The following is a 72,089-nucleotide window of genomic DNA, read 5'->3' as shown; positions in this document are numbered from 1 at the left end:
CTTAGCATAGTTGTATTATATTCTGTATTATAGTATTGTATAGTCCATACATAATACAGTATATTCTACAGAGATTTCTAATGGGCCTTGACTTTAACATCGCTTCCTTGGCTTTTTTTTTTTTTGGGGGGGGGGGTACATTGAAGAATTTTATGTCAATCAACCTGCTTTCTAATATTCATATGTTGAAATACTGAGACAAAAATTTTTAAATGTTCTGAAGAGAACCACCTGGAGAGCTTTACAAAAATGAATTCTACAGCCCCATCTCCAGGCTCTCACTGTGATGGATAAGGAATCAGTATCCAGCTGTTCCCATAACAGTATACACGTTAATTTAATAATCACACCAGGAAAGCTATTTTAATAACTCAATTAAGTATTTCCTGAAATTTGATTAAAGGAAAATCGGCATGTTAAACACTGTGTATAAGGACACAAAAAAGCATCCAAATATAACCCTTACCTTCAAAAAGTCTAGACATTAGTTGCCAAAAAAAAAAAAATCAAGTCAGTATCAGATTAACTCTCAATCAGCATGCTCTCCAAGTTTCACAATGCTATGGGGCAACATTCACAGAGAAAATAATGTGAATGGTATCTCTTTGAAGCTATTTAACAGACTGCACTAGAGATAGAAAACTTGATAATTGTTACATATCAATTCTATCTCAATAAAATGAGAGAAGGAGACCGAATATCCCCCTTCACCTCTAGAGGACCATCCCTACCCACTTCCCACGTATTCAGTCCATGAGTTATTGTCTGCAGTCTGGCTAATCAGAGGACAACATCCTTCTTGCTTGTTACCAAGTCCAATCCAACCTCATACTGCTCACTGCACAACAGGCCGATAAATCAAGAGACAAGTTGTTGGGGCAACAACAGAAAGCCAGCAGTCCAAGAAGACGGTGGACCTAGTGTCCCAAAGAACCATCATACCTGAGATAGAATTCAGACTTCTTTTATACTAAAAGGGGAAAGGAGTGTGATTGGTTGTTGCAAACACCCATAGGAATTTTGCAGGAATACTTTATTCTTGCAACTGTCCACATAGGTCTGGGCATACTATTCCTATAAACCTTCAACAAGACAAATGTTATTCTCTGTTCTGTAACTTTTTCTCTCTATATTAATGGGAAAATGTTATACCTTTAAAGGTCAGAGCCTTGAGAATGGGCCATTCTGTATATTTTAGGCTATAGGCAACATTTTTTTTAAAGATTGATTGTTTATTTTTAAACTGGATCTTCAGTGATGCACGCAGGCCCCTCCAGCTGCGGTGAGTGGGGAACACTCTTTGATGCAATGCTCGGGTTTCTCACCATAGCAAACTCCTCCGTTGCAGAGCACGGGCTCCAGATATGTAGGCTTCAATAGTTGCAGTGCCTGGGCTCAGTAGCAGAGGCTCTCGGGCTCTGAGAGTAGGAGTGAGGGGCTCAGTAGTTGCTCCAAGGCACGTGAGATCATCCCGGACCAGGGATCAAACCCATGTCCCCCGCACTGGCAGATGGACTCCTAAACACTAGACCACCAGGGAAGCCCTGTAGGCAACAATCTTAATTTGTAGCAGAAATAGTAGAATACAAAGGTTAAAAGAGATCAGCCCTGGGTGTTCTTTGGAAGGAATGATGCTAAAGCTGAAACTCCAGTACTTTGGCCACCTCATGCGAAGAGCTGACTCATTGGAAAAGACTCTGATGCTGGGAGGGATTGGGGGCAGGAGGAAAAGGGGACGACAGAGGATGAGATGGCTGGATGGCATCACCGACTCGATGGACGTTGAGTTTGAGAGAACTCCGGGAGTTGGTGATGGACAGGGAGGCCTGGTGTGCTGCGATTCATGGGGTCGCAAAGAGTTGGACACGACTGAGCGACTGAACTGAATTGAACTGAACTGAAGGTTAAAAGAAAAGAAACAGAACCAGTGTGAAGTCAGATTTGTTCTTCCCTGTTACATGGCTCAGGGATGAACATGTGATGCAATGAGACACAACGTCTAAACTTCTGTTGGGACTGTGAGAAGGAGATACTCTGTTTTGTCTAACTGGATTTAAAGCTGAGAGTGAAACCTTAGAGCTATTAACAACCATTTTGTCACCTAACCAGGAAACAATGTCTTAGAAGAGAACAATATATTAGAAAAAAAGAACTGGGAACTGTCAAGAGAAACTGGACTCTCATGGTATCACCTGAACATTTCTTTCAAAAAACATTGAAAGCCAATTCCTGTTCCGGATTTTTCAATTCTGTGAGCCAAAACAGGGACAGAGAGAGAGAAAGAGACATATATCTTTCATTGTTTAAGCCAGCTTGAGCTGGAGTTTCTGTCACTTTGTAACTTTTTTTTTTTTTTTGGGGGGGGGGGGGGGTTTGGCCATGCATGCACTTGTGGGAATCTTAGTTTCCCAACCAGAGAGCAAACCCAGGCCCATAGCAATGAAAGCTTGGCATCCTAACCACTGAACTGCCAGGGAATTCCCAATAACACAACTTTCTTAAAAGCATTTTCATTTCTCACCAACAAAATGAAAATAGTACCTGCTACTGGGCTTTGGTGGAGTCTGAGTATTTTGGAAAGCATACAGCCTATTCATCTATGATATATTATTCCTAATTCCTCTGTTTCCTTCTGCCTGAGTTCCTTGCAGGAGAACATAATATATAATGCTATACCAAAAGAATATTTTCATTACCAAATATGCCCATTCTGTGTTCTGGGACTTCTGATCCCCATCTGTTCCACAGGATTTTTCATATCATAGAATTCTTTGAAACCATATAAGCAACGTTCTGGTTCAATGAACTGTTTGTTCCCTAAGCCACAAAAATAGCTTCTGCAAACAGGGTCCTATGTTAAAAATGATATTTCTGAAAACATTTTACCTGTGATATATGCCAACACACTTTGGAAATGAAATTGCCTAGTAAATTTGTTCCTGATGTTTAGTAAATTTTCATTATTGCTAATTAAAGTTTAAGTTCCTTCTAGTTTCTAGATCTTGGGACATGCTGCTCAAAAAAGACACAGCCATGTGAGAAACCAACAATAAAAACCGTTTGGTCTTTACTCAAACAACAGATTTTCCTTTCAATAATCAACTGCTCGTTTTAATTCTGTAATTCTCTTTTTCCTTCATTTCTGCTTCTCCTTTTTTTCCATGACTCTTAATCCAGCATTGAAATTTTATTTTTTGATGTGATCCATCTCCAACATTTATTCCTCAAAGCCATCATCAATGCCTTTGTCGAAACTCATCTGATGCCCCTGAACATTACAGGACAAAAAGATATTAGATGATAGGGAGACTTTAAAATTTAGGGAACAGAAACAATATTTTGGTATTTGAATTCTATCTCAATTGTTACTTAAAAAGACACAAAACAGCAATGAGTTAATCCTGACCCAGCCCCCAGCAAAGAACCCATACACCGTCACATACTGACTGCTTCTCCCCAGAAACAAACTGTGCCTGGGGTTTACCAGGAAGGATGGTGACATTCTTCTCTCGGTGCTCAAATAAAACCCAGCAAACTCTCCTTCAGGTGTTACGGTGAGGCATGTGGACTCACAGTGAATGGACTGAACTGATTAAGGCATTTTATCAACCAGCATTTAACGTGCCCCTTCAAGACTGAAATCCATTCCAGTGTCCCTCTTTATACTCTGGTGCTACATGTGTATACAGAGCAAACCAGCCATTAAGAAAGAAGCTTTGGGACTTCCCTGGTAGCGTAGCGGATGGGAGTCTGCCTGCCAATGGAGGGGACAGGATTCTATCCCTGATTAGCAAAGACTCCACATGAACGGGGTCGAGCGGGGTTGCAGCTCTGCCGCCTCGTCACAGCTACTGAGTCCGCCCTCTAGAGCTTCTACTCCGCATCCGCAACGGAGGAGGCCGCCCCGCCAAGAGAGGCCCAAAGCCCTGCAAGGAAGAGTGGCCCCAGGTCGCCACAACCGGAGAAAGCCCTCACAGAGCCATGAGGACCCAGCGCAGCCAAAAAGAAAAGAAGAAGCTTTGCGTCTTTCCACATAATCCAAAATGGGGGTAAATTATAATGTAATTAAATCAAAACCTCACACAAGAAAAAAATATCTATGGACTGGTATATTCAAAGCTACCTTCTTTTTAATTTTATTTTCTATTTTTTATGTTTTATTCCTCCGCCTTGCCCGTGCACGCTCCTTGTAATTCATTCTCCAGCTAAGCTGAACTTACTGCTGCAGACAGGACAACAAAAAGATGATGTCACCCTTTAGCCAAATTGCACTGTTATTTCAGGACCGTTCTCATTCATTTATCTCTGCCGACAACGCTCCACGGGAAGGTTTTCCAGGGCAGATGCGAGCTCCCTCGGCAACAAAAGTGGTGGAGAGTGCACATTCATTTTCAAATCCTGAGAGGCAGAATTTAGTAAATCTTGAGATTTGAGAAATACATTGTGAAAAGGAGTCATCTAATGGCCTTCAGTCTCTGATTATTTAAAAACCTCAACGAATCTTAAGTATGAAACAACCCCCCCCACCCCGGTTTTTTCTCATTACAGAAATATTTTCAAAAAAACCCAGAAAACTAAAAAAAAAAAAAAAGAAAGAAAGAAATATTTTCACCTAAAAGCATGCTTTTGACCCACGAAAATATTGTGCAGACTAGTCTCTTTTATAAACATATGCATAGATGCTAAGACATGATTTTTCATTTTAGTTATCATTTGATTAAGAGTTGGGCAAAAATTAGTAAAAGATAACTATGCAGGGTTCCATCAAGTCCACAGAAACAGCTTCAAGATCAAACGCAGGTGTTAGAGATAAAGGAATGACATGACTTTTTGAAGAGGAAATCTAGCAATCAGAGAGACAGTATAAAACCGAAAAAGCAACCCAGAAAATGAGAGTAAAAAGAGAACCTAGAATAAACTGGCTTCATTTGAGGGGTACTTTCTCCCATATCTGTTCTTTTTCTTTCTTCCCCGATTCTTTAGAGCAATAGGTAATTTTTTTAAGGTACATTTTCTGTTTTGTCTTATTAAAATTTAATCCACACACATCACAAAAATTCCAGTAGTACATAAAGAGATACAAAGAATAGGAAATCTCTGGGACTTCCATGGTGGTCCAGTGGTTGGGATTCCACGTTTCCGCTGCCGAGGGCTCAGGTTTGATCCCTGGTTGGGGAACTAAATTCCCACATGCCATGCAGCATGGCCAATAATTTTTAAAAAAGAAGAATAGGACATCTCTCTCCCACTCCTGATTCCAGTTCCCTAGTATCTGCCTCTCTACCATTGCCATAGACTCCTTAGCTATCTACTCAACACTATGGATGACCATTTCAGAGTAATGTTTGAAAGTGAGTAAAATGAAGTGCAGACAATTACAAAGGAAACCAATCACACTGAAATATGATTCTATCCAGGAAGCCTTTAGGCGTCTCTAGGCTCCAGGACAAGAGCCTCTGCTCTTATGGTTCCCAAGCATGTACAATGGTATGTATGTATGTATCTATGCTCTCCCTCAAACGGCAGCAGGCCTTCTGCAGTGGGTGCTGCTGGAGCTCTGCCCAGATCCCCTGTCCCGCCGGTGCGTCCATTCCCCACCTGCTGTCAGTCTTGGCCGCTAATGACTCACAGTTTCGCCCTTCTACAGGGAATCCTTCTCCCCACCCCCACACTTTGGCATGTCCAGCCAACACAGGGGAACCAATGACTGGTTGACTCTGTGGTGCAATTCATGCTCCAGGGCTCCACATGGGATCAGGCTAAAGCTGATATCCATTGAGACCATCCCCATTTTTTCCTGCCCTACCCCATCCCTCCTGCCCCTGGGAACAATGCCCCCTAAAAGCCCAAGAATCCCTGTCTCAGGCTTTGCTTTCAAAAATCTGGACTCAAGGCACTCACTCACCCTCCCTTACCTTGACTTTTCCATTTATCAATTTCTTGAAAACGATTACATGCCTGTATATATGAATCTGCTGCATTCTTTTAACAGCCACATGCTAATCCATTCAATGGATTTACCATAATTAATATAGCACATTTCCAGCACAGTCATTTCCAACAGTTCCTCTCTGAGAACTTAAAAGTCTAATTTTTACATGTTTAAATGCAATTACCAACTTACCACATTTTAAGCACAAATGGTCCCTGACTTAAGATTTTTCGACTTTACAATGGTGAGAAAGTGATACACCATTCAGTAGAAATTGTGCTTGGAGTTTTTAATTTTAATCTATTCCCAGGCTAGCTATATATGGCCCAATGCTCTCTCTGATGCTGGACAGTGGCAACAAACTCAGCTTCCAGTCAGCCACCGGATCAGAATCAACACACTTACAATCATTCTGTACCCACAAAACCATTCCATTTCTCACTTTCAGTACAGTACTTTATTCAATAAATTACATCAGATATTTAACACTTTATTATAAGAGAGGTTGGGCTTCCCAGGTGGCACTAGAAGAACCCACCTGCCCATGCAGGAGGCGTAAGAGACTCGGGTTCGATCCCCCGCTGGGGAAGATCACCTGGAGAGAGGCATGGTGACCCACTCCAGTATTCTTGCCTGGACAATGTCCATGGACATAGGAGCCTGCAGGGCTATAGTCCATAGGGTCACAAAGAATCAGACACAACTGAAGCGATGGAGCATGCATACACATATAAGAGAGATTAGAGGATTTTGTCGGAGAAGGCAATGGCATCCCATTGATTTGTTTGGAAAATCCCATGGACGGAGGAGCCTGGTAGGCTGCAGTCCACGGGGGTCGCGAAGAGTTGGACAGGACTGAGCCACTTCACTTTCACTTTTCACTTTCATGCATTGGAGAAGGAAATGGCAACCCACTCCAGTGTTCTTGCCTGGACAATGTCCATGGACATAGGAGCCTGCAGGGCTGTAGTCCATAGGGTCACAAAGAGTCAGACACAACTGAAGTGATGGAGCATGCATACACACATAAGAGTGATTAGAGGATTTTGCCCAACTATAGCCTAATGGAAGTGTTCTGAACTCATGTAAGGTAGGCTAGAATAAGCTGTACTGTTGAAAATGCATTGTCAACAAACGACATTTTCAATTTACGATGGGTTCACCGGAACATAATCCCATTGGAAGTTGAGGATGATTCGTTTCTAATTAGTTGCTGAGGAGTCTTTATTCAACTTCATTAGCTACAAAACTTTAGAACCTTGCTATCTTTGGAGAAGAAAGTTTTATTCTCAAAACAATTCATATTTCAATTTGACGAACTATAAAGACTCAGCTGGCTCCTAACCTGTCCATCCCTCAATCCCACAGCACCAGCCTCTTTAATACCAGATCAAGAAAAAATCTCCATTGTAAACAGAAGAAAAACCAGGACCTACAAATACTTCACTTGAACCTGCGAATCTCTGGACTTCACCACTTGCCTCCTCACCAGCACGAGTAGATGCTACTCGGGAATCTGGTAAGAAGCTGCTGGATCCCATGCTCTCACAGACCAGTGCTCATGCTTGGTCATGTCTGATTCTTTGCAACTCCATGGACTGTAGCCGGCCAGGCTTCTCTGTCCATGGGATTTCCCAGGCAAAAGTACTGGAGTGGGTTGCCATTTTTTCCTTCCGGAGATTTTCCCAACTTAGAGATCAAACCCACATCTCCTGCATTGCAGGTGAATTCTTTACCACTGCGCCACGTGGGAAGTAGCAATATTCATGCATTCCCAAGGACAGCACAGCCTAAACCACCAAGGGGAAGAGAAGCATTTCCTCTCTGCCCCTCCCATTGATAGGGGCCCCGTCCCTGCCCCCAGGGTAGCACTTGTTGGGGGTGTTTATTTGCAGCTGAACTGCAGCTTTCAAAGACCCTCACCTTATTGCAGGTAGGAATTTCCTACAGTGTAAATTCCACTATCCCAAGACAGAAACCAGAACTTGCTGTTCCCGCCTAGCACCTGCTCACAGTGTATGTGGCAATAAACCCAGAACAGAGCAATGCTAAGAAGCAGGTGCTGCTCAAAACGATTATTTCTGGTCAGAATGAAAGCAAGTATCTGAGAGCCGTAGAGACTCCCAGGAGGGCAGTGGCAGTAGGGTCTCTGCTGGATTCATTCAGTGGAGTAAGTTCTGTTTCTCACGTTAAGAATTGAGGCTGATCGTTTACTTCACATTGGTTTCTCTTTCCCTCATAAGCCCCTCCCTCCTCCAACCATAAAAAGATGCTTTATTTCACTCAAATCAGAGAAATGCAAAACAAACCAAAATAAATATTGTTGGCAAAGATGAAAAAATTCGATGACCTACCTTGGTGTGAACATGGGAAAGCGTGCTGGTGGTGGAGAGTAAACCAGAACAACCTTTACAAAGAGACGTGGACTGTGAACTAACAAGTGTGAACACAAAACCCTCGATCCAGCAATTTCACCTATAGGAATTTATCTTACAGATCAGAGGTGAGCAGACTTTGTCTTTCAAGGACCAGGTAGTAAGTGGTTTAGGCCTCTGGGCCAGGTATCACTGCTGCTATCACTCAGCTCTTGCAGCATGAAAGCAGCCACAGACATTATGAAAACAAATGGGCATGGCTGTGTTCCAATAAAACTTTATTTACAAAAACAAATGGCACTTTGAATTTGGCCCACAGGCTGTGGCTTGCCAACCCCTGCTAGGTACTCTTGCTCAAAAAAACAAGAACATATGTACTATATTCTTCATAGCAATACTCCTAAGAATGGAAACCACCTTGAAAACCATCAAGAGAGGACTGATAAGTAAATTATAGTACCTCCATTCAGTAGAATACTTGCAGCCATTAAAGAGAAGAAGGCAGCTCTATGTGCCCTGATAAGGGTTAATATCCAAAATGTATCAGAAAAATTCTATTAATTTATTTACTTATTTTGGCTGCACTGGGTCTTCGTTGCTGCAGGGGATTTTCTCTAGTTGCAGCAAGCAAGGAGCTCCTCTTCATTGCAGTGCACGGCCTTCTCGTTGCTGTGGCTTCTCTTGTTGGGACTTGGAGGCTCTGGAGCTCAGGCTCAGTAGTTGTGAACACGGTCTCAGTTGCCCTAAGGCATGCAGATCCTCCCAGACCAGGAATCGAACTGGTGTACCCTACCTTGGCAGGCGGATTCCTATCCACTAGACCACGAGGGAAGTCCTCACAATTTTTAATATATTAAAACAAATTGTTTTTTATATTTCATTACATTGAGTTTATTGGATGATACCACACTGAACATCTTTAATCCCAGAATCTGCTTATTCTTTTTGTACAATTGAAGTATAGCTGCTGTACAATATTATACAAGCTACAGGTGTATAATGTAGTGCCTCACAATTTTTAAAGGTTATACTATAAGTTGTTATAAAATATTGACTATATTCCCCATGTTGTACAATACATCCTTGTTAATTACTTTATACCTAATGGTTCATACCTCTTACTCCTCGACCCCCATATTGCCCCTCCCCTTCAATTTTTAAAAAAATTTTTAAGTGGGGAGCAGGGTAGAATACACTTCCAATTTTTATAAAAATTATATACATATACATATATATATATATATATTTGCTCATCCAAGAATAGCACATATCTGATGAACACGAAAGAGAATGAGGAGGGAAACTAGATGGCTGGGGAACAGGAGCATGAGGCAGACCTTTTTTCACCATATGCCCTTCTGTGCTCTTTGAATTTCATACCACGTGCTTTACCAGTGAAGGACTGAACACTGTCCTTCATTGAATGAATACCAAGAATACTGGAGTGGGTAGTCCCTCCCTTCTCCAGCAGATCTTCCCAACCCAGGAATCAATCTGGGGTCTCCTGCATTGCAGGCAGATTCTTTACCAACTGAGCTACCAGGGAAGCCCCACTAATGAAGGACAGATAAATACAATTAAATTTTTTTAATGCAAATGCTTTTTCAGTAGTATTTTGAATCATCAAGTACAGACAGAAAAGTAAAACAGGGCTCCAGATAGCAGACCTAGCTATTTCCAAAGTCCCCTCCAGTACCCAGAGGCTGCATGAAAAGAAAGTGAAAGTGCAAGTCACTCTTGTGTCCAACTCTTTGCAGTCCATGGAATTCTCCAGGCCAGAATACTGGACTGGGTAGCCGTTCCCTTCTCCAGGGGATCTTCCCAACCAAGGGATTGAACTCAGGTCTCCCACACTGCAGGCGGATTCTTCCCAGCTGAGCCACCAGGGAAGCCCAAGGCTGCGTGGTGTCCCTCAAACAGCATCCCAGTGGGAATCAGACTTGGGCTTCAAGTCCACCCTCTGTGACCAACTCCCTGTGCTGCCCTGGACAAGTCACCTCAACTCTCTGATCATCTCTTTCCTTGTCGGTAAAACAGACACAATAGTACTTGCGAGCTACATAATACAAAATAATGTTATTCTTATTGGAGAAATCTCTTAATGTCTCTGGGCCTCTTTCCTAATCTGCAAAATTGAAAAGTTGGACAAAATGAGCCTTTAACTTTATTATTCTGTTATTAAACAAAGTTGTCATTTACAAGAATTCAAGCAGAATCATAGACTTGGCAAGCAAGTGAGGATCTCATTTTACTTATCTCAGAGAGTGACCTCCAATTCCAAAGAAGAAAATAAGATACATGTTTAGACTCAGAGATCTCAGAGGTGGGAAAGGGCTCCTTTTGCCAAGGACACCACCTCTTCTTTCCTTAATCCAGCCAACCCAGCAGGTGTCAGCCAGGCAACTTTTTTTCTACCTGCCACTGAGTACAGAAGCCCTATTGGGAAAAAAAGGTTAGAAAATGTGACTCATAAAGAGAGGTGGACACATTAATGTCAAATGATAGACTCCTGAGGGCTGACAAAGAAATGGAGGGGCCGTGCAGGGAGGCCCATCCTAACTCTGTCTTCCGCTAAGAGTTATCATTTGTGTTGTTTCAGGAACTCCAAGGGGATGAGAGGGTGGCAACAAAGAAGAGCACCATTGCACCACCCCATTTCTAAGAATTTCTGGTTATTGTTAAACAAGAGTTTGGAGAAGTTAAACTGACAGGAAACAACACACATGCTGAGTTATAAGGTGGAAAATGTTGGGAAATTCGTTTTCAGAAAAGTTCAACTGGACGAGAGTGTGCTGATGTGATGAGGAGCAGAGCTCTCAACACCATCTCAGTGGGTGGAAGACTCTTTTCCTGTCCCTCCTCATTTCCATGGGCTTGGGATAACTACCTAGCCACTTTGAAAAGGCTCTTCGTGTCTTTGGCTTCAAAGAATGTTTTACTCTTGAATAAACCACGTTTGTCCTCTCAATCTTAGAACCAAGGCAGCCAACCCAATCTAAGGCATTTCAACAAATCACAGACTCTACCTGGACATGCACAGAACCTGAGAGGGATACATCCCCCAAAATGATGGTCTGAGACAAGAGAGAAAGAATATGGGCCTTAAGGCATCAGAGGAAAAAGAGAGTGGGATTTCAAATTTGAGTTGAAGGATTGCACTTTATCTCTCTCTATCTCTCTGGGCACGTGGCATCTGGACCAGGGATCAAATCGGCAGCCCCAGGAGTGGAAGCCTGGAGCCCTAATCACTGAACCACCAGGGAAGTCCCAGGATTGCACTATCTTTATGAGAGGTGGGAGGAAATATTATTACATAAAAGATGCAGGACAAAAGGGTTTGCTCAAAATTTCAGTGGGCTATGGAGCAACTAGAAATAGGATGGAACAAATGAACATATTTATGAAACAGAAAGAAACAGACAGACTCACAGACAGAGAACAGACTTCTGGTTGTCATGGGGGAGAAGGGGTAGGGGAGGGATGGATTGGGAGTCTAGGGTTAGTGGATGCAAGTATTATATATAGAATGGGTAAATAATAAGGTCCTCCTATATACAAAGCGGGGAGAAGGCAATGGCACCCCACTCCAGTACTCTTGCCTGGAGAATCCCATAGACGGAGGAGCCTGGTGGGCTGCAGTCCATGTGGTCGCTAAGAGTTGGACATGACTGAGCGACTTCACTTTCACTTTTCACTTTCATGCATTGGAGAAGGAAATGGCAACCCACTCCAGTGTTCTTGCCTGGAGAATCCCAGGGATGGGGGAGCCTGGTGGGCTGCCGTCTATGGGGTTGCACAGAGTCAGACATGACTGAAGCAACTTAGCAGCAGTGGCAGCATATACAAAGGGAACTCTATTCCATATCCTGGGATAAACCATAATGGAAAAGAATATAAAAAAGAATGTATATATTGATCAATTTGCTGTACAGTGATATGAATACAACATTGTAGATCAATTATATGTCAATAATAAACAAACAAATAAATTATTTTAATAACTTTTAAAAAGAGAGGAGAAGGGTGGGCGGCGGGGGCGCTTTCCAGGTAGCTCAGTGGTAAAGAATTCACCTGCCAATACAGGAGACACAGGAGACATGCATTCAATCCCTGGGTCAGAAAGATCCCCTGGAGGAGGGAATGGCAACCCACTCCAGTATTTTTGCCTGGAGAATCCCATGGACAGAGGAGCCTGGTGGGCTAAAGTTCATAATGTCACAAAGAATCGAACATGACTGAGCAAATGAACACACACACATGCAGGAAGGGTGGGAAGGAAGGATAGAAGGAAAGAATAAGATAGATACATGCCTATGCTCAGAAAATGTACTAAATAGAAGTATATCAATATATTAATAAGAAGTGAAACTATGGGAGATTTTTTTTCTTCTTATGGATTATCTGTGTTTTTTACAATGACCATATTTTATTTTCTATTCATTTATCGGAAATGTCATCATGGAAATGAGAATTATGTCTGGTGACCCTATTATACTTACAAGTACTTTAAATAATTTTCATGGAGCTCAAAATAAAATAGAAGAGAGAAAAGAAATCTGTTTGGAGCAGAGAAAGGTTTATCACGAAGGCTAAGCCAAAGAGAACAGGTGATTCATGCTGTAAAGACCCAAACCCCCCAACTGGGCTTTCAGACAAGGGTTTTTAAAGACATTAGGGGAGAGGGTCCTAGGATGCATGCTCAGCTCATGGAACTTCTGATTGATTGGTGATGACCTATCAGGGTGATATTTTCAGAATCTCAACCTTCTGCTTCCAGCTGCCATCCGTGTGCTTGTGGTCAGCATGTAGTCAGCACCCACCACCTGGGTGAAGATCTTAGTTCCTACAAAACAGCTCAAAGAAATGCATCAGATTGTTATCAATAATCTTTCAGGAGGAAATAGGGGTCCTGTCACTATCGTCCTAATCATTAACTGTTTGAGCCTGCCCTTTAACACTGGAGGAGACTTTTTTCCCCTATAAATAAGAAATAGGGGGAGAGGCACACAGAGGTGCTTTGTACCTGTGAGGACCACTCAGGGTCCTGTGGGGTTCCACTAAAATTTCTATCTCACTTGGCTATGAGTTGGAGCTTTCCGTGACCTCTTCCCTGGTGGCTCAGACTGTTAAGAATCTGCCTGCAATGCAGGAGACTCCGTTTTGATCCCTGGATGGGGAAGATGCCCTGGAGAAAGGGAATGGCTACCCAATCCAGTATTCTTGCCTGGAGAATTCCATGGACAGAGGAGTCTGGAGGGCTACAGTCCATGGGGTTGCAAAGAGTAGGACATGAATGAGCGACTAATACTAATGACCTCTTCTCCTTTAGATTCAGTTATTTCCTAGAACAGCTCACAGAACTCAGGAACACTCGCTTATGTTTACCAGTGTATTAAAGGACATGATAAAAGATACAGATGAACAACCAGATGAAGAGGTTCATCGTCAAGGCAAGGTCAGGAAGGGTTCTGAGCACAGGAGCTTCTGTCCCCATGGAGCTGACAGGCCTCACTCTCCCAGGAAGTGGATGTGTTCAACCCACCTGGAAATCCCCCAAACCCCACACTATTGGGATTTCGTGGATGTTTCATCACATTGTGTGTGTGTGTGTGCATGCACTCAGTCGTGTCCGACTCTTGGCAACCCCCTGGACTACAGCCCTTCAGGCTCCTCTGTCCATGCAATTTGCCAGGCAAGAATACTGGCGCAAGTTGCCATTTCCTTCTCCAGGGGATCTTTCCAACCCAGGGATCAAACCTCTGTCACTTGTGTCTCCTGCATTGGCAGGTGGATTGATAGGCATGAACAATTACTAACTTCATTTCTAGCCCCTCTCTCTTGTCTAGAGAATGGGAGTAGGGCTGAAAATTCCAAGATGTAATCATGGCTTGGCCTCTCTGGCAACCAGCCCCCATCCAGAAGTCTATTAGAACAGCAGATGCTCCAGGACTACAACCCGCCAGGATCCTCTGTCCTCCACTATCTCCCAGAGTTCGCTCAAACTCATGTCCATTGAGTCAGTGATGCCATCCAACCATCTCATCCTCTGTTTCCCCCTTGTCCTTTTGCTTTCAATCTTTCCCAGCATCAGGGTCTTTTCCAATGAGTCAGTTCTTTGCATCAGGTGGCCAAAGTATTGGAGCTTTAGCTTCAGCATCAGCTCTTCCAATGAATATTCAGGACTGATTTCCTTTAGGATTGACTGGTTTGATCTCCTTGCTGTCCAAGGGACTCTCAAGAGTCTTCTCTAGCACCACAATTCAAAAGCATCAATTCTTCAGTATTCTACCTTCTTTATGATCCAACTCTCACATCCATACATGACCAGTGGAAAGATCATAGTTTTTACCACATGGACCTTTTTTGACAAGTGATGTCCTATGTTTTAATACACTGTCCAGCTTTCCTTCCAAAGAGCAAGCATGTTTTAAGTTTATGGCTGCAGTCACTGTCTGCGGTGATTTTGGAGGCCAAGAAAACAAAATCTGTCACTTGCTTTCTCATAGGGGAGCCGTAAGAGATAGTAACAGTGGAGCTGTCACCAACCGCAAAGGAATAAGGGGAAGGAAAGCTTGCCTGAAGCTAGAGATGTTGCTAAATTCAGGCTCAGCTGCTCACCGCTTGATGGAGCAAACTCCGGGCGATAGTGGAGGACAGAGGAGCCTGGCAGGCCACAGTCCACGGGGTTGCAAAGAGCTGGACACAACTTAGCAACTGAACACCACCAACTGTTGTGTCTCTTCCTTGAGGAAGAACCAGAACCCTGCTCCGAGGGTACTCTTGTTTCTTGACCGCTCTTCCTTTGTTTCTTCATTCCCTCCTTCCCCCAAAGCAACTGTTTGAATCTGCCCTTTGGAACTCAGGGAAGGTCAAGGAGAGTAAATACAGCCTTTTTCCTACAAACAGGAAACAGGGGACATGGACAGGATCTGTACTCAGGAGGGCCCCACGGGGTCCTGATCCGTTTCAGAAAGGGAGTAGTTCAGAGTGAGCCACCCAGACAGGAGTGATGATCATCTGCTGAGGAATGCAGCAGCCTCTGGCAACCTCCCAGGCAAGAACCAGAGAAATGAACCAGTGGAGCCTGACCCCAGGCTCCACTCTCTCTCCTTCCCACCTCCTGCAGAAAGCCAAAGAACATAGGTGCCTTTGATGTAATTCACGCAGGACAGCCTCACAGGAGAGAGAAGAGTATGGAGAAAGGTGGAGAATGGATCTAGAAGGGCACAGTGAAGAAATTCAACCCCTTTGCCCAGCTAAACAAGCTCAGATTCTATCCCATGTGTAGGAAAGGCAAAATGCTGTAAGGAATTTTGAAACATTTTTCTTTCTTCCTGAATATGAGTTTAAATCATGAGTTGCTAAGCCAAAACCTCTACTCTAAACCCTACAGAGCACAGACTATAATAATGCCAACCCAATAAAAAAGACATTTAATAAAGATCAGAAATGTTGAATAACTCACAGTTCTTAGTAAACCCAAGTGCCCTACTATAAACTTTCAAATGTTACGGATGACTTTTTGAGATTACATAGGAGTTATAAGGACAAGGAAAGCAAAAGAATGGTAATAGGGGCATACTTAGTTCACGGAACATTTCTTCTATTTTCCATCTTTCATCTCTGCCAAGGAGAAAGTTTATTGGACAGAAAATAGAAGAACAAGCATTCAAATGAGAGACCAAAGTCCAAACTGGTTTAGCGATTCTAAGAGAGCACCTGGATTCACTACATCAGTGCAAACCTTCTGGTTCTGACAAACTACATCCCAGCCTAATACTGGAAGAACTTGGAGATAAAATGAGCTACTGTTTGTTATCTCAAAAGAATCTTAGAAACTGGGGCAGGCATGGGTGATAAATTCTCAAACAAGTTATCAAACATGATCCTGAACACAGAGAGAGAAACGGAGGGGCACTCGAACATACCTAGGTGTCAAGAAAGGCCAAGTCATGATTTAGTGAATTCACAGAACTTCCCTCCTTCTCCAGATTGTGCCATATTAGTAAACCAGAGAAATCTGTTGACACTCCGCTTCAGCATTTGAGATCAGAATTTGATAGAGACCCTCACCTTGTGAACAAGATGGACGAATGTGGCTCGGATGATCACAAAGATAAATAATAATTATGAATCAATGTCAGCCCAGAGTCTTTGGTGCCACAGAATTCTGTCTTTAGCCTTGACCTGTGCATTGAGCAAACAGCTGAGTGTACAGCCAGCTTGCTTTTCTTCTTCAATGGCTAGAAAGATAACCAAATATATTGAATGACAGTGTGGATCCAAAGGCCATAAAAAACAAAATTCAACAATAAAACTCTTAATTGGAATAAATGCAAAAGCCTACACTTACATTGTTTGATGCATAAGAACAAACTCAGAAAAACATGGCTAGGCTTCCATATAAAAACAGTCATGTTTTACTTCTTTCTTTTACTTCTTCTCTCTTCCAAAGCCGACCAAAATGACAGTAGGTAATTTTTAAAATAAAATTATAAATCATAAGAACAAAAAGAATGAGAGGGGATAAATAGAGGACATGAGATGTGGGACTTCCCTGATGGTCCAGTGATTTACAACCCTGTACTTCTAACACAGGGGGCACCGGTTTGACCCCTGGTCAAGAAACTAAGATTCCCCCATGCCACAAAACCCTTAGAAAAAGCAAAACCCTTAGAAGGAAGGAGATGTGAGCAATAATTCAAAAGATGGAAAGCCTACAGTAACTGATTTGGCAGAACCCACCACCAGATAGCTCAGTTGGTAAAACGTCTGCCTATAATGCAGGAGACCTGGATTCAATTCCTGGGTCGGGAAGATCCCCTGGAGAAGGAAATGGCAACCCACTTCAGTATTCTTGCCTGGAGAATTCCATGGACAGAGGAGTTTGGTGGGCTACAGTCCATGGGGTCGCAAAGCGTCAGACACAACTGAGTGACTTCACTTTCGTTCACTTTCACCACCAAAGTACCTGCAAAGAGGGATGCCAGTGAGAAAGCAGGCAGTTCTACATGAAGAACCCTGGAAAGGCCTTGAACCAGGAGGCCCAATAGTGCAGAAGAGACTGGTGAAGCCCAGAGTGAGAAGTAAAAGTATATGAACATATGAATAGAATGAGCTGCTCCGTGAAAGTGTGTTTCCATTCACTGAGGAGGTTCAGGCAGAATTTAGACAGCCACTAATCAAATATACTATAAAAGTGATTCAAGATTTGGATAGAAACCTGTCTCTGATAACCTTTAAAGTCCCATGACCTCTGAAATCCTGTGATTCTAATCCTGTGAACTGTGATGTTGAAGAAGACGCTTGAAAGTCCCTTGGACTGCAAGATCAAGACAGTCAATCCTAAGGAAATTAGTTCTGAATATTCAATGGAAGGACTGATGCTGAAGCAAAAGCTCTAATACTTTGGCCACCTGATCCAAAGAACTGACTCATTGGAAAAGACCCTGATGCTGGGAAAGATTGGAGGCAGGAGGAGAAGGGGACGACAGAGGATGACATGGTTGGATGGCATCACCAACTGGATAGACATGACTTTGAGCAAGCTCAAGGAGTTGGTGATGGACAGGGAAGCCTGGCGTGCTGCAGTCCATGGGGTCGCAGAGAGTCCGGCTGGACTGAACAGCAGAACTGAACTGTAGACAGGACTCCCACAGATCAACTTTATGCATGTAGTTCCGACAAGAGTTCTATAGGTGGCGCTGTGGTTTAAGACGAGAATAGGCAATGGCTCCTACCCGATTCTTCTGGGCTATTCTATTGACTAAAAAAGCAGGTCCGTATAGTCAAAGCTTTGGTTTTTCTGGTAGTCATGTATGGATATGAGAGTTGGACCATAAAGAAGGCTATGCCCTGAATGGATGCTTTTTAACTGTGGTGCTGGAGAAAATTCTTGAGAGTCCCTTGGACTACAAGATCAAACCAATCAATCCTAAAGGAAATCAAGCCTGAATATTCATTGGAAGGACTGATGCTGAAGCAATAGTTGTAGTGACGCATAAGCCTTTGAGTGTATTAGTTTGATCACCCTTCTCGGTTCAAGCCTTCTGCCTCATTCATATCGCAGTTGTGAAACTTCACCATATTTGTCATTCAGGGACAACAAAATAAGTCATACACCAAAGCAACTGTTCTTTCACATCCCAAATGTCCTGCTTTGCTATCTGTCCTGCCCTTTATCTCAGGGCTCCTGGGAGTGTGGGGCTCTACAAGCTTTATCCCCCTTGTTTTAAAAAACAAGAAGAACAAAACAAACACTATTTTTTCAAGTTTAAGTTTAGGCCAGTAACTCAAATATGATGTCTCTGCTCCTCTTCCCTTTTCCATAGCTAAAGATTTATACTCTGCTTTCTAAAAGCTATTTACTTAATATCCAGCTCTTCCTGACAAATTTTGCCACTCATCAATACTGTAAAATTTGGTTTATTTCTCTTACCGGCTTCAGATTTACAAGGTCTTTGGGGAATTTCTGCTTCTCACCAAGGAACGTCTCCAACAACTCCATCAATTCCATAGATTCAAAAGGCTCCTCCATTCAGATCTCAATTACAGGAAAACTTCTTACCACTTGGAATCTATAAAACTGTTAAATCCACTCACTTTTGGAAAAACTAGCCTCTTCCAACCCACTGATGGGAGTGATTGTTGTTGTTTAGTCGCTAAGTAGCGTAGGGGAGTGCCAAATGTCATTAGTCTAACCAAAAGCCCAGACTGCCTTCCTTCTTTATGTTGAATCTAGTCTAGTTGAGTGAGAAAAAAAATCTCATACTTCTTTTCTGTTATCGTCACTACTTTGTTGTCTTTTTCAGATTCCAGGTATAAGTGATAGGGGCAAGGGTGTGAGCGGTACAAACTATTACATATGATATAAGCTATGAGAACATATTGTACAACACAGGGAATATAGCCAGTATTTTATAATAACTATTAATATAAACGGAGTATAACCTTTAAAAGTAATCACTATATTGGGGCTTCGCTGGTGGCTCAGAGGTAAAGAATCTGCCTGCCAATGCAGGAGACACAGGTTTGATCCCTGGTCCAGGAAGATCCTACATCCTAGCCTCAGAGCAGCTAAGCCCGTGTGCCACAACTACCGAGCCCATGCACCCAGAGTGTGTGCGCTGCAACAAGAGAAGCCACCGCCATGAGCAGCACACACACCACAACTAGAGAGCTGCCCCACTCACTGCAACTAGAGAAAAGCCTGCTCCCAGCAACAAAGAACCAGCACAGCCAAAAATAACTAAGTAAAATACATTTTACAACAATGACTATATTGTACACCTGTTCAGCTCAGTTCAGTCCAGTCGCTCAGTCATATCCGACTCTTTGCGACCCCATGAATCGCAGCATGCCAGGCCTCCCTGTCCATCACCAACTCCCGGAGTTCACTCAGACTCACGTCCATCGAGTCAGTGATGCCATCCAGCCATCTCATCCTCTGTCGTCCCCTTCTCCTCCTCCCAGCATCAGAGTCTTTTACAATGAGTCAGCTCTTCGCATGAGGTGGCCAAAGTACTGGAGTTTCAGCTTTAGCATCATTCCTTCCAAAGAAATCGCAGGGCTGATCTCCTTCAGAATGGACTGGTTGGATCTCCTTGCAGTCCAAGGGACTCTGAAGAGGCTTCTCCAACACCACAGTTCAAAAGCATCAATTCTTTGGCACTCAGCTTTCTTCACAGTCCAACTCTCACATCCATACATGACCACTGGAAAAACCATAGCCTTGACTAGACGGACCTTTGTTGGCAAAGTAATGTCTCTGCTTTTGAATATGCTATCTAGGTTGGTCATAACTTTTCTTCCAAGGAGTAAGCGTCTTTTAATTTCATGGCTGCAGTCACCATCTGCAGTGATTTTGGAGCCCCCAGAAATAAAGTCTGACACTGCTTCCACTGTTTCCCCATCTATTTGCTATGAAGTGATGGGACCAGATGCCATGATCTTTGTTTTCTGAATGTTGAGCTTTAAGCCAACTTTTTCACTCTCCTGTACACCTGTAAATTGTATAAAATTTTATCCAACTATATTTCAATTAACAAAAAAAGTATGTGATTACCAAATGCAAAAAAAAAAAAAAAAGAAACCTCATACTCATTCTTTTATGACTAAATTTTCCATTGTAATGGCATCCTTGTCACCTATTCCAAGTATTTATCCTAATTACCTTGGTCCTTTATAGTTCCAGGCCCTCAATATCTGATTGACTCAGGTTGTTCTGTTTGTTTTCTGAACTGTCCTTTCTACTAATTTGATCTAAACCAAAGACTATGATGTAGTAGCTCACGACATCCACCATCTGTCCTAATTCTTATACCAACTTTCTAGACTTGATCTTTCTTTCTCTGAAGATAACAGAAATAATTTATGTCCTATTTAGACCAATTAATAAGGACTTACAGAAACATCTGTGAATTGTTTGTCTCACAGAAGGAAGGGTAGCACCTGGTTAGTTAGTCCTCCAACTAAATCATTTCTATTGTTTCAAAAATATTCTTAGCATTGCCAGCATCATTTGTGCAAGTGAGTACCCCTCCACCTCTATATCACAAAATGGAAAACTTTGAAAGGAGTGCTGTGCATTGGGGCATACTTTTAAAAATTATTTATTATATTTTGGCTGCTCTGGGTCCTCGGTGCTGTGCATGGGCTTTCTCTGGTTGCAGAGAACGGGGGCTACTCTGTAGCTGTGGTGAGTGGGCTTCTCGTTGCAGTGACTTCTTGTGGAGCATGGGCTATAGGCACGCAGGCTCAGCAGTTGTGGCGCACAGGACCTAACTGCATGTGGGATCTTCCCAGACCGGGGATCGAACCTGTGTCCCCTTCACTGATAGGCAGATTCTTAACCACTAGACCACCAGGGACATCCAAGGCATACAAATTTGTTTTAAATTTCTTATGATCTTATCATGTTCATAGCTCATACTTAAGCCCTTAAATGGCTTATGAAGGGGGGGTAGTGCTCTAGTGATCCTTGTAATCTACTGCTATAAGGCAAATTACAGTGTATTGAAAAGAGAAGAATTTAAACTTTATGGATTCAAATTAAGCATTCAAGTCCCCATTTGAGCCAAATTCATTAATGTTGTGTTAAAACTGTGTGCTGGGAGACCCTAAGGATGAAACAAACCAGCATCTCTGTTCATGCATTTTAAATATAGCTGTGGCTTGCATCAAACCAGGATGTGGGAGAAGCTTCTAAAGCTGATGAAAGAGCTGCTCAAGAAAACATAAAAGGTCTTAGTTTCAAAGGCAAAAAAAAAAAAAATCAACAACTTGAGCCTATACTTGCTTCAAGAAAATCTGCAGTGAAAATTAAAACAAACAAATAACAAATGAAAACAGCTTAATAAATGCTCCAGAATTAGTTTCTCACTAGGGCACGTGGAGGGGTACTAGGTCTCTAAAAGTCTACTCAAAAAGTCCGACAAAGATTCTCCACTCTGTGGCTGTTCTGGTGTTTGTCTCCTGATGTTTATAGCAAAAATAAGGCTAGAAATATGAAGATAAGAACTTTTGACTAGGGTTTTATAACATTATCTCATGTGAAGTGTAATTTTATATACGTTTGGCCTGCTTGATCAATTAAGAAATAATTTGGAAAGCATCTTTTAGTATCTATTTGTTTGATTGCACTAGTCTTAGTTGTGACATGCAGAATCTTCAGTTGCGGCATGTGAGATCTAGTCCCCCCCACCCCCACCAGGGATAGAACCTGTGACCCCAGCATTGGAGTGCAGAGTCTTAGCCCCTGGATCACCAGGGCAATCCCTGGAAAGCTTAATACTGTGCAAAATCAGTTCCTCGAGTCACCTCTCTAAAAAGAAATCAAGCTCCAAAGCAAGAATATCACCTCCCTATTTCACTCTTGTTTCTATGAGAAGCCAAAATTCAGCTTGCTTTACTTCAACTTACAGAAGCTTTTCCATGTTCATACCCATCATGAGAAGGAACTGACTCATGAATGGTACATAAAGTTAGAACATGCAAAGCGTATGAGAATGTCTGTATGTTTGTGTGTGTTTAGGGTTTTTGATGTCAAGGCAACTTCAGTTTGAGTACTAGGGGATTTACTGTGTGTTGCACACAGGATTAATAAAATAGGAATCTGGGCTACATGGCCAAGCATCGTGGGGCTCGGTGGAGCAGGACAGTAGGTGCTACGGGGCCTGAAGGGCGGTTCCCAGAACTAAAAGGCACTGGTGCAGTGGCAGTGACGAGGCACCCAGGCTGCCAGCCTCGGCCGCTGGGTTCTCTGCCTCTCCATCCTCATGCTGATTCAGCAACTCTCTTTCTTCAGCTTGTCAGGCTGAGACAACCTCCTCACCTCCAGAACCAACCACCCCACTCCAAACATCTTTTCTCTCCCTCAGGGCTTACATCACTCATGGTTTCTGCTAGTTCATGGTTCTGTGTCCTCTTGGCATCGATGTACTGCCTTCCGTGGGGGGAATCCACACCCGCTTGCATTATCACTTGGTTGTCTCTTGCCCTTTATTGCCAGCACAAATTCTTGAAAGAGAAAACTGCTTGACTTCGTAACTGTAGGCTACCTCAGGGCTTCCCTGGTGGCTCAGCAGTTTAAAAAAAAAAAAATCCACCTGCCAATGCAGGAGACGCAGTTTCAATCCCTGGGTCGGGAAGATCCCCTACAGAAGGAAATGGTAACCACTCCAGTGTTCTTGCCTGGAGAATCCCATGGACAGAGGAGCCTGGCAGGCTACAACCCATGGGGTCACAAAAGAGCTGGACACGACAAAGCAACTAAACAACAACAAGCCACAACATAGGCTACCTCATAGGCCTCTAGCCCAGTGGTTCTCGAATTAGGGCATAAAATCACCAGGAAGATTTATTGAAACACAAATGGCCCACCCCTAGGGTTTCTGATTCAGTAGATCTGTAGTGGGATCCAATAATTTGTACTTCTAACAGAACCCCCAAGTGACTCTGATGCTTCTGATCTAGAGATTACACTTTAATTAAAAGTCTCTGCTGTAGCTGCAGCTGATGGTCCTTCATGTGTCGGCAGGGGATAAATGATATGATTTAGAATATATGGCCACCTACAAATAAGGACCTTACCAGTGCCAGTTTCCTCAGCAGGAGACTCTGAACAGAAAAGCCTTAATATGGTCTATGGATAGGCACGCTCTGACATATTCCTGTCTACTCTTCTTCTAAGTGAGGTTCTACAGCATTCAATGAGTGTCTTTTATGCGCCACACCTTTAACGTACTAAGCATTGGAAATACCAAACCAGATGATAATAAATTATCACCAGGGACTCAGCTAAAGCATTTTAATAACATAAAAATCAAGATAAATGTTTGCATTCCCTTTTGAATATAAAGACACATCAAAAGAAAACTACAGAAATCCTCGTTTCCTTTCCAATCATACTGTGATAGAAACAGAAAAAAGTGCATAAGCAGGAAAAGCACATTCAAAAAAGTTAATTAAGATAGGGGGCTTCCTGGGCCCTCCCTGGTGGCTCAGTGGTAAAGAATCTGCCCACCAGGGTAGAAGACTGGAATTCGATCCCTGATCCAGGAAGATCCCACATGCTGTGGAGCAACTCAGCCCACTGGCCACAATTATTGAGCCTGTGCTCTAGAGCTCAGGAACCGCAACTATTGAGCCCACGTGCCCCAACTACTGAAGCTCGGTGCCCGGGAGCCTGTGCTCGGCAACAGAAGAAGCCACTGCGATAAGCAGCCTGTGCAATGCAATGATGGAGAAGGAAATGGCAACCCACTCCAGTGTTCTTGCCTGGAGAATCCCAGGGACAGCGGAGCCTGGTGGGCTGCCGTCTATGGGGTCGCACAGAGTTGGACACGACTGAAGCGACTTAGCAGCAGCAGCAGCAATGCAATGAAGAGTAGCCCCCACTCGCTGTAACTAGAGAAAAGCCAGTACAGCAACAAAGATGCAGCGTAGCAAAAATAAATAAATAAACAAGATTTATTAAAAAAAAAAAAAAAAAGATAGGGGGCTTCCCTGTTAGTACAGTAGTTGAGAACCTGCCTGCCAATGCAGGGGACATGGGTTCAATCCCTGCTTTGGGAAGATCCCACATGCCCTGGAGTGACTAAACCCATGAGCCACAACTAGAACTGGAGAGCTGCAACCACTGAGCCCACATACTGCGAATACTGAGCCCCCCTCGCCTAGAGCCTGTTCTCTGCGGCAGAAGAAGCCACTGCAGTGAGAAGCCCACATACCACAAAGCCCCTGACCACTACAACTAGAAAAACCAGCACAGCCAAAAATAAATAAATGTTTTTTAAAAAGAAAGAAAGAATACATTACAAGTGACTCAATTTCTAACTCTGAGTAAAACCAAAGTATATTTTGATGGGGACTTGCCTGGTCCGACTAAGACTCTGAGCTCCCAACACAGGGGGCCCAGAGTTCAATCCCTAGTCAGGGAACTAGATCCCTCATGTCACAGCTAAGACCTAGAGCAGCATCCAAATAGATAAATAATAAATAATTTTTGAAGTATATTATAACGGAAACAAATTAGGCTCTGTGCTTTCAAATCCAAGTTGCATGCAAAAGAGTCAAGTAAGCAGATGGTGATTACAGCCATGAAATTAAAAGACGCTTACTTCTTGGAAGAAAAGTTATGACCAACCTAGATAGCATACTCAAAAGCAGAGACATTACTTTGCCAACAAAGGTCCATTTAGTCAAGGCTATGGTTTTTCCAGTGGTCATGTATGGATGTGAGAGTTGGACTGTGAAGAAAGCTGAGGGCCGAAGAATTGATCTTTTGAACTGTGGTGTTGGAGAAGCCTCTTGAGAAGCCCTTGGACTGCAAGGAGATCCAACCAGTCCATCCTAAAGAAGATCAGTCCAGGGTGTTCTTTGGAAGGACGGATGCTGAAGCTGAAACTCCAATACTTTGGCCACCTCATGCGAAGAGTTGACTCATTGGAAAAGACTGATGCTGGGAGGGATTGGGGGCAGGAGGAGAAGGGGACGACAGAGGATGAGATGGCTGGATGGCATCACTGACTCAATGGACAGGAGTTTGGGTAAACTCTAGGAGTTGGTGATGGACAGGGAGGCCTGGCGTGCTGCAATTCGTGGGGTCGCAAAGAGTCAGACACGACTGAGCGACTGAACTGAACTGAAGCACATCTTAAAAGGAGAAGATGTATCAGCAGCAGATCTGCTTGGGGCAGGAAAAAGCCACATAATATACAGGTTTTAGAAAAGGTCACATTTAACCAGCCTGAAAAGTGGGTGCTGTGAAGAGTAGTTTATACTATTTTTCCCTGACAGGAGAACCCCAGAAGATCTGGCAACAGACTTGTCTCTTTCTCTAGTCCAGGTTGCAGTGCTGTCTCTGTCCTTCTCTAACTTTCCTGAAGCATTCACTGCCTAAATTCACCATGGATTGTGTTGTGTTATATCGTCCTCTAGTGGTTTCAAAAATTTCTTATCTCCCATTTTTAAGGACAGTATTTATCACAGGGCCATACACATACATGATGCTTAACATAGGTCTTTAAATGGATGGAAATGACTAACAGAGATCCTACAGGTGACTGCAAAGCAAATAAGACAACCTACCTCAGCATTCCTGGGAGAATGAGTATTCTCCCAAGCAGGAGTATTTCAGGCTCAGGTCACTTATGCCATCCCAGGCTTTCCTTTAAAGTACATAATGCTTGCATAGTTTCAAGAAATTCCCATGTAACTTTGGGAAGTACAACAGCCTGAGAGTACAAAAATTCCCAAAATGATAACTACAAGCAAAGTGTTTGAAGTTGGTCTCCATTCCAGAATATTGTACCACAAGGTACTTTGGAGTGAGGCTTCACTTCTCAGTCATATCTGAATCTTAATAACACCTCACCGAATAAGGAAACCATATAAGTTTATGGCTTATTAATTTTTTTAACCAAGCAAAATGAATTGGTTTGGAAATAGCAGAGAAATTGCAATTCGCAACATGCGAACCATAGACTAGTCCCTCCTTAATCTTTCTTTTGTGTCAGCTTGCTGTATTGTGTGGTTGGGTTGGGTTTGTTTTGTTTGTACTTTATGTATCCATTCTGTAGGTGTTTGTTGTTCTGCTCTGTGCAAGGCATCCTGATGTTAGTTCCGGGAGGAGCTACAGACACAAATGAGATTCATCCTTCCTTTCAAACTGCTTACCCTGTAGAGAGAAAGCAGAGTACACACTAAGAGAGATAGAAAAGGAATTTTAGGAGTTCAAGGAAGGACGAGGTCCCCTCTGAAATAATTCTTTCTGAATGTCTGGCACATATCTTTCAATCCTGATTGAAACAGCCAACAAACCACAGCAAATCAATAATAACCAAGAGCTGATATTATCATCTATATTCAAACTGTGACTAAGGACAAAAAAATCCCACTCCTGTTCTTCAGATAACAAAAATGCCACTGGATTTCAACCCAGGAGAAAATACTCACTCAGAAATTTCCAGCTTTAAAATACCTTAACCAGGTACTGAAATGAAAACCAAAAATAGCTAAGATATTCACTCTGCCCTGAGAGAATTCATCACATCATGGGAAACCTGCTCAGGATTAACAGTTACACAGTGTGTCAGAGCAGAGATCCTCTGAACGACTCTCAAAGCTCAGCTCTTTTTCCCTTTGTTCTGTCAAAATATTTTGTATATAAAAAAAATCAAATAAATAAAAATATAAAAGCATTTTATAAATATCCAGGGGTTAGTATTGAGATTGTTTTTTTTAGGCTTATCTTTTTTTGCTGGAAGAAAATACTGCAAAACATTTATTGACAAAGGAATGGTATAATCAGAATACAAAAAAATTCCTACAACTCAGTTTAAAAATACAAATCACCCAATGAAAAATTGGGTGAAATACTCAAATAGACACTTCTCAACAGAAAAATGGCCAATGAGCAAATGAAAAAGCACTCAACTTCTTATTAGTCATTGGGGAAATGTAAATTAAATGAGATATCACTATATACCTATCAGAATTGTAAACAGTTACAATTGAATGATTGATTCCACCAACCACAATGAGGATGTGTAGCAACCAGAACTCATATGTTGCAGGAAGCCTGGAAAATAAAACAGCTACTTTGGAATAACGGCTGGCATGTTCTTAATAAACTAGAACATACACCTACTCTGTGACTTGGCAATTCTACTCCCAAGGAAAAAAAAAAACACCTTTCTACACAAAGACCTGTACAAGTATGTTTAAAGCAGTTTTATTCACCATACCCCAAAACTGGAACAACCCAGGTATCCATCAGTAAGAGAATGAATAAACTGTGTTAATTCATGCACTGAACCAGAAGTACCAAAACACACAGCAAGAAAAAATAATAAACTACCAATCTATGAAGCAACTATGATGACTTTTAAAAACATTATGCTGAGTGAAGAAGCCTTTCTCAAAAGAGAACTGTGGCAGGATTCCACTTATGTGTAGTTCTAGAATAGGCTAATAGGCTACTGGATGGTGGGAAAGAAATGAAAGTAGCTGTTTCCTCTGTTGGAAGTCAGATTGATTGAGAAGGGACATGAAGGGACTTTGAGGGGTGACGGGAACAGCCCATAACTCCATAGAGGTGTGGGTTACAAATATTTGTCAAAACTCAGCAAATGTACAATTAATGTGTGCATTTCATTGTACATAAATTTTATATCAAAAGAAAAAACTGGTAAGCAAATATTGAAACATGCTAGGCTTCCCTGGTGATCTGGTGGTTAAGAATCCAGCTTGCAATGCAGGGGACACAGGTTCAGCCTCTGGCCTGGGAAGATCGTACATGCCACAAGGCAGTTAAGCCCATTAGCCGCCAACTACTGAGTCCATAGGTCCCAGAGCCTGTGCTCCACAACTAGAGAAGCCATGGCAAATGAGAAGCCCCCACTTGCCGCAACTAGAGAAAGTCCACACACAATAGCAAAGACTCAGCACAGCCATAAATAAACATAAAAATTTTAAATAATAATAAACATGCTGAAGAATTTAGGAAAGGCCTGGATTTGCCCCTTTTAATTGCCGATGTGAATGTTTTAAAAGGGTCTGACGCAGATTGGGTTCTCCAGGTGCAGACACTGGTTTGAAATTTGCACACAAAGTATTTATGAAGCATCGACACCTATGGGAAAGAGTGGGAGGGAAGTAGGACTGGGCAGAGAGAAAAGTGGAACTTCAATCCAACCTGCTAGGAACCTCAACCCCAAGATGTGCTCTGGGGTGCGTATGATCGATCAGAGTTGAAGAGCACTGAGACACAATGGCCAAGCCCTGGAACCCGGCCTTGGTCAGCATGATTGCAGACCACCCGTAGAATGAGGGCACCCAAAAGGAGTCACAGCTGAGGACTGCAAGCTGCCAGCTGGACAGCACGTCCCACCTTGAAGTGGGATCTGGGACACACATGTCTGTGCCCGCCACAGCATATTTCCTGTTTTAATTTGTGCTTCTTTCATAATTAATGACGCTTTTAAAATTGATTAAAGTGCAAATCTAACCATGCTCTAAGACATTTTCAAGTTAATGTGCAATCGTGTCTCCAAATAAGGAGCCACTGAAGGCTTTGGTGTCTTGAAGCACCTTTGAGCCCGGATGCAGTGGAATGGAAAAGATAGGGATGAAGTTGGATGGGAAAGGAAGGACAGAACCAAATTAAGGAGAGAGAAGGGAGGTTGAAACTTTACATAGTCTGGGAACACAGGAGTCAGTCACTGAATGTTCCAGAATAGGGGAATGGTGTGATGACATGGGCATCTAGCACAGGGATTCCACCAGAATATGTCAGCACAGCTAACAACTGATGAGCTTTCTCCAGCCATCTTTCGAGTTTGACCTTTCTGACTTCTTCCTTACCTAGTTTTCACTGGCCAACCACCCACCCATCATGAATAAGGTAAGATCAAAGACTAATGTGGCATCAACAAGCAGTGGTTCAGAAAATACAGAAGACAGTGTAGAAATTATACCTCAACATGGCCCAGGCAAAGAATCCAAACTGAAATTAGAGTCAAAGGAATTTCCTTAGTGTATAAATTTATTTTTTTGTATGAACAAAAGATAAGTCCCTTAAGAGAAAAATGAGAAAGATCGGTAAACAATTTCCATACACTTGAAAATGAAGCAGAAGAGTCAAGAAATATGTCAACAGATGTTCAAACTCAATAAAAGTTTTGCTTTAATTAAAATACCAGTGATATACAATATTTTAACCCATAAAATTGTCCAAAATCTTTGTCCTTTTTCTTTGGGGGTATCCAAAAATGCTGGGAGCATGAACCTCAGGTTTGCATCACGTTGTCTTGTTTCCTCCACCCCCAAATCCCATGGAGATGATGCATGTTAGCCTAGATGGATGCTAACATGCAAGTGAGGGTTGGGGAAACCCCCGTCTTTTAATAGAGCTGCTAGCCCAACCTTGTCCTAGAGGGAAGTGATACCTTTGTTATGTGTTAGTCCTTCAGTCATGTCCAACTCTGTATGACCCCATGGACTGTAGCCCGCCAGGCTCCTCTATCCATGGAATTCTCCAAGCAAGAATACTGGAGTGAGTTGCCATTCCATTCTCCAGTTATCTTCCCGACCCAGGGATCAAACCCAGGTCTCTTGCATTGCAAGCAGATTCTTTACTATCTGAGCCATCCAGGCAGCAAACAAATCTTCCCTCTGTTTCAGAAGGAGATATTATCTCTATCTTCCAAGGTTGTTTGCTATACAAACATCCTTGAAAACAGTCTGGGGCAAAAGCTATCCACACTCCTGCTCAGAAGACATGCAAAACACAACAGACCCATGAAGAATTGCCTTCCAACAAATTTCTTTTTTTAAGTTTTTTTCCACAGTGTGTTTCTACCAGTTAAATTTCCAATCAGTTTGAGAAGAAGGGTAACACCGTATTTTTCTCCATTCTGGGATATAATTGGTACTGGCACATAGGAGGCCTTGAGTGAATATTTCCTTTATGATTACTGGGTATATGTGTGGGTGAATGGCAGGATAAATTCTTGAAAAACTTGGGACATAATTATGACGAAACTTCTAGATCCACTGTTCTGCTAGTTGAAAATGTCAAAATAGCAATTATTTCCCTCCGTCTCCTCATTTGCATCCTCCCGATCATTCCTATAGATAGGGTTTTTCATTTTTAGCTGCCCACATTTAATGTCTGCTAAAGAGATTACACACTAATGTGTCTAACTGGTAGCACCTCAAACCCTTAAAAAAATCCAGCGCTTCCTTCTATAGCTTAGCATTTGTATTGCAAACTCAGTGTCTCCCTTACAATTCCAGGGCACACACACACTTTCCTTCTTTCTACCTGGTCAGGAAGGATAAGGAATTAGTGAACATTGTCTCGTTTCCTTTTTCCACTTTCAAATAGATGACAAGAATATATTTGACATCAAATGAAGTCATCTGATGAGTTTGGGGAAGCTTTCTCCACTATGGTGCAACATTTTAGGAGTTGATTTTTATAAGCATCATAGTGTTCCCCACTCACACTGTGAGTGAAATAAAATGCACTCACAAAATCTGTGAGCTGATTACTGTTCTTAAAGGGTTGCTGCCGTATCACCTGTACCATTCAGTGATTTAATTACCAACAGCAACCTCCATTCTGACTAGTTTAGGCAGGAATTTATTGAGGGGTATTGGGTAAATCACAGAACTTCTTGGAGGACCAGAGAGCCAGGCTCTGAAGCTAGGCAGCCAAAAACAAGGTCCAACCATATCATGAAGGCCATTCTGCCCAAAACACCAATGGCATGGCCACTGGGCACCAAGGACACCCAGAAATGGACACCAGAAGCTCCGCCACCACTCTTCCAAAGTACTGGGTCTTTTTTCCCAAGTAGAACATCAACTCTCGATTTCCTGCCTCCTCAGCTGAGGTCAAGTTATGCCTGAATAGTCTGATTGTGAAAAACCCAGGTCACATTCCCAAACCCCAGGTGGAAGGAAGTCTGGGAATGTGAGGTTTCTGATTTCAACCTTGAAAAAGTAGACCATATAATGTGGGAAATGATCAAAATATTTGTAGTCTTGCAGTGGACATTATCATCAATAAGTCCCTTGCCCATGCCCCCTTGATCCCTTTCCTACCCTTACACATGCCAGGAGCACTCCTAACAGCCAGCCAGCACCTTCCTCTCTTTGTCGGTGAACTACTCCTGAAATATCCTCATTCCAAATACTATGGTCTCAATGTTGTGTCTCCCTCAGAACACACACATTGAAATCCTAAACCCCAAGGGGATGGAATTGAGAGGTGGGCTTTAGGGAGGTTATTAGGTCATGATTTGGGTTAATATCCTTGTAAAAAGGACTCTAGAGAGTTACTCCCTCCTTCCACCACTTGAGGACACAGTGAAAACGCACTGCCTATAAACGGGGAGGACGGCTTTCACCAGAGACCAAATCTGCCAGCACCTTGATCTTGAAAATCCCAGCCTCCAGAACTGTGAGAAGTAAATTCCATTGTTTATTTATAAAACCACTGCATTTACAGTGTTTTGTTAATTACCGCAGTGCAGATGGACTAAGACACCTCACCCCAACCAGGACCCTCTGAAGCGGGACCTTCACAATATCCAAGCTCCCCAGTGGAAGTGAACCTGCTGTCACTTCCTGCTCATCTTTCTTTCCCATCCCACCTTCCCACACTCCTACCAGTTTTTCCTGGGAACACTTTTCACACAAATCCTCATTTCAGAGTGTGCTTCAGGGAAACCCAACAAGTACCTAGAATTGGACCTACACAAAGTAAGCACTCAACAAGTACTCATTGGAAGGAAGGAAGCAGCCACTAATTTGCTCTGCAGGACGATGGCCGCCATATTCTTTGATCCAGATTCCTAGAGGTGGCTTACAAAAGAGGCCCTCCCCGCATTGGGTTCGCTTACATCACTGTAACAGTCGTCACTCGTGCAAGCAGAAGAGAAGAGAGGAGCCAACAGCTGACACTAGAGTGCACTTTGCCCAGTTAGTGGGGAGTCTTGCCTTACCCGTTATATAATTTTGGACAGTTTACATAATGTTTTTTGGGAGCCAGGTTTTTCACCCTCAAGGAAGAGAGATACAGACATAGAAAGGGGAAAGTCTAGGATAAAAACATCTAAGGTTGGCTTGCACTTGGAAGTGTTGGTATGAACTTTTGGTTTCCGGTGTATGATAAATAGAAAAATATACTTAGGTACACAAACACACACCTAGTTGTATACATATGTACATACATAATTCCTAACTCTGTCCACTGAGAAGTCAAAGCAGCAATAAGCGCACCAGCAGCAATGCGATACCCAACACCTAGACCTCGGTCTTTGTTTTATTGAAGTATAGTGGATTTATAATATTGTGTTAATTACTATTGTAAAATGACTCAGATATATATATATATACACATATATTCTATTTTTGCATGCATGCTCAGTCGTGTCTGACTCTTTCCAACCCCATGGACTGTAGTCCACCAATTTCCTCTGTCCATGAGATTTCCCAGGCAAGAATACTGGAGTGGGTTGCCATTTCCTCTTCCAGGGTATCTTTCCAACCTAGGGGTCAAACCTGGGTTTCCTGCATTGCAGGCGGATTCTTTACCACTGCACCCCCTGGGAAGCCCATATATTCTATACAGAGAGAATATACAAAATATATATTCTTTTTTACATTATTTTTCATTAGAGTTTATTGCAGGATTTTGAATACAGTTCTCTGTGCTGTACAGTAGGACCTTAGATTTATCCATTCTATATACACTACTTTGCATGTGCTAATCCCTCCGGATCCATCCCTCTCCCTCCCTCATCCCCCGTGGCAACTACAGATGTATTCACCATGTGATTCTGCTTCTGTTTCACAGATAGGTTCATTTGTGTCGTATTTTAGATTCCACATATAAGTGATATCATATGGCATTTATCTTTCTCTTTGGAATCACTTCACACCTTGGTTTCTTTTTTTGGCCATGACATACCGAATCTTAGTTACCCAACCGGGGATGGAACCCATGCCCCCTGCAGTAGAAGCACTGAGTCTACGGGACTGCCAGGGAAGTCCCATATAGACCTCAGTTTCTAAATACCACTCTCCTCAAAAGGAACCAGAGCTCCTTGGAGAAATGGCTAATTCCAGAGCTAAATTAGGGAAAGTATATAATAAATCTGGAACCTCTTATACCAGAAAATATGGAAATTCTGAAAGATTGATAGGAATATTTCAAGACTGTACAAAAACCAGTGGCTTAATTTGGGATAATTTAGCATCAAAAGAGTCATAGCAATTGATTATAATCCATTTAATAAAACAGGAACCCATGAACTTAATAATACTAAGATAGATAGCTACATTGGGGGCAGTATAGGAAATTTTTACCTTACAGTAGAAGGTCAAATAATAAATGTAGACAAGATGATGGAACAGATGATTAGCATGTAGCAAACTTTATAGTAAAAACTGTTTTGATCGAGGACCAAAAATGGATACTAATACAAATGACTGAAAGTGTGATCAGAAACAGAATTTTAACATGGTCTCAAAGTATCTCCAGACAAAACACTCATTCAATAACATTACACTGAAAAATCTAGCAGATGTCTTATCAAATGATAAAAGTTAACTTTTTACTAGTGAATGAGACAAATCAACATCATGTCCCTTCTGATATAATGCAACAAGAGGAATACAGAATCACTTCTGTGCTATTCCTGCCAAAAATGCATACCTAAAATCCAATCATGAGGAAACATCAGACAAACGCAAGCTGACAGACATTCTGCAAAGTAATTGTCCCATTCACTTCAAAAATGTCAAGGTCATGAAAAAAAGGAGAGACCAGGAACTGTTCCAGATAAAATAAAACTAATGAGACATGACAATTAAACGCAATTCATGATCTTGGATGAATCTTGAACCTATAAAAGACTTTATTCGGAAAATAAAAAACTGTAACGTACGTCTCAAGAACCATTTTAGCTCCAGATGCGTCCATGAGGTTTACTGTGGCTTTGGCTGGTATGCACCACTTCTCAACTTCTTCTGCCCAGCTGTGTCCTTTCCCTCCCCTTTACAGCTGTTGGTCCCCAAAGCACTCCTTAAAAAGTATCTTGCACACTAAACTCCATCTCTCAGAGTCTGTTTCCTAGAGAAACTCAACCTGAAGCAAAAGGAACAAGTAAGATCTTAACAATCAAAGGTTGAGATGGGGTGCATTCCACACATGAAAACTGGTCTGAGAAAAGTCTTATATTAGAAAATAAACAGCACAACTGATGACTGGGATCTTGAGATTAGAGGGCAGCTTGAAATGAGATAAAGCTGAAAAGATACATTACGTCAAGCCCATACAGGATGTTGCTGGCCACGTTAATGGCTTGATTTTGTCTTAAACCCTGCGTGCTCAGATCAGATCAGATCAGTCGCTCAGTCATGTCCGACTCTTTGTGACCCCATGAATCGCAGCACGCCAGGCCTCCCTGTCCATCACCAACTCCTGGAGTTCACTGAGACTCACGTCCATCAAGTCAGTGATGCCATCCAGCCATCTCATCCTCTGTCGTCCCCTTCTCCTCCTGCCCCCGATCCCTCCCAGCATCAGAGTCTTTTCCAATGAGTCAACTCTTAGCATGAGGTGGCCAAAGTACTGGAGTTTCAGCTTTAGCATCAGTCCTTCCAAAGAAATCCCAGGGCTGATCTCCTTCAGAATGGACTGGTTGGATCTCCTTGCAGTCCAAGGGACTCTCAAGAGTCTTCTCCATCACCACAGTTCAAAAGCATCAATTCTTGGGCGCTCAGCCTTCTTCACAGTCCAACTCTCACATCTATACATGACCACAGGAAAAACCATAGCCTTGACTAGACGAACCTTTGTTGGCAAAGTAATGTCTCTGCTTTTGAATATGCTATCTAGGTTTTTCCTTCCAAGGAGTAAGAGTCTTTTAATTTCATGGCCGCAATCACCATTTGTAGTGATTTTGGAGCCCAGAAAAATAAAGTCTGACACTGTTTCCACTGTTTCCCCATCTATTTCCCATGAAGTGATGGGACTGGCGTGCTCAGTTGTGTCCAATTCTTTGAGACCCCATGGACTGTAGCCTGCCAGGCTCCTCTGTCCTTGGAATTTTCCAGGCAAGAACACTGGAGTGGATTGCCATTTTCTCCCCCCAGAGGATCTTCCCGACCCTGGGACTAAACCCGAACCTGGGTCTCCTGCATTGGCAGGCAGATTCTTTACCACTGAGCTTGTGTTAAAAAGGATAGAAAGTCACAATGGATAGGAATCCGTCTACCAACGCAGAGGACATTAGTTCCACCCCAGGTCCAGGAAGACCCCACATACCTCGGAGCAACTAAGCCCTCGTGCTGCAACTACTGAAGCTTAGGTGCCTAGAGCCTGCGCTCCGCAACAAGAGAAGCCACTGCAATGAGAAGCCTGTGTACTGCAACAGAGTAGCCCCCACTCACCGCAACCAGAGAAAGCCTGCACAATGCAACAAAGACACAGCACAGTCAAAAATAAATAAATAAAACCTTTAAGAAAAGAGTAATGGGAAGCCACTGGAAGGCTGGAGAGTAGGGTCGGGTGGGGCAGGCAGTGCATAATAAGATTTGCAACTGGAAGAGATTGTTACTACTGTGGCAGAATGTGGAAAACAAGACTGTAGAAGAGAGAGAGGACTTGGAAAGACTAGTAAGGAGGTTATGGTAGCCGTCTGAATAAAACGCCACGGTCATTTAGACTAGAGCGTAGCGATGAGGATGGAAAATTTTGGATTGATTCAAGAAATACTGAGAAGGTAAAAAATGACATGACTTCAGTGTTGGATACAGACTGTAAGGAAGGGGAGGTGTTAAGGATAATACTTGAGCTTTTGGTTTACTAAACTAAGTAAATGGTGCCATTCGATGAGAGAGAAGCATCAACAGAGGATCAAGTCTAGTGGAGAGAGCATGAGTTTGGGAGAACATGAACTTCCGCTGACAACCAAATGGGGGGCTCTGGAAACCAAGGAAAGAGAATGTTTCCAGAAGAGGGAGAGATCAACTATGTTCAAAGTTAGAGAGAGGTAAGGTAATACGTAGCTCAAAAATACCCATGAGAGAGCTGCTTCAAAGGAATGGTGAACGTAGAAGCCAGGTTGGACTGGGCTGAGAAGTGAGCAGGAAGAAAGAAAAGAGAGTCGCTTTTCCTTCCACTACGGAAAAAAAAAAAAACAACAGGAAACATATCAGCCTAAAAGAACAATGTCCTAATTCTAACCAAATCAAATATCAACTGAATTCAAGCTCTGCTTGGGATAAAAATTAATCTTAATGTATACATGTCATTTTACTTAGTTCTCTGAACTCCAAAGGGATGGAATCAGCTCTAGAAAAACAAGATAGCTAGTTGTTACCACCACCATCTGGATTAGAAAATAACAATTCTGCAAAGAAATAGCTACAAGGAAAAAAAATGCTACAAAAAAGTCACTTCAAGAAAGTGAAGCAAGAAAGTCATTCTTTGTTCAGCTTTACCTGATCTACTCCACTCTGAGTCAATGACTAAAATTCAATAAACAAACATCCTGAATTTAAAACCCAATTCACTGATGGAGTATTGTATCTTTGCACTCTTCTTTGCCTGGGAAATGGGAAAATATGCATCCTTAGCTTTTAAAGTTCGTGCCTTCCCCTCGCACCCTAGAGCCCACGCTACGCAATGAGAGGCCCCTGCAATGAGAAGCCCATTAACTGCAACCAGAGAACAGCCCCTGCTCTCCCCAACGAGAGAAAAGTCTGCGCAGCAGGGAAGACCCAGGACAGCCATAAACAAACAAATAAATAAAAATTAAAGTAAAGTTCATGCCTTCTTCTTTGTTCTACACTTAGGACATATCTTCCCACAATGTTTTTCTCACATATCCAAAACTTAGGTTCCAGATCAGCTTCTATCTGTGAATTTTCTCTGGTTACACCCCTATCACACCTTTATTGGGAACTCTTAGCATTTGTGCGTTTAAGGTGTAATGTTGCCAACCAGGTCTTGCTCTCAAATTGCTAAGTATTTTCCACAATAGATTATGAAGTCCCAGCAGGCAGAGACTATGACTCGTCATTCTCTAAAGGTTTCTAAGACTCTATGTATCAATATATTTGAATTAAGTGGAACATTGTAAACTAATCATAATTTACACTGCTCAAAAACCCCATTTTTATCTCCCAGTCCTCAAATTTCCCTATAAATAATAGCTAACATTTACTGATTACTATATACCATTCACTGTTACAGACACCACGTATTAACACTCCTCCCAACAACCCTATGACATAGATATTACTATTCTTGCTTTGCGGATAAGAAAACTGAGGTACAGAAAGGCCAAGTCACACAGTAAGTGGCAGAGTTGACATTCAAAGACAGACACTGAAGCCCATTTTCTTAACTTTTTAGCAACAGAAAAATAACCCTAATAAAGTCTTGTCCTACCTTCCCAGATTTACTGATGTGCCAGGATTAAGTAACAAGTTTAAAAGCCAGAATTTAAAAGAAATTCTAGTCTATTAATATTTCATCACAAGTGGGGCATTTTCTGTCTCCTCTCCGCTGCAGAACTCCTTGTAGTTCTTACGGCCCATAGGTGGAGCTGCAGGGACAGGTATGTGCTCAAGCTTCATCTACGGGAGGGGCAGATGGGGTGGGGCCAGAACTCCATTCAAAGCCCCGCGGTAGGAGGAGCCTTGGGGAGAGGAGGGGATGGCGAGTGTTGAGCAGTGCGCAGGCGCAGGACCGGGCCCTCCCGCCCCGAGAGTGAGGGCTGCTGGGCCTGATGACGTGGCCTGGTGCCGTCCGCTCCGGTGAGCCTCCGGGAAAGCCGGCGCCCCCGGAACTGTCCGTGGCCTAGTCCCCACGCACGCGTGCTTGTGAGCCGGGAATAGCGGCGGCGGCGGCGGCCGTCTGGCCTGCGGGGACCTGACGGGGCCGTTGCCATGGGGGAGTGACGCGCCCGCGCCCGCGCCCGCTGTTCCGCGGAGCGGAGAGACATGAGGAGACCCCGCCGCGGGGGTAGCGGCGGCGGCGGCGGCGGCAGCGACGGCTCCTGATCCCCGGGATGGAGGAGAAATACGGCGGGGACGTGCTAGCCGGCCACGGCGGCGGCGGCGGCAGCGGCCTCGGGCCGGTGGATGTGCCCAGCGCTCGGTAAGGGACCGATCGGGCTCCCGTTTCCGGAGCCGCTCTCTCCCTGCGCCCGCCCGGCAGCTGCGCGGATCCTCCCCGGTGCACGCGGGGCCCGGCCGCGGACAGCCCGGAACGCCCGCCTCGGTGCAGTCCGCGCTCCCGCGGCAGCTCTCATTGGTTCCGCCGTTCCCCGCTGCGGGAAAAATGCTCTAGGACCCGGGAAGGTTCCGCCTGCGTTTCTGGTGTTCACAGCCGTCCGTTAAGCTTACAACTGCTGGCCAGTTCACGTGAGAGGTTTTTCTCACCTGTCAGAAGAATTTCTGTTAGGTGTTCCTCCCTCAAATAGTAGTTTGGTGATATTTAACCTTTCTAACCTTTTAAAGGAAGGGTCACCATCACCTCTTCAGGCGAGGAAATCAAAGTACAAACAGATGAACTTTGAGGTTCAGGTTATAACCCCGCACGTTAAGAATCCAGCCCGCCCTCTAGTTTTTCTTTTCCTTTCTTCGCCTATTTTGTTTTATCCTTAAATAAGAAATGCGTGCGCATTGTCAAAAAGTTCAAACAGTACAGAAATTCATGGAGTGAAAAGGAAAAATTCCCCTTTCCCTCCCTCCCCGTAATGTTCCCACGAACGCCAGAAAGGTAAGTCAGTACAGTGACCACTTTCCAGCTTGTCTTTCTGGACCTGTGCTAATTTCTGAGGTAGTGTCGCAGGATGCACGAAATACGGCTCAACAGTTTGATTGAACCTGATTTTCATCGCCTTTATATTTAATAAGGTTAATGAGGTTAGGTGTTTCTTGTTCTCGGATATCTCCTTTGAGACTGGAAGATTGTTTTGCTAAATTCTTTGGAACTGTATAAATAGCATTACCAGAATAACTTTTTTTGTGAAATGCTGAGCAACTTAAATCAGCTGCATTTTTTTGTAGTACAAGTTTAATCTTCTGATCTATTTTGAACAGCTCGTTTTTGTAAAATAAAAATATGGTTGTGGTGGTTTAGTCGCTAAGTCGTGTCCAACTCTTTTGCAACCCCATGGACTGTAACCGGCTCCAGGCTCCTCTGTCCATGGGATTTCCCAGGCAAGAATACTGTAGTGGGTTGCCAGTTCCTTTTCCAAAAGGTCTTCCTGACCCAGGGATCAAACCTGGGTCTCCAGCATTGCAGGTGGATTCTTTACTGACTGAGCCACCAGAGAAGCTCAAAAAAAAAAAAAAAAAAATCATATCAAATATTATTTACTGAGATGTGACAGCTAAATGCAATAGGCAATTCTGGTGTAGATTTAATACTGGAGAAAATGTAGTAAAGGGTAGGACTGGGTCAGTTGATAAAAGTGGACTGTAGATGATAGATTAGATAAAAGTATACCCATGTTAAATTTCCTATAGTTTATAACTGATTTCAGAAGAGAATCTCCATGGGTTTGGGAATACAAGTAATTACGGGTAGAGGAGCATAATATATGTAACTTACTCTTAAATAGTTCAGAAAAAAAAGTTTGCACCTGCCAATGCAGGAAATGTGGGTTCAGTTTCTGGGTGGGGAAGATCCCCTGGAGAAGGATGGCAACCCACTCCAGTATTCTTGCTCCCAAGGACAGGAGGCCCGGGTCTGATCCCTAATCAGGGAACTAGATCCCCAGATGCCACAACTAAAAGACCCAACATGCTGTCAGGAAGATTGGAGATTACGAGTGCCATAACGGAGACCTGGAGCAGCCAAATACATAAAAATAAATATCCTTAAAAAAAATAGTTCATTACAGAATCAAATTCAAATCAGGACTGGTTGAATTTTGAATAGATTACAGGTTGAAAGAATTTTTCTTTATATAGACTGAAAATCAAAATCTGATTATAATCTGCAGCAAAAGCTAATTGACAGATTCTTTGTGGATGTTTTTATGCCTGAATTCACAAATATGAATTGTTTTACATGTTTCTATGTTGGCTTCAATAAATCCTCTTGGCAGGAAAGAGCAGAGGGTGACAGCCAGCATTTGTTAAGCACTTCTATGTTCCAGGGACTTTGCATGCAGCATTTCTCTTAAGCCTTCACAACAGCACTGCAGACTCATTAGCTGTGTCCTTGTCTCACAGATCAGGAAACTGGGACATAGAAAAATAATTTTTCTAAAGTCACACACCTAGTAACTGAACTGGGAGTCAGTTCCCTCAGACTTCATTTTTTTTTTTTTTTTTTTTAAGCTAGAAGCTTCCTTTTTATTTATTTTTGGCTGTGCTGGGTCCTCTTTGTTGTGCGGACTTTTCTCTAGTTGCAGAGAGCAGGGGCTGCTTGCTAGTTCGGTGTGAAGGCTTATTGTGGTGGCTTCTCTTGTGGAGCTCAGGCTGCAGGGGGCGCGCGGGCTTCAGTAGTGGTGACTCCCTGGCTCTAGAGCACAGACTCACTGCTATTGTGGCACAACCACTGAGTGAGTTGCTCAGTTAGTTGGTCCCCGGCATATGGGATCTTCCCAGACCAGGGTTCAAACCCATGTCTCCTGCATTAATTGATAATTGCAATAATTGATAATTATTGAACTGATTGATGATTATTGGATGAACCCATGTCTCCTGCACAGACTGATAATTATTGAATCGATTTATAATTACTGCATTGATTGATAATTATTGAATGTCTCCTGCATTGCAGGCAGATTCTTTACCACTGAGCCACCAGTGAAGCCCCCAAACTTCATTTACACTGCCCTCTACATAGTAGACACTTAAATATTGAATGAATCAAAATAGATTTACATACACTGATTCTGTCTTTTTAACTGCGAGCTGCTACAGTGGGCAAAGCCCGAAAGGCAGGTTTGAATCCAAACTCTGATTTCAGTAATTTCAGATTTGAAGAATGAGTTTTTTTCTAACCCTTCACAGAAAATACCAGTGATAACCTTTGATGAGGCTAGTTAATGGCAGATAATGATTTACATTATCAGGAAGTCAGGAATGTGGATTGGATCCTGATAAGTTGCCTGAAGGACCAGTGAGTGGCTCAGAAGCCACTGCCCCCATTTAAGTGCCTCCCTTCCTCACCCCTGAAAATTTCCCTTTTGGTATGTTTCCCTTTGCAACGTGAACTAGGGATTGTGTGCTTATTATTAATAGTGTATGGTTACCTGGCCTTAGCTAATGTTTTGTTGTTAGCCCCACAGGAAGACTTCATTAGTTGACACTTTAAAAAGCAAAGTATCTACCTTTCAGCTAAATATTAAAATAGTTTTTCTAATTAATAATGACAACAAAAAATCTCCAATATATATTACATGAAAAATTACATAAAAATATCAAAATATGTGTACAGTGGTAAATACATGAATGTATCTAAAATATATGTTTGTCCATACATGGATATGCAAAGGAAAAGGTTTGGAAGGATGTCCCCAGTTGGGCACCTGTGAGCAGAAAATTAGGAATGGTTTTATTTAAAATGTTGATAACAAGCAACTACTCAGGAATTACTTTCACAATCTTTTTTTTGTTTTTGTTTTTTTAATTAAAAAGGAAAAGCATCCCTGGTGGCTCAGTGATAAAAATCTGCCTGCCAGTGCAGGGGACACAGGTTCAATCCCTGATCCAGAAGGATCTCACATGCTCCAGAGCAGCTAAGCCCTTGAGCCATGGCTGTTGAGCCTGTGCTCCAGAGCTGGGGAACCGCAAGTACTGACGCCTACTCACCCTAGAGCCCAAGCTCCAGGACAAGAGAAACCACCGCAGTGAGAAGCCCACGAACCACAGCTAGAGGGGAGCAAGTATTATAGGGACTTCCCTGGTGGTCCAGTGGGTGAGAATCCACCTTGCAGTTCGGGGATGTGGGTTCAGTCCCTGGTCGGGGAACTAAGGTCCCACATGCCCGGGAGCAACTAAGACTGTGCAGCACAACTAAAGAGTCCATGCGCTGCAACGGAAGAGCCCTCATGCTGAAACAGATGCATGCAGCCAAATAAATACTTTCCAAAAGAAATTCTGTGTTTAATGTTCCCTATGACTGAATCTTGCCATCAAAGTGCCAAATGTTTAAGTTTTGTTAGCAATTTAAAGAAAAATTATTTAGAAATGATTTTACATATTCCCTCATCTTAAAACAAGTCTATTAAGTATAGTTTACCTTTTTCTTGATGACAAGACTTAATTTGTATCTGACTGTGACTGCATGGACTATATAGCCCATCAGGCTCCTCTGTCCATGGAATTTTTCAGGCAAGAACACTGGAGTGGGTTACCATTTCCTGCTCCAGGGGATCTTCCCAACCCAGGAACGGAGCTCAAGTCTCTTGTGTCTCCTGCGTTCTTTGCCACCGTGCCACCTGGGAAGCCCAGTTGCAGCACAGACTCTCTAGTTGTGGCTCTTGGGCTTAGTTGTTCCACGGGATGTGGGATCTTAGTTCCCCCACCAGGGATCAAACCCACATTCTTTGATTGGGTTGTTTATTTTTTCTACTTAGTCTTTAATACCCACACACCTGAGACTCGGAAGACTACTTTTGTTGCCCTAGTTGCAATTAGTTGCTTCCACATCTGTTCCTTTAGATCTCTGCTAATTAACCTGGGTCACATAAACACTTGTTTCTCACCTGTCTTTAGACCTTAAACTCCTTAAGGGAGGGCCTCTATTACAAGTTTCTTGGATAGAATCTAGAAATGCATTTAATTGTAAGTAACCAAACTAATGGCACCCCACTCCAGTACTCTTGCCTGGAAAATCTCATGGACAGTGGAGCCTGGTAGGCTGCAGTACATGGGGTCGCTAAGAGTCGGACACGACTGAGCGACTTCACTTTGAACTTCACTTTTCATTTTCATGCATTGGAGGAGGAAGTGGCAACCCACTCCAGTGTTTTTGCCTGGAGAATCCCAGGGACTGGGGAGCCTGGTGGGCTGCTGTCTATGGGGTCCCACAGAGTCGGACACGACTGAAGTGACTTAGCAGCAGCAGCAGCAGCAGCAACCAAACTAAGAGGGCTTTAAACAAAGACGGATATATTCTTCTCACATAGAAGATGCGAGAGGCTGCCAGTGTTGGTTCAGCCCCTCCGTAGTACCATCTAGGACAGATTCTTGGCCTTTGCTCTCTGCCATTCCAAGTATGGCTCTCATATTCAGGCTTATTATCAAATGGATGACATTTTTTTAAAGAATGTTAAGACTTTGATAACATTTTAAGATAAATTTTAGATAAAAGTCCTCCTTTGAAGTCAGAAAGAATGCAGAACTAGTTCCAGGTGCATCAGGCCCTTTTATCAGGAGGGGGGAAGGCTGTCGTACCTGAAACCAACCTGTCAGACTGGTCTCACTGGGCTCCGTTGACACCCGGCACATAGAAAGTGAGCAGGAATATTTGGAAAATGGCTTCGAAGCTCCCTGAGGGCTGTACAAGGCTCTTGGCTGGCATCAGGAATTCCCAGATTGCCGGGGTTTTTAATGTATGTCTGTCTGTTTTTCCTGGTCTCTTGTTTTATCCTCCCTGTCTTGTTGACAGTGTCGTTCTTTGTGTCCTTGCTTCTGTCCTGCTGCCTTTTTTTTTTTTTTAAACCTTATTTTTACACCTTGTTAAGAGCTGAAGGAGTGAAGCGCTTGAGGCTTTGAGCTTTCCTCTCTCTTCCCTCATTCTGAATTCATGCCTGAGTAGATGACAGTTTAAATTGCCAGAAGCTTGACAGCCAGTTATGTACTGTATTACTGTGCTATCTGTATTGCTGTGCTAGACATCGCTGCATCACACAAATGTTAACAGTAGAGTTAGCATTCTTTCATTTAGGAAACATTTGCTGAGCACATATTATGTAAGTCCCCTTGTTAAGAAGTGAATAAACAGAAGAATAAACAGAACTGAATAAACAAAAGTAGTATTTTTATTGGCTAATTACAAATTGCTGCCATGATCATTAGCATTAATATAGTTAATTTACTTCAGTCTATCTGACTTTTTTCTCTAAGTGAAGTTACTCAGTCGTATCCGACTCTGCAACCAGGTAGATTGTAGCCCGCTGGACTCCTCTGTCCATGGGATTCTCTAGGCAAGAGTGGGTTGCCATTTCCTTCTCCAGGGGTTCTTCCCAACCCAGGGATCAAACCTGCATGTGTCGCACATTGCAGGCAGACTCTTAACCCTCTGAGCCACCAGTGAAGCCCTAGCTTAAATAGAGAAAATCTGCATTAATCTTGGGTTTTAATATGCATTTTGTTTGTAATATTTAATGATTTTACCCTTTGCGAGGGCCACTGTGAATAAATAATTGGAAATGGTTTAGAAGATGGGAATCCCCAAAGCCTTCTGGATGAACTTGGGTTTTCTGTGTGACCTAGGAAAAGAGCATATTTGAGAGTCAAGGGCTGGGCCCTCGCTAACTCTGTGGGCTTCAACTTCCCAATCTGTGACAGGAGAGGAATTGGACTAGAGAATCTCCAGGGTGTTTTTCAGCTCTTAAATGTTAGTGTTTTGTTCTTTCTAGCGCATATACATTACTTTCATACCTACATAATTGCTAGAAATGTGATGGATTTTTCATGTCATACTGCGTTTTCAACCAGTCTGCAAACAATCCAAAAACAAAATACACTCAGTTTTTTGTTGTTGTTAAAGCCATAATTTTATTATATTTTTCCAATACTCCTTTTCTCATTGAGATATAAATTACATCTTTCAGCACAATCAAGCTGTAGGCCATTTTTATCAGCCCAGAAAATCTGCTTGATCTTTTAAACAGAAATTTCAATATTTATACTATTCTATAGGTAGATTAAGTAGGAACCTCTGTGGTTTAGGATTTGAGTTATGTCATTCTGCATAATGTTTTTATTAGCTTCTTGGTGATAATTATCACATTGTTAAAACTCCCAAATGACACCATTAAAAGTTCCTGCAGATTATGTTCATGAAAAGAAAAACCATTTTGTTCTAAGTCTGATTTTCTTTAACGTTATTTGGTCTAAAACAGAAAATGAGCTGTCAGACGGTGAAGATGGTAGAATTGTTGAGATTCATTCTTTCAAGGACTGAAATATATTTTCACAGTTGCATTAAAACTTCCAAAAGTATATATTTTGATGTCTTCTGAAGCAGATTACTGTTTGTTGATTTAGTGCCATGAGACTTAATGATTTGCACTCAGTGATTTTGGGGACCATCCTATGTACATTGGTATCATTGCAAATCAAACTGTTTTAGCACTACTATTTGAATGACTAAGGTTTCCTTTAAACTTCTGTGTCTGCTTTTTTGTATTTTTCTCCCATGAGTAGAGACTTCTTCCTCTGCTGTGCTGCTTTGCACATCCCTTGTACCTCCTTTTTAATGTATTAACTCCTGTTAGACGTAAACTTTGCAGGTAGTCTTCCTGGGTGACTTGTGAAGACGATCTGTTAAAATTTCTCAAATTTTTATCTCATTCTTTTTCATTTCTAATTTGTGTGTGTTTTGTAACATATAATATCAACATAGTAATACATGTTTGTAATATCTAAATAAATAATGGGTTTCAGGTACTTTTTTTTTTTTAATACTAGAGGTATATGATCAAAGAAGACTCAGTTCAGTTCAGTTTAGCTGCTAAGTTGTGTCCAACTCTTTGCAACCCCATAGACCGCAGCACGCCAGGCATCCCTGTCCATCACCAACTCCCAGAGTTTACTCAAACTCAAGTCCATTGACTCGGTGATGCCATCCAACCATCTCATCCTCTGTCGTCCCCTTCTCCTCCCGCCTTCAATCTTTCCCAGCATCAGGGTCTTTTCACAGAGTCAGTTCTTCTACTAAGCTGGAAAACAGATAATTTCTTCACTGTTTTCTGATTGCTCTTTTGGGAGTTCCTTTTTCCTTTTTTTATGGAAGCACCAGGTTTTCATGGATGCAGTGTTCTTTCTTGTCCAAGAATATATAGTTCTTTGATGTTCTCTACTATTCCCTATGCTCTCTGTATCTTTTAAATTTCTTTGTTATTTTAGTTTGGTCTGTTGTTATAGACTTATTGTAAATGATTAATTATCCAGATTTGGCTTTTCATATTTGAGTGAGGCGTAAAAAACTAGTTAGAAGAGTTGTGTAGGGCTTGTCCCCTGATGGGCTTCCCAGAAAAGGATTCTCCTGTTGGGAGATTGAAGTTGACAGTTAGGATGTTAGAGCTAAATGAGGGAAGACAGGTGTGTTGGGGTAAAGAAGGGAAACTTTTTTTTAATCTCTGTGGTTTTAGTCCAACACCTCATCCTTTTTTTTCCATTTGCCTTTTGTCTAGACCTCTCCAGAGGCTAAACTTCACTTGTTCTGTCCTCATTGAGGGAAAATGGTTGCCTGGCTGTGCTGGGTGGGATTCTGGAGACCTAACTACTTGGCACATTTCTAGTGAGTGTGTGTGTGTGTGTGTGTGTGTGTGTGTGTGTTAGTCACTCAGTCGTGTCCAACTCTTTGCAGCCCCATGGACTATAAACCCCCAGGCTCCTCTGTCCATGGGATTCTCCAGGCAAGAATACTGGAGTGGGTTCCATTCCCTTCTCCACACCCTTTCTGAGGTGCTTCACATTCCTAAGCCTTTTCAGGACTGTAGGTCAGGTCACTTGACTTCAACTATGACTACTGCAGCCACTTAACGAAGCAGAGGAGAGGAGAACTTCAGGCATTTGTCATACTCTCCCTTCCTGTATTATGATCTCATTTCATGACAGAGTTTGGTTTCTGTTTTTATTCTCTTTGTTTGGAGTAATTCTTTAAAAAGTGCATTATAAAGTAGTCAAGGTAACTCAGGAAATCAAAAATGTTTATTTTTAGTTTGCCTTTTTTTTTTTAATAGACTGTACTTATCCATAATACATTCATGTACATGAAAGAATCTGACAGTATATATACCAGTGTTAGTAGTAGTTACACATGGGGGGTGAGTTGAGTGTTTGTTTGTTTCATCTTTTGTTTATATTTATGGTTTTCATAATGACCTCTATTGTATAATAAGAAAAAGATTTCAGAGTTCCTTGTGATTTCATTGATACCTGAAACTTGTTTCTGTTTTTATTTTTCAGATTAACGAAATATATTGTGTTACTGTGTTTCACTAAATTTCTGAAGGCTGTTGGACTTTTTGAATCATATGATCTCCTGAAAGTCGTTCACGTTGTTCAGTTCATTTTTATATTAAAACTTGGGTGAGTGTGTACAGTTCTTTTTTTCCTTAATGTTTTTTATTTTTATTTTTTTTTATAAAGTTTTATTAAAGTATAAAGGAGATAGAGAAAGCTTCTGACATAGGCATCAGAAGGGGGCAGAAAGAGTACCCTCCTTAATGTTTTTTAATGTCTTTGAAAATTCTGTGTTAACTGAGTATCTTTAGGAAGTTTTATGTAAAATATTTTGTGTATTTTATTCCTCCTGAAAAGTATTTGAGATATACATATACATATTTTAAAGATAGACTACCTAAGATTAGAGATAACAGGCTGGATTAAAAAAAAAAAAAAAAAGAATTGTCACATTCTATTAGCTTGCCAAAACATCAACTTTTACTTTAGTTTGTGTTAATGTGTGAAGAGATACCCCACAACCAAGGTAAGAGAAACCCCAGTAAGACAGTAGGCGCTGAGAGAGGGCAGCAGAGGGCAGACAGACTAAAACCACAATCACAGACAACTAGCCAATCTGATGACATGGACCACAGCCTTGTCTAACTCAGTGAAACTAAACCATGCCGTGTGGGGCCACCCAAGACAGACGGGTCATGGTGGAGAGTTCTGACAAAATGTGCTTCACTGGAGAAGGGAATGGCAAGCCACTTCAGTATTCCTGTCTTGAGAACCCCATGAACAGTATGAAAAGGCAAAAAGATAGGACACTGAAAGATGAACTCCCCAGGTTGGTAAGTGCCCAATATGCTACTGGAGATCAGTGGAGAAATAACTCCAGAAAGAATAAAGGGACAGAACCAAAGCAAAAACACCCAGTTGTGGATGTGACTGGTGATAGAAGCAAGGTCCAATGCTGTAAAGAGCAATATTGCATAGGAACCTGGAATGTCAGGTCCATGAATCAAGGCAAATTGGAAGTGGTCAAACAAGGTGGCAAGAGTGAATGTCGACATTCTAGGAATCAGCAAACTAAAATGGACTGGAATAGGTGAATTTAACTCAGATGACCATTATACCTACTACTGTGGGCAGGAATCCCTTAGAAGAAATGGAGTAGCCATCATGGTCAACAAAACAGTCCCAAATGCAGACTTGGATGCAATCTCAAAACGACAGAATGATCTCTGTTTGTTTCCAAGGCAAACCATTCAATATCACAGTAATCCAAGTCTATGCCCCGACCACTAACGCTGAAGAAGCTGAAGTTAAATAGTTCTGTGAAGACCTACAAGACCGTCTAGAACTAACGCCCAAAAAAGATGTCGTTTTCATTATAGGGGCCTGGAATGCAAAAGTAGGAAGTCAAGGAACACCTGAAGTAACAGGCAAATTTGGCCTTGGCATACAGAATGAAGCAGGGCAAAGGCTAATAGAGTTTTGCCAAGAGAACACACTGGTCATACAAAGCACCCTCTTCCAACAACACAAGAGAAGACTCTACACATGGAAATCACTAGATGGCCAACAGGGAAATCAGATTGATTATATTCTTTGCAGCCAAAGATGGAGAAACTCTATACAGTCAGCAAAAAACAAGACCACGAGCTGACTGTGGCTCAGATCATGAATTCCTTATTGCCCAATTCAGACTTAAATTGAAGAAAGTAGGGAAAACCACTAGACTATTCAGGTATGATCTAAATCAAATCCTTTATGAAGAGTGGAAGTGACAAATAGATTTAAGGGACTAGATCTGATAGAGTGCAAATAGATTTAAGAGACTAGATCTGATAGAGTGCCTGAAGAACTATGGACCAATATTCGTGACATTGTACAGGAGACAGGGAACAAGATCATCCCCAAGAAAAAGAAATGCAAAAAAGCAAAATGGCTGTCTGAGGAGGCCTTACAAATAGCTATGAAAAGAAGAGAAGCGAAAGGCAAAGGAGAAAAGGAAAGAGATACCCATTTGAATGCAGAGTTCCAAAGAATAGCAAGAAGAGATAAGAAAGCCTTCTTCAGTGATCAGTGCAAAGAAATAGAGGAAAATAATAGAATGGGAAAGAATAGAAATCTCTTCAAGAAAATTAGAGATACCAAGGGAACATTTCATGCAGAGATGGGCTCGATAAATGACAGAAATGGTATGGACCTAACAGAAACAGAAGATATTAAGACGAGGTGGCAAGAATACACAGAAGAACTGTACAAAAAAGATCTTCACAACCCAGATCTTCACACGATGGTGTGATCACTGACCTAGAGCCAGACATCCTGGAATGTGAAGTCAAGTGAGCCTTAGGAAGCATCAATACAAACAAAGCTAGTGGAGGTGATGGAATTCCAGTTGAGCTATTTCAAATCCTAAAAGATGATGCTGTGAAAATTCTGCACTCAATATGCCAGCAAATTTGGAAAACTTAGCAGTGGCCACAGGACTAGAAAAGGTCAGTTTTCATTCCAATCCCAAAGAAAGGCAATGCCAAAGAATGCTCAAACTACTGCATAATTCCACTCATCTCAATGCTAGCAAAGTAATGCTCAAGATTCTCCAAGCCAGGCTTCAGCAATATGTGAACCGTGAACTTCCAGATGTTCAAGCTGGATTTAGAAAAGGCTGAGGAACCAGAGATCAAATTGCCGACATCTGCTGGATCATCAAAAAAGCAAGAGAGTTCCAGAAAAACATCTATTTCTGCTCTATTGACTATGCCAAAGCCTTTGACTATGTGGATCACAACAAACTGTGGAAAATTCTTCAAGAGATGGGAATACCAGACCACCTGACCTGCCTCTTGAGAAATCTGTATGCAGATCAGGAAGCAACTGTCCAGTTAGAACTGGACATGGAACAACAGACTGGTTCCAAATAGGAAAAGGAGTACAGCAAGGCTGTATTTTGTCACCCTGCTTATTTAACTTATATGCAGAGTACATCATTAGAAACGCTGGGCTGGATGAAGCACAAGCTGGAATCAAGATTGCCGGGAGAAATATCAATAATCTCAGATATGCAGATGACACCACCCATATGGCAGAAAATGAAGAAGAACTAAAGAGCCTCTTGATGAAAGTGAAAGAGGAGAGTAAAAAAGTTGGCTTAAAGCTCAAGATTCAGAAAACTAAGATCATGGCATCCATTCCCATCACTTTATGGCAAATAGATGGGGAAACAGAGACTGACTTTATTTTTGGGGGCTCCAAAATCACTGCAGATGGTGACTGCAGTCATGAAATTAAAAGACACTTACGAGAGTTGGACTGTGAAGAAAGCTGAGCGCTGAAGAATTGATGCTTTTGAACTGTGGTGTTGGAGAAGACTCTTGAGTCCCTTGGACTGCAAGGAGATCCAACGAGTCCATTCTGAAGGAGATTAGCCCTGGGATTTCTTTGGAAGGAATGATGCTAAGGCTGAAACTCCAGTACTTCGGCCACCTCATGTGAAGAGTTGACTCATTGGAAAAGACTCTGGTGCTGGGAGGGATTGGGGGCAGGAGGAGAAGAGGACGACAGAGGATGAGATGGCTGGATGGCGTGATGGACGTGAGTCTGAGTGAACTCCGGGAGTTGGTGATGGACAGGGAGGCCTGGCGTGCTGTGATTCATGGGATCGCAAAGAGTTGGACATGACTGAGCGACTGAACTGAACTGAACTCCTTGGAAGGGAAGTTATGACCAACCTAGATAGCATATTGAAAAGCAGAGACATTGCCAACAAAGGTCCATCTAGTCAAAGCTATGGCTTTTCCAGTAGTCATGTATAGACGTGAGAGTTGGACTGTAAAGAAAGCTGAGTGCCAAAGAATTGATGGTTTTGAACTATGGTGTTGAAGAAGACTCTTGAGAATCCCTTGGACTGCAAGGAGACCCAACTGGTCCAACTTAAAGGAGATCAGTCCTGGGTGTTCACTGGAAGGACTGATGTTGAAGCTGAAACTCTAATACTTTGGCCACCTGATGGGAAGAGCTGACTCATTTGAAAAAACCTTGATGCTGGGAAAGATTGAGGGCAGGAGGAGAAGTGGATGACAGAGGATGAGATTGTTGGATGGCATCACCAACTCAATGGACATGAGTTTGGGTTAACTTTGGGAGTTGGTGATGGACAGGGAGGCCTGGCGTGCTGCAGTCTATGGGGTCACAAAGAGTCGGACACGACTGAGCAACTGAACTAGACTGAATGCAGTTTTTGCAAATTTAATGTCTGGCTTAATAGAACACAGCTGGATTCCCACATCTGAGTCAGCATTCAGTCGGTTACGGTCAGCATTCAACTGCTTATGGTTGCAGTATCCCACATGAACTAGCCTCTGAAAAGCTCTCCTATACAGCCCTAAGAGAATAAGAGTAAAAAGAGTAAATAATATCTAAATACTTCTTTAAAAATAGTGTGACCTCACAGCTTCCTAAAAGGGCTTCAGGGGCCCAAGGGATTCCCTGACCATCCTACTGGGGTAGTCTAACCTTCCAGCTAGCATGGAATGTTACCTGAGCCTTGTCTGGGCACAGATGTTCCTCATTTTCCAAGTTGAACCACACTGGTCTGTGTTCACTATATGTTCCTTCGTAATATAGTGTAGGCTTGAAAAGAAAGTGAAAGTGTTAGTCGCTCAGTCATGTCTGACTCTGCAACCTCATGGACTGTAGCCCGCCAGGCTCCTCCGTCCATGGGATTTTCCAGGCAAGAATACTGCAGTGGGTTGCCATTTCCTTCTCCAGAGGATCTTCCTGACCCAGCAGTCTAACCTGGGTCTCCTGCATTGCAGGCAGACTCCTTACTATCTGAGCCACCAGGGAAGGGCCCGCTTACAGTATACCTTTTACATTATTCTGCAGGTAGTAAGAAATTGTAAAAGTGCTCAGGACCTTGTGACTGATGGTGACCAACCTCTGTATTAACACGATTTGTTACACTCCTGGCAGTATAATTTTAGTAATAATGAAAAGTGGTTCTTGACTAGGAAATTTTAAGCACCAGTTATATGTATTTTTAATAACTATTTTGGGTATGTGAAAGGTAGGGTATATAATTAGTACTTTCTTCAGTTCTATTTCAAGATTTGTTATTACTAAATTTTTGAGAAGGTAGGAATTATTTTCTTTGGTATTTCAGAGTATAAAAAAATATCGAGGGTTCTTTTGTGGCTTGTAAACTGGGTTTTAAAGGCCATTACAAAAGAAAGAAGAGTTCCCAAGACATCATGGCGGAAGCCTTATTAAAATAAGTGTTGTTCTCTAGTATAATTTCTTTAGAGGCTAACATATCCTTCAAGTTCTAGTATATTTAAGTGTCTTTACTTTAAACCATACCTTGTATATAAGATTAATATTAATTTGTTAATATTTCAATATTCACAGGACTGCATTTTTTATGGTTTTGTTTCAAAAGCCTTTTTCTTCTGGGAAAAGTATTACCAAACGCCAGGTAAGTCTTTTGCAGAATCCTTTTGTCCTAGAAGTAGACCAGGAGGCAGTGTTCTTTCCTTGATCAGGGTTACTTATTGAATGATTTTAGGTGCACAGCAGAACATTTGTAGAGTTAACTTGCTCTTTTTTTTTTTTTTTATCCTTTGCTTTATTTAATCCTCTTAATGGCCCCAAGAATTTAAATTATTACACCAATGAGGGAAAAAAAACACTTACAGGTGTTAACTTGCTCTTGACTTAGCTTTTCAGAACTGAGGCTTTAAGAGTAAACTATAAAGTGCTAAGATAATGAAGTATTTAAAAATGTAGTATAGAGTAGAAAATGTCTCAAGCATCCATATAATTATTTTCTTTAATACACGATCCATATTTTGAAAAGATTTACAAATCAGGCATGTAGACATGCCCACAAGACTAGGATAGATGTCACTGGGGAACAGATGAAGCATAAGGGTTAAGAACAAGGCATTTGGAGTCAGACAGATTCTTGGCTGTTATAGTTACTAACTCTGACTTAAATTAAGTTACTTAATTTCTTTACCTTCAATTTCTCACCTGAAAATGTAGATGGTAATGCTTTCCTAATGAAGCTATGAGGAATAAATGGATTAATATATGTAAAGTTCTTTAAATAGTGCTGGACATGTTGTGAGTGCTGAGTCGCTTCAGACTCTCTGCAACCCAGTGGACTGTAGCCTGCCAGGCTCCTCTGTCCATGGGGATTCTCCAGGGAAGAATACTGGAGTGGGTTGCCATGCCCTCCTCCAGGGCATCTTCCAAACTCAGGGATCAAGCCTGCATTTCTTACATCTCCTACATTGGCAGGCGGGTTCTTTACCACTGGTGCCACCTGGGAAAACCCAAGCAGTGAGTGTGCGGTGCATACTAGCCGTCTCCCTTGTCATAACTATTACTTTCTTTAAGCATCTGAGGTTCAGGATGCATACCCAGAAATGTCCTACATTCTGCATAATCATCTCACATTACCACCTCTTTGGACAGCACTTATACCCTACTACATGTTTGCTTTATGCCACAACTTAGAAACCTGTGCTGTGGTTTTTTATTAGAAAGAAATTTAAGTACCTCTGTTTTAGAGGACCAAGAACATTTTTTAAAACAGGATTAATTTTTAAACCCCATCTTAACTCCCCACCCCCCGCCCTGCCCTGCCCTCTTTTCAAATAATTGGAGAATTGACTATTCCTGCTGGAGAAGAATTTGAAGACTAAAACATTTTATGTTCCTGGCAAACTGGTGAGAACTAATGTAAAAAATGGAGAAAATTGTACTATATAGAAAAAGATTTCAGGATCTAGCACCAGAGAAGAATATAGAAAATGCAAAACAGAGTAATATCTTGCAAATCTAGATTTAGTCAAGACATCTTAATAATTTCTGCTTCATTTCAAAATATGTAATTATTTGGCCTTTAAAATATTTGTGTTACCATTATCTTCCCCTATTTGTTTTGTTTAAGATGTTGAGATATCTGGCGAAACATGACTGAAATTTCTAATTATTTGTTTCCATTTGTAGTGGATCAAAATATTTAAACACGCGATGGCTGGGTGTGTCATTTCACTCTTGTGGTTTTTTGGCCTCACGCTTTGTGGACCACTAAGGTAAATAGAAATGCGTGTTTTGAGTGTTTTTGTTTCTTCATTTTGAATATTAGTTTTTTGCCATTATGTTTTATGTCAAATTTTTTTGTCAGTTATATACAAATGCTTCTTTCACTTCGATAGCATTGGGTACAACTAAGTGAGTATACATGTATATTGAGGACCTGTTTAGTCTGTGGACCATTCTTTGTTGAATAGCATTAATCTATTGTTCATGATCTGTCATAGACATTTTACTAGAGTCCACCAAACAGTTTCAGAAAAATTTTAGCATAAATGGCTTTTTTGTTATTCATTGATTATATCCATTTCAGCAGCTGATTTTAGAGATGAAAAGTCTAAAATGGTAAATAAAATCAGCCGATAACGAGGAGAGCAGAATCTTTTAAAAATGCTCTCCCCCCAACTCTGAAAGTCCTGTAGTACCACAGAAGATGTGTGAAAGGCATGGTCATAAACAAACGCCTTGGAAATAGTGTGCCGGTCGTCAGATTTAAGATGCGTTAACTCGCGTTTCATATTCCCCAAGTCTATATAGATTCTTTTATGTAAATTGGTCAGTTCAGGGGGCAATAATGCTTTAGGGCCACCTAATTTAATAAGAATTTGATAGGTGCAACTGTGTCTAAGTCTTAATGTTTCTCTCTCAAAATTATAAGAAAAAAGTACCCTGCCATTGATGAGGGAGGAACATGGGGACAAGAAGCAAGTAAGCCGAAGGGTATTCTAAAGAAATTCTCTCAGGGTGATGGAGTGGACAGAGTAGAAAGTGATCAGTGAGACCTGCTTTGTGAAAAGGCTTTTCTCCTCTCCCAGCGAATAAAGGAGCTCTGGGTTGTCTCCCTTTAGCTTGTTTACCCTGTACTTTTCGAAAGAGGAATATATAGAACTCCACTGTCACATCGCTGTCCACGACAGCAGTAGGATTCTGGAGTGGTGGGAAAGCTGGCTGGAATTTCTCAGCTTGGGGAAAGCCTTTTCAGTTTATGTTTAAATATGACTGACTGATAATTTCTTACCCCTAAAGTGAGCCTGTGGTCTGTTTGTTACTAAATCACCATCACTGAGTGTCAGGGAAGGAAGGGGGAAAGTTGTTAATTGTTAATTCTTATTTGGCTCCTCATTTAGTCATCTGTTTCTGCCCTTACAGCCCTCAGTACCACCAGCTCCTCTGCCAGCGCTGCCCTCTCATTCTTTTACTAAAATCGTCATTCAGTTTCTTGATCATAGACTTCTTTGGTGTTTCATAGCCTGTCTTATTTCAAGTTACTGTCATTCTGCTGATATATTTATTTTTTTAATTGTAATTTCCCAAATGTTAACAGAACTGAAATAATCACTGCCATGTTTTCATTACAGATTTTTGAGTACAGAGGAAAAATGAAAATTGTCTTAATGAGAAGCTCAAGATCTGTAGATCCTATAAGCTCCCTTCAGCTGGCAATAATTTTTTAATATTTCATACATATAAAACAATAAATCTAAATAAATATGAACATTCATGTGTTCCCCCAAATAAAACCTTACCAGTTCTTCTGGTGCCTTATGAATCCCCCTCCTGATTAAATCCCTGTCTCTGGCTACCATCGGATGTAACCAGTATTTCTTTTTTGCAGATTTTTTACTTGATATGAATAGAATTACATTGCGTGTACTTTTGTGCAGCCTACTTTTTACATTCAGTGTTATGTTTGAGATTTGCTCATTTTGATGCATGTAGTGTGTGTGTATATATATACATATGTGTATGTAGTTCTTTGAGTTTTATGTTAGTTTTTTGAAATCTAATTCATATACCATAAAATTCACTCTTTTTGTCTCAGTCCATTTGGGCTGCTGTAACAAAAATACCATGGGCTGGGTGACTTAAAAAAAGGCACATTTGTTTCTTATGATTCTGGAGGCCAGGAAGGCCAGGATCAAGGTACAGGTGACTGGATGTGTGATGAGAGACCTCTTCCTGGTTTATAGAAAGCTGTCTTGTTTCTTCACTGTAACCTGACATAGCAGAAGGGGCAAGGGCACTCCCTTTGGTCTCTTTTTATAAAGCCTTTAATCTCATTTATGAGGGTTTCACCCTCATAACCTTACGCACCTCTCAAAGGTGTTCCTTACCTCCTAATACCATCATGTTGGGGATTGAGTTTAACCTTGGGGAAGGGAGGGGGACACAAACATTCAGTCTGCAGCACTTCTAAAGTATACAATTCTGTATTTCTTAGAATTTGTGTATATTCATGAAATTTCCTTCATTTTTACCACTGTATAATAGTCCTTTGAATGGATACATTCTATATTATATTACCCATTCTCTTATCAGTGAGTAGTAAGGTTGTTTCCAGCTTAGGGATATTGCAAACAATGCTGGTATCTTATAAGTGTTTCCTGGTACATGTATATAAGAAATATGTATGATATAATCCTACAAGTAGTATTGTTAGATATTTGTAGTTACAACCTTCTAAGATACATAATGCCAGAATGTTTTCCAAGGCAGCTGTACATGTTTATTTTTTCCATAATGGTTTATGAAATCAAGGGGAAAGATGTTTTTTCTTCTCCCTTAATCTGGTTGAATTCCTGCTTCCTGATACAGATCAGACATACTTCATGAATTACGGTGCTTTATTTTGTAGGACCTTGCTGCTATTCGAGCACAGTGATATTGTTGTCATCTCACTGCTCAGTGTTTTGTTCACTAGTTCTGGAGGAGGACCAGCAAAGGTAGAATTTTCCGTTATTTGAAAATTGAAAGTATACAAGTAAAATATTATCCAAGGCAATAAAATAGTATATCCTTTCCCATTTAAAAGAATGCAGAGGCTTTTTGCTAATTATAAATTTTTCTCACAAGTCTTCTATTTTTTACTGTTTATTTTGAAATCATTATAAATTCCTGCATGTGTGTGTGTGTGTACTCAGTCATGTCCGACTCCTTGAAACCCTGTGGGCTGCAGCCTGCCAGGCTGCTCTGTCCATGGAATTTTCCAGGCGAGAATACTGGAGTGGGTTGCCACTTCCTCCTCCAAGGGATCTTCCTGACCCAGGGATTGAACCCACATCTCCTGTGTCTCCTGCACTGCATATTCTTTACCACTGAGCCACCTGGGACCCTAGGAAGCTGCAAATACAGTACAGAGAGGTCCCTGTGGCTTTACTCAGTGTCAGCAGTAGCTTCTTACCAGCTCAAGTACACTGTCAAAACCAGGAAACCGACATCGGTACAACCCATAGACAGTATTCAGATTTCACCAGTTTTACATACACGTGTGTGTGTGTGTGTGTGTGTGTGTGTGTGTGTGTGTGTGTTTAGATTTGTTTAACCATCACCATAGTCAAAGATACAGAACTGATCGATCACTGCAAACATCTCCTTCATGCTTTACCCGAGCTCTCCCCTATTTCATTCTTAACTCCTGTACATCAGTTTTGGAAAAGATGTCCCTAAAAACTTGTTATATTTAAAGTTTGATGAACATTTGCCAAGTAAGCAACCCTATTCATCTTATATAATATAAGTATTAATCTATTTTTAGTAAATTTATCAATATGCAATTAAAAGTTCTTGCAGCTACAATACTTTGACTTACCAAATTAAATGCTTCCTGTGTTACACAGGAAAGGAGAAATAAAGGCAAATAAGCTATAATAGTCTCTTTTCTGAAAGGGACTTTCAGGCTCAGTAGTAAATAAAATAAAGTGACCAAAGCAATGTGCCAAATAGAGCGAAGTGAGTCTGCCCAGCTTGTACATTTCAGATTGGATCTATGGGTGTTAAAGTATATGCTACTATTTAATCTTTTTCCTTCACTCACAGAGTATTCCAAAATAAATGTTTAAGTGTACTCACAGCATACTCCAAAATCAATGTCAAAAAATCACAAAAGAGAAAACCCGAACTTGTGACTTCATAATGATTACAAACATCTGCATAACAGATACCATTGTGCAGGGATTTCCCTGGCAGTCCGGTGGTTAAGACTCTGAGCCCACTGCAGGGGACGCTTTCCTGGGAGGGGAACTAGGATCCCACGTGGCACAGACAAAAGAATAAATAAATAAAAATATTTGAAAAATAATTGTGCAAACTAACAATGGTAACAAATTGCCACAAAATTTTACATTAAATATATATATATATACTCAGATCACTCAAATAGTTTAAAAAAATGCTGAAGATCTTCAACATAAACAAGCTAAGGACAAAGACAACTCATAAATACAAATGACTTTAAACATTAAAAATTATACTGCACTAAAATGAGAGTATAGATCTTACATATCCTCTCGTTAGTGTCGGTAATGAATCTGGGCATCTAACCAGAACTGTGGTGTTTTTTTTTTTTAGTTCTGACTGTGAAGTACTACAGAATCCTCAGTGCCCTCTTTGCAACAAAAGTCTTAAGTTATAGTCTCCATGTTTGGGTATTGTTAATTTACCATGTCCTGATTCAATTAAAATTAGGAAATTTTAAATTGTATGGCTTATGTATACTGACTTCGTCAAAATACACACCACACTAATAGGGAATTTATCAAGTATAGTGGTTATCTTGTAATGAACAAAAATCCTCATTTTGCACTTAACATTTTTATTTTCTGAAAGTATCTGGTATTACACCTGTACATTTGTAACTAGAGAATGTACAGCAGTGCTATTTAGATTGCTTGTGTATGAAAAATTCTGAAGTATTTGCATAAACCTGGATAGTATGTCCTTCCTGTAATTTTCTTTTATCAAAATCCTTTCCTGGAATGAGAACTTAAGAAGTGTGTCAGCTTTTAAGTGCATTATACCTTTCCTAGATATTAGAGATGACTGCTGATTTTCATAACATGTCCTCTTAGTTCTTTTTCCCTAGAAGAATGATAAGTAGAGTACTGATATTATTGTAAACCAACTGTCTTCACTATAACTGTTGCATGTTATAGAAGAAAATGTCACTACTAATTATTCCTTAGCTACTTGGGCTTTTCAGACAGAAGCAAAGTAACATTTAAGAAGATTAGTTCTGTGAACATATAACAGTTTGTGCATAGTAATATCCCTATTCATAGTAGCAAAGACACAACTGAAATTGTCATTATTGTCTTCAAGTGCCCTGAAAACATACTGCAGAATTTATGGGAGCTCTTTACTTTTGCATCTTACTGTTAATACTATAAATTTACATTGTATAGTATAAAGATTTTAATGTCAAATGTTATTTTATCTTTAAATAGGTATTTGAAAAAATTTTCTTTAGCATTTGTATAGTCATGGTCTTAAAAATCAACACTTGAAAAAGCCACTCTTGGTATTATTCTCTTCATTTTCAGACAAGGGGGGCTGCTTTTTTCATTATTGCTGTGATTTGCCTGTTGCTTTTCGACAATGATGATCTCATGGCTAAAATGGCTGAACACCGTATCCTTTTGCAGAAGATGGGAGTTTTTTAGTCTTACAGAAAAACAGAAGACTGGCAGAATGGGAAAGAAGGAGTAACTGAATTAAACTAATCAATCGTGAATGAAATTTTCATAGATTAACGTAGGTATTCTAAATCAGTATTCAAATAGTGAATAAATTCATTCTAAGTTAAATATCTTTTAAAGCACCCTAAATTTTCAGCAATTTTGGGACAATGAAAGAATATTTTAGAATGTTGTGGTGCTAATGTATGTATGTGTATACATATATATGTATGATTTACTCACTCAACAAAATCAATCTGTTTGCTCCCTTGTAATTTAACAATTTAAATGCTCCCTTTAGAAGGCAGTGGCAGTTATTAAATATAAACTTTTTTGAAATTAAATGAAAAAACCTTTGGCATCTTCTTACTTGAAAGAAGTTTAAATTCCTTAATCTGGTATTCACTCTCTTGCTCTAAATTATTTCCAACTCAGCCCCCCACTCCTCTCTCATACTGACTAAACCCAGCTTCCAATTAAATATATCTACTCATTTTCCTCTGCAGACATGGCTTGTTCTTTCCTATCCACATACCCTTTAGTTACCCTTAACCCTCTCCATTTAGCAGGGCTCAGAACACCAGTTTTGAATCTTCTGGTGATTGATACTGCCCTAAAACCTATTCATTAACTAAGACCAGTTTACTGTGTTACAGTGAAAGAGAATGGCATGACTTTTGCAAAACTTTGGGTTGACTGTTAAAGAACTGTTGCCCACCCTACCCTCTTTTGCTTGCTGCTTATTTTGCTGAGGCTTATGTTATCAACAACTAAGAAGCAGATTTAGGACTGAGTTTTACATGGCATTCCAAAAGATCAACCTTAATTGAACCAGATAGGAGTGGTCTAAGGAGGTTCCTTGTTCTCATCACTTTGTTCTAGTATGTATGCATATGTCTTTTGGAGGTTGTGTACTAAAATTTAACAACTATGCCTTAAGTACTATTATACTTGTCTTGGAGACAACAAAAGAAGTATAACACAAGCCATTCTAATTTATGAATCATGTTCCCTAAATTAATTTTTTCATTATTTTCTTTTGTTTTTAAGGGAAACATTATTGAGGATAGTCAGGTTTGGGGCCCTCGGACTAATAGTCAACCCAAAATAGTAGGTAAATTCCAGGAGGACTTCAAGATTCAAAGAGTTAAATTTTTTTCCTTTACTCCAACTCACTTAGCTGAAGGACATCATGACAGTGCTCTAACCCACATGCTTTACACAGCCATTGCCTTCTTAGGTGTGGCAGATCACAAGGTATGTCTTCTTTTCTTTGTTCTTAACATGAGAGATTCTGAAAAGTTAAAGCAACGATAACTTTAAAAGTGCATTTAAAATTATTTACAATACTGCCAACCATCTGAGTAGTTCAGTAATTTGGGTTATGAAAAAAACATGCTAGCTCTTGAACTCTGTGTTTCTAATAAGATTTATCTACTTTTCTCACAGGGTGGAGTATTGTTGCTAGTACTGGCTTTGTGTTGTAAAGTTGGTTTTCATACAGCTTCCAGAAAACTCTCTATAGATGTTGGTGGAGCCAAACGTCTTCAAGCTTTATCCCAAATCATTTCTGTACTTCTCTTATGCCCATGGGTCATTGTTCTTTCTGTGACAACTGAGGTAAGAGCAGGAATTTATTGGTAATAAGTAAAATAACTATTACTTATAGATTTTGGTTCAATACATTATATTTTATTTCAGTTTGATGCTGCAAGTGGCTTAAATTTCTTTGCATTTTCTTTATAGGTTTTGAAAATTTTTTAGAGTTAACTTTATTGTTTATAGAAAATACAAATCAAGTACTATTATATTTATATACCCCTCCCATCCTTGTGGCCTGAAGGAATCAGTTAAATACTACCCAGAATAATTTAATACTTAACCAAAAACCCAAGGATTGTACATCACCAAGTATTTATAAAATTACTAAACCATAATGCTTCTTTTTTTAATACTTTGGGGAATACTAGGAAACTGTGCCAATATCTTATAACTCATATTTTGTCATTTTACAAGTTGTATTGAATCATGGAAATACTTGTGTACACATAAACAGATTAACTAAAATATAAGATGTGAACTTTATACCCATATGGTATTAACAATTTTTTTTTTTTAATTTCCAGAGTAAAGTTGATTCTTGGTTTTCTCTCATTATGCCTTTCTCAACGGTTATTTTTTTTGTCATGATCCTGGATTTCTATGTCGAGTCCATTTGTTCAGTCAAAATGGAAGTTTCCAAATGTGCCCGCTATGGATCCTTTCCCATTTTTATCAGCGCTCTACTGTTTGGAAAGTTTTGGACACATCCGATAGCAGGCCAACTCCGGGCTGTGGACAGAGCAGCACTCCAGGAGGGCACGGAGCACGTGCTTTCTGGAGGAGTGGTGGTCAGCGCTGTGTTCTTCACCTTATGTGAGCATTTCCCCTAGTGGCTCATTCATTCAACTGGGGAGTGTGTTCAGTGCTTACATAGTGCTGAGAGATACTGTTGGGTTCTGTAGGTTAAACTTTTTAAATTTTTGTAATATATGTATATATATATATTTTTTTTTCCTTTTTTTAGCTGCCAACATCTTATCATCTCCTTCTAAGAAAGGACAGAAAGGTACCCTCATTGGATATTCTCCTGAAGGAACACCTCTTTATAACTTCATGGGTGACGCTTTTCAGCATAGTTCCCAGTCCATCCCTAGGTTTATTAAGGAATCACTAAAACAAATTCTTGAGGAAAATGACTCTAGGCAGATCTTTTACTTCTTGTGTTTGAATCTGGTAAGAGTTTTAATGGCATATCTTGAAAGCTTAATCTTTTTTTTCTTTTTGAAGGCTTAATCTTTTAATTTGGACAGTTCTGGTGTAATTTTTGTTATTCCCAAATAATTTTAATAGTTAGAGGTGGGCTAAAATATTTTCTCTAGTAGAAAGATTACAGGATCATATTCATACTGCTTAAACACTTTTGAGGTATTTTAGAGACATTGGTTTCGTGTGCCATTCAAATCAATAGAGTAGCTTATAAAGATTCTAATGTACTCCTTATGGGATCTCATTCCCAACCAGATTGCTAACATTTTCTAATCTAGTTTATTGAGTTCTACAGACATGTAGATAAAGCTATCTCCTTTTAAATAATTTATAAGATGGACATATCTGATTTAGCATGATTTCTTACCATTTATATGAAGTGAGATTTCTTGTGTGAGAATCAGTTAAGTAATGAAAGAGGCGGTATATCTTCAAGTAAGCTTTGCGTAATTAAGCGTTAAATTCCTTATGATCAAATTGTGATAGATTTATCTTAAAACAGTATTGCCCAATTGTTTTTTTGGGAAATAAAAACTATTCCCCTGTTGTTTTTTGTTTTGTTTTGGAACATGGTTTAGCTTTTTACCTTTGTGGAATTGTTCTATGGCGTGTTGACCAATAGTCTGGGTCTGATCTCGGATGGATTTCACATGCTCTTTGACTGCTCTGCTTTGGTCATGGGACTTTTTGCAGCCCTGATGAGCAGATGGAAAGCAACTCGGATTTTCTCCTATGGGTAGGTACACTGACTAACAAGGCTTGTGTTAATAGCAAATTCCATCTCATAGGATAAAATTCTACTACCTTGAATACAAATTTAATTTTTCAGAGCCTAATTTTTCTTTAAAGTAGATAAGAGGAAATAAACCAAGCATTTGATAAATACTGAATGGCAGTAAGCTTAAGACCATACTCCCTGACAAATCCTTCTCATAGATAGGTAGCAAAAATCAGTTAAATTGCGAGCTGTTTGGCCAGCGGTGTTTCTTTGAGGTCATGGAATGTGCATGATCATTCACATCTTTGCTGTTAGGAAGAGAATTCAAACTTTGAAGTGATTATGCATGCAGTATCCTTTCATTAAGTGAATCATTCGGTGAATACTAGAATCCCTGATTTGTTCAGAGTATTTTGATAAAGACCTACTGTAAATAGGTTAATAAATTCAGCTTATTTTCAGCTGTTTATATTTTGAAAGATGAATGAGCCAAAGATACAAAAAATCTTGATACAGGTTGAATCTGTGTGTTGTGACAGATACAGAGAACATCAAAGTCTTGAAAGAGAGAAAAGTAACTTCTTGCTAAGAAATTAGGACATCTTTATATAAGAGGGGACACTGAAGAAGGACTTTGATAAACACATAAAATCCCAACAAACATATAAACCTTCCAGCAGTAGTATGATATTTAAAATCTTAGTAATTTTCAAGTCTTACTGTTTGTGTAGTTGAAAATCTGGACTCATTTCCTCATTTATAACATAATAATGTTTATATTTTAAAAATACTTCATTTGTTAATTTCCTTTTCTAAAAATATATTCTCCATTTTTAGGTATGGCCGAATAGAAATTCTCTCTGGATTTATTAACGGGCTTTTTCTAGTGGTAATAGCTTTCTTTGTGTTTATGGAGTCGGTGGCCAGGTTAATTGATCCTCCGGAATTAGACACACACATGTTGACAGTAAGTCTTTTCATTTTACTATTTAGTTTCTACTCATACTCATACAGCTTTTTCCCTACTAATGTTTAACTACTTGTAATTATTGACCTAACAAGGTTTTATTTATTTTTTTTAACTCAACATAACTTCCTATCTTGCTATTTACATTTACACTGCTGACTCTTAGAAATTAATACACCTTTCTCCAGTACATTGGTAGTCAGAATATTAGATGACATTCTAAAACACAGATTTTTTTTCTGCCTTATTAAATGTTTTTGTTTGAAGATGTGTTTTTAGGTAACTGAGGAAATTTGCAAAGACTTGATTACTCTAAATTAGTGCTATGGTAACTTTTAATGTTCTCCCTGTGCCCCTTAACCTTTACATGTGCTTTTCCTTGTAGTTCTCATACCTTTCCCACATTCTGCCCTTTTAGCCTTTACTTCTAATGTCTCCTCTGGTGGGATACCTTCCCTTCATCCCTGTCTTCGCACCACAAAGTATGTTAGATTTCCCTTTCTGAATATTCCCATTGTATCTGTGCAGTCTTCTTATAGCAACACTGACTTAAAGCTGTTGTTTAATTTGTCATTCTTCCACAGTTAAGATGTATTTTCAGGACCTGAATTGTGTATATTAACTCTTAAATTTTAGCACCTGGCTTACAATAGAAAGCCAACTATTAATTGGTAGGGATTTTTTTTTGTAATATAGTAGAATTTTTATTATAATGTTATGTTAGTTTTAGATCTACCACAAAGTGATTCAGTGATATATATATATATATATATATAAATACATATATATATATTCTCTTTTTACAGTCTGTTATTAATCATTAAATGACTAAAAACAATTATGAATCTTGTTGATGGAAGCATGTAGTAAATGTTTTTGAATTGTAATTTGGATATATATTTTGGATTTTTAAATGCTTATATCTTTGACCTTTAATATTTGCTACAGAAATATTCACACAAGGGTGTAGGGGTGCACCATTCATTGTACCACTGTTTATAATGGCACAATGGCAGGGAAAAAGAAAAACAGTGTTCACCAATGAAAGAACTAGTTAAATGGCACTCATCCAATAGAATAATACACACCTACTAAAAAGAAAGGTGTATCAATATATGCTGGCATGAAAAATATTTACAGTATGCACTAAGTGAAAAAAAATATAAAATAGTATTGAATATGATCCTGTCACTGATTTTTAAAAGGTGTATATATATATATATATATATGTATATTAGTATTGTGCATAGAATATACACCATCCTCTTAGGAGAGACTAACTCTTAGAGGGCAGAATTAGAGGGGCCTTTCACTTTGTTATTTTTTTTTCATTCTGATGAAATACAGAAAAATGAAGTAGTTCTCAACAGAGGAGAGTATTTATGATCTAATGAAGTCTCTGCAAACAGTATTTTATTTCATTCAAAATTCATTAACACTCTTGAGGATCATAAAGCTGACTGAAGTTTTTAAATCTGACAGACAGATGGTCTGAATCATGAGAAGAAGTAAATAAGTTCTATACATGTTTACTACAGACTACAAAGCTAGTCTCTTACTAGCTTTGAAAATTAATTAAAATATTCTGTGCCCTTAATTTTATATGTTCTTTTTATAAAACAAATGGATTTCTCTAAAGGAGAAATTGTAGATATATGTAAATTAAATAGTGCCATGAGCTACTATTTCAAATCATCTTGTAAGAGGTGTTAATGAAGGTAAGTAACTTTGTTTATCCTCTGAGGTATTATTGTGGCACCATTAAGTAAAGATAATCCCGCTTACTTTGTTTTTGAAAAAAATGCTTTTTCATTACACTTTTTTTTATTATGGTAAATCTTACTATAGTTAAGACACAATAAGACTATGTTTATTTGGAGTCCACTCGTTAGTAAATTACAGTCATTGTCTTTTAAAGTATTGAAATTTACCTAGTAATATAAATGAGATTTCAGGTACAGTGTATACATGCTCTAGTTAAGCAGTACTTTCAAACTCTTATTTAAACAAGACAAAACTTGAGCATCATTTATTTATTCATAAACCCTGAATCAAGTACACTTTTATTCTTAATCATTTAATTAAAGCAAACCTAAATCCTTTTACTTGTCAGCATTTTGGTATTTGAAACTTAAGTGCTGCTTCTAAAATATTCTAAAATTCACAGTTCAAAATTTTTTCTCATTGAATTTAGTGAAGTTTTACTATATTTTCAAAACTGTGAACCAAAAAAAACATATAGCTGTATAGTAAGTTTTTGATAACAAATTTGTTTTGTTTTTTTAATTACAAATTTAAAGGTTTCTTTCCTCTTTTTTGCTAGCCAGTCTCAGTTGGAGGGCTGATAGTAAACCTTATTGGTATCTGTGCCTTTAGCCATGCCCATAACCACAGCCATGGAGCTTCTCAAGGAAGCTGTCACTCGTCTGATCACAGCCATTCACACCACGCGCACGGCCACAGTGACCATGGGCACGGCCACGGCCACAGCCACGGATCTGCAGGCAGAGGCATGAACGCCAACATGAGGGGTGAGTCCTGGCCAAGAACCGCCCTACCTTTCAACTGTTCTCAGTTGATACTGTACTAAGAATTGGGCTTCTGGTACAATTTTATTTAAAAAAGAACAATCTGTAGCTAAGAGATCTAAAATCATCTGTTATCGAAAATGCCCACAAATGTTCATAAATGTCCATTTTTTTAAATGAATTATTGTAATTATAAAGTCCCTTTCATAGTAACACTTGTATAAATATTAGTTGCGAGGGAAACTGTGTTATTATGCACTTTCATGTAAAAGAATTAGAAAATGTTTATTGTACTGTAAAAAAAAAAATACAGGGGAAGTATTTATCATTTATGTGATATTTGTTCTGATATTTGTTTGGACGTGCCATGCAGCTTATGGGATCTTAGTTCCCAATCAGTGATTGAACCTGCACCCTTGATGGTGAAAGTGCAGAGTCCTAACTTCTGGACTCCCAGAGAATTCCCCATTCTGATATTTTAATATAAATAATTTGAGTAATGTCAAGAGTTGGCACATGTATGATTTCTAGGAGTCGTTCCCAAACAAACTACACCATCGTAAAACTCACCACTTTGTTAATAGTTGCCCAAATCTTTACTTTCACCTCTATGCCATGAATTCCTTGATGAAGTGAGGAGGTTTAATCATTTGGAAGTACCAGCCCCTAGCAGAGTGCCTGGTGGATAATAGATACCTTGTGACATTTGTAGAATGAATAAAAACCTAAATTAGATGTGCTTTAATTTTTAATATTTTATGTACCTTACTTGTAGGTGTGTTTCTACACGTTTTGGCAGACACGCTCGGCAGTATTGGTGTGATCGTGTCCACCATTCTTATAGAGCAGTTTGGATGGTTCATTGCTGATCCCCTCTGTTCTCTTTTTATTGCTGTATTAATATTTCTCAGTGTTGTCCCACTGATTAAAGATGCCTGTCAGGTTCTACTTCTGAGGCTGCCACCAGAATATGAAAAAGAGCTACATATTGCCTTAGAAAAGGTACTGTGTATAATTTCCTTACTATTCTTCTTCCTTTTAAAATAGTATTTGAAATTAAGTTGGCCAAACGAGATGAAAATGAAAATGACAGTCTTGTAGAAAATGAACTGAAAATATGGACAGGCAATTCATAGAAAAACCAGACACAAATAGAATATATTTCAACTTGTAGTTCGCCATTTAATATTATCTGCTGATGAACAGTTGGCATCTTGAATATATAAGGTATAACATTTTAACCACACTGGTTTCATAAATAAAATTAGTAAAGTTTTCTCACTTTCTCATAATTGGTATTTACTAAAAAAAAGTTTTTACTATGTCCTACTAAAAAAAGTATTTTACTTCAAAACTAATATACATCCATTACAGAAAGTTTTAAAGTATAAAAAAGAAAAAATATATATAGTTAGTTTCACCACCTGGAGAGAAATACTTTTGAAGAGTTATTTTTCTATGTAAAAATACTTTAAAAATATTAAAAACGGCCAAAAAAATGTTTTGTACTGCTTTGTAAATTTTTTCCCATTGAATTTAACCAGCCTGTATTGTTGAATGTGAAGGCTATCTTTTGAATGTGTTATCTCAAATATAAAATAATACTTGAATGTTTGTATCAGTATAAAGGAAAACAGGTAGTTCACTAAACATATCCGGTTTAAAACAGGGGAAGTGCATGTTACATAGGTAAAAATAGGCGTGCACCATTGTGTGTAAAGGCCTGTGTAACCCTGCTCACGTCCTGTTCCAGACTTCCTTCCTGGCATCACTGCCAGGTCAGTACTGTAGACGCCTTTGCTTGTGGTTGTCCCTCCTGTTCCCTTCTAAATTCTAGGCTCTCCTTATTATTGGTATTATTTTTAATCAGCTCAATAATGGTTCCTGGACCAGAAAGACTGCTTTGTGTTCAGTAAAGTAGCCTTTCAAGTCCATTTGTATCACCTTTCCTTTTATTTGACAGCTACAGAAAATTGAAGGATTAATATCATACCGAGACCCACATTTTTGGCGTCATTCTGCCAGTATTGTGGCAGGAACAATTCATATACAGGTGACATCTGATGTGCTGGAACAAAGAATAGTACAGCAGGTAATCCTCTTAAGTTTTAAAAATAATTTCAGTTGAGGTAATTCATAAGTTAAATTGTACACATTATAAGTTCTACAGCTCGATTGTCACTTAATTTTTTTTAAATATCAGCCTTACAGCTGACCAGGGACAGCTTTCTTTTTTACATTTAGATTTGTTTTATATCCAAAAATAGTAAAAATAAAGTCAGTCTTTATTATGTGGAGGACAAGCTTAAGTTAATGTAAAAAAAAGTTCATTTGTAATCCACCTTGATTACCAACAGATGGTCAAGAAATAAGTTATTATAAATAGTCCTAAGTTAATAATAATAAAGTTGGCAGGGTGGCGATAAGGATGAAAACAGTTCCTGTATCCCTATTCTGGACCTACCAAATTGAAAACAATCGCTGTTCTCCTTTACTCCTCTGAATGTCAATTCAGTGAGCTACTGGCCTCCTGACAGATCCTATGTAATATTTGACCAGCTAAATAATAAATGTTACTTTAAGGACGTATCACTGACTGGCTGTTTTTTAAAATGTGATATTCATTATTTAATCCATGTGCACTAAATGCATTAATCTAAATGCTTTTCAATGTATGGATTTTTATAACAGGTTACAGGAATACTTAAAGATGCTGGAGTAAACAATTTAACGATACAAGTGGAAAAAGAAGCATACTTTCAACATATGTCTGGCCTGAGTACTGGATTTCATGATGTTCTGACTATGACAAAACAAATGGAGTCCATGAAATACTACAAAGATGGTACTTACATCATGTGAGATAACTTGGGAATTACCACTGGGGTTTGAACAATGAAGATTAAAAGGCCGGGTATTTATAATACCACCAGAAGGAAGAAAATTGCACATAATTGTACAGAAACATTTTGTTGCTTTTGAAAAAATTTTTAAAGCTCCCTACAGTTGGATCAAGGAATCTTTCTTAAAGGAAATTTAAATATAGAATGAAGCATTAATTGTACAAGTAAAATAATTGTTGAAATTATGTGTAAAATAGCAAACCTGAAATTTGAGTGAATGTGATGTAATATCACATCATCTTCAAAAATGAACATATAATGATGGATTCAAGTGAAGACCAAAATTACTTCTGTGTGTTTACTTTCCTCCAGAAAGCATCTCCACTGTAAATAATGTATGTAACATGTTTATTACAAATACCCAAATGAAAAAAATTTAGTCACTTTTTTGCATAGCCCTAGGATAAAACAGGAATAAAAGATCTATATTTATGGACTTTCTGTATATAAAACTGGTTTCTAATTATAACTTAAATCCATTAAGTAAAACCTTGTTGCCACTTTAAATGTAAACTGAATTACTTGGGAGAGACCTCAGCCATTGATAGGAGGCAGCAGTGGGGATGTGAAGGACAGCATGACAGATTTTGATGCGTTACAGAAGTCAACCACTCTGTAAAATAATTTTTTTTTTTTTACTTTTGGTAATATTTGCAAATGAATAATTGCTTTATTAGGGTAAAGAACTTAGACTAAGTTGTGTCCATGTTATTCACTCACTTGTCTTCTTCTAAAGTAGAATATTCCACTTCTTGTTATGCATCTGGCATTCCAAGTTGCTTATTAAGCTGGTATCCAAGCAGTGCTAGGCTTTTCATCTTTTCATTTAGCTCCATATACTGTGGAAGAGCCAGTGGAGAGAGTCATAGATAACTGTCAACTCAGAGTTGAATTTTCTGCCTAAAAATGTAACTTAAAAAAAAAAAAAATTTCTGAAACATATCGCTATAAAAGAAACATCAAAGAATTAGGTGGTTATTTTAAAGTTTAATAAGTAAATCTTGTTCATAAACCCTTGGGCACTATGAAATCAAAATACCCTATAAGTACTTTCTGTAATAATATCTAATTTATATTTTTTCATTTACGATTTAAACTGAATGTATAGTCTGAAAAGACTGTATGATAAATAGATACATAATAATATATGCAGTTCTATGAACACCAAAGAATGTTGTCCAAAAGAACTTTTGAATACCTATTTATAAGCATCTGAATATTTTCTCTCTTATACTAGGAATTTTGATGAGTAGGATGAATTAATTTTAGTATGGGTACTATTTTCTTATCTATACCATAATGGCAAACATGTATTGTAAATCATATTTTTGTCTTACAAATTTTAATATGTGAGAGGTTTTAGAAATTTGTTATAAGTTATTTTGATATTCCTTGTCTTCTCTTTACACATTTTCTGGTCCAGATTCTTCAATACATATTAAAACTTTGGAGTGGTGGGAAAATAATTGCATATGGATGTTTTAATGTAATTTTTATACATTAAAAAATTTAAGTAGATAGGTACAATATTACATCATTTTTTTAAATTGTATTTCCCTTTAAAAATAAAATTGTCATCTCCCTTAGAAGGCATAAAAATAGCAAGAAAATTAAGCTAATGTGATTGACAACTATCAAGATGAAAGAGAAGGCAGCATGAAGATATGACTTTAGGCAAATCAGCTTCTGGTTTGTATTTTTTTTTTTCTCATACATAAAATCAGAATACAGTCTGCTTAAATTCCGGAGCAACTGGAACCCAGACACTACTAGTAGGAATATGAAATGATGCAGCCACTTCGGAGAACTGTTCAACAGTTTCTTTTAATGTTGAACATACATCTGTCCTGTGACCCAGCAGTTCCACTCCTGGGTCTTTACCCAAGAGAAATGGAAACATGTCTATAAAAAGAGTGGAACAAGAATGTACATGTTTGTGACAGCCAGAAACTAAAAGAATCTAAATGTCCATCCTCAATAGATAAGTAAATTATGGTATATTTACAATAGACTACTACTCAGCAGTTTTTTAAATTACTGTTAGAAACTATATAGGTGAATCTCAAAAACATAAGTGAGGGACTTCCCTGAAAGTCCAGTGGTTATGACTGTGCTCTCAGTGCA

At 40.1% G+C, this 72,089-nt stretch overlaps 1 protein-coding gene across 1 annotated transcript; it reads left to right on the top strand.

Moving 5' to 3' along the window:
• The first annotated feature begins 38,402 nt into the window (after positions 1–38,402).
• SLC30A5 (solute carrier family 30 member 5) lies at positions 38,403–70,401 on the top strand. Its single transcript, NM_001192174.2, has 16 exons — positions 38,403–38,491; positions 47,497–47,619; positions 52,894–52,960; positions 54,502–54,587; positions 57,224–57,311; positions 59,907–59,994; positions 61,222–61,298; positions 61,491–61,661; positions 62,168–62,456; positions 62,608–62,816; positions 63,428–63,585; positions 64,405–64,534; positions 66,858–67,065; positions 67,838–68,064; positions 69,026–69,154; positions 69,754–70,401. Exons 1-16 carry the CDS (start codon positions 38,403–38,405, stop codon positions 69,922–69,924), a joined length of 2,310 nt encoding a protein of 769 aa, NP_001179103.1. The 3' UTR covers positions 69,925–70,401.
• Positions 70,402–72,089: the final 1,688 nt, after the last annotated feature.

This window comes from Bos taurus, chromosome 20 (assembly GCF_002263795.3).
Source record: "Bos taurus isolate L1 Dominette 01449 registration number 42190680 breed Hereford chromosome 20, ARS-UCD2.0, whole genome shotgun sequence".
NCBI lineage: Eukaryota > Metazoa > Chordata > Mammalia > Artiodactyla > Bovidae > Bos > Bos taurus.
This window is presented reverse-complemented; position numbering and strand designations above follow the sequence as displayed.

Bases quoted from the DNA above. Each gene is read 5' to 3' on its own strand.
- SLC30A5 (NM_001192174.2), top strand. From the start codon at position 38,403: ATGGAGGAGAAATACGGCGGGGACGTGCTAGCCGGCCACGGCGGCGGC. The intron at 57,312-59,906 runs GTAGAATTTTCC...CTTCATTTTCAG, and splicing joins CTGGAGGAGGACCAGCAAAG to ACAAGGGGGGCTGCTTTTTT. The intron at 67,066-67,837 runs GTGAGTCCTGGC...CCTTACTTGTAG, and splicing joins CATGAACGCCAACATGAGGG to GTGTGTTTCTACACGTTTTG.